Source organism: Aphelocoma coerulescens, chromosome 3, assembly GCF_041296385.1.
Source record: "Aphelocoma coerulescens isolate FSJ_1873_10779 chromosome 3, UR_Acoe_1.0, whole genome shotgun sequence".
Taxonomy (NCBI): domain Eukaryota; kingdom Metazoa; phylum Chordata; class Aves; order Passeriformes; family Corvidae; genus Aphelocoma; species Aphelocoma coerulescens.
In genome coordinates this window covers 60,289,557-60,356,781 of record NC_091016.1, presented here as the reverse complement: position 1 = coordinate 60,356,781, position 67,225 = coordinate 60,289,557, and the positions used below count along the sequence as shown (strand labels likewise).

The 67,225-nt window shown below is 43.0% G+C and overlaps 1 protein-coding gene and 1 long non-coding RNA gene across 4 annotated transcripts; both read right to left on the bottom strand.

The window, feature by feature from the left end:
* Positions 1-30,288: 30,288 nt before the first annotated feature.
* On the bottom strand, positions 30,289-46,872 carry TNFAIP3 (TNF alpha induced protein 3). 3 transcript variants are annotated; one of them, XM_069010487.1, is made up of 9 exons: positions 46,547-46,872; positions 43,079-43,391; positions 38,743-38,933; positions 38,370-38,517; positions 38,006-38,176; positions 37,078-37,258; positions 34,724-35,634; positions 32,642-32,874; positions 30,289-31,984 (listed from the first exon to the last, which is right to left on the bottom strand). In XM_069010487.1, exons 2-9 carry the CDS (start codon positions 43,389-43,391, stop codon positions 31,703-31,705), a joined length of 2,430 nt encoding a protein of 809 aa, XP_068866588.1. In that variant the 5' UTR covers positions 46,547-46,872; the 3' UTR covers positions 30,289-31,702. The 3 variants fall into 3 exon arrangements, with proteins under 3 accessions (XP_068866588.1, XP_068866589.1, XP_068866590.1); XM_069010488.1 differs by lacking the exon at positions 46,547-46,872 and adding an exon at positions 46,174-46,262; XM_069010489.1 differs by lacking the exon at positions 46,547-46,872 and adding an exon at positions 46,143-46,245.
* Positions 46,873-49,854: 2,982 nt separating this feature from the next.
* Positions 49,855-58,208, bottom strand: LOC138107253 (uncharacterized). The gene is made up of 3 exons (XR_011149349.1): positions 57,993-58,208; positions 50,874-50,945; positions 49,855-50,024 (listed from the first exon to the last, which is right to left on the bottom strand). It is a non-coding gene; the product is annotated as an uncharacterized lncRNA (long non-coding RNA).
* Between the last annotated feature and the right edge of the window lie 9,017 nt (positions 58,209-67,225).

Below are 67,225 nucleotides of genomic sequence, written 5' to 3'. Positions count from 1 at the left end.
GCTGTGCATGGGTGTGGGTCTTAATCACAAGGCACAAAGGATTCATATTTATTAATCCTCTTGTACCAGGCAAGCTTATCTTCCTGGTAGAAGAGTTTCAGGATTTTTAAAGGCTCTCCTAAAAATATCTCACAAGAATCTCAAGGATCTTACCATTTTGAAACTGCTCAGGAAGAGGCAGTCTGCTTTGTAGATTGAGTTCAACAGCCAGAATAGTAGCTTCTAAAGTTAACTTTGAGGTATCAATGATCTGCTTTGGGAATTTTGCTCAGTTTTGTTTTGCTGTTTTTTTACATTTTGATTTGCTTGTTCAAACCATGAGAGTAGCTTGAGCCTTTCCAGATCTGTGGCAAGCAGGGAGGACTTTGCCCTTGCAACAGCATTTTGCAAGTAAGAAGTTAGTTATTGTGTAGGAAAAATAATAATTTGTTCCATAAACCTGTAACAACTTTAAAATTAATTGGTGAGTCATCCCATGTGAAACACAAGGATCACAACTTAGTTTTTGATGAGGTGGCTGGTTGATTTTTGAATTTATATTTTTCTCATTTTTTTGACTCGGAAAGCAACCTTAGCTTCTCTATTATTAGTGGCTACATTGACCTGTTTTTATTTCATTTCTGGAGACTTAGTTTTTGTAGTAAGGAGGCTGTAATCCCTGCCAGGGATTATCTGGCAAACTATAAGCATCTGCTCTCAGCTCGTTTCCTCAATGGACAGGGCCAGTTAGACCTTGTGGCTATAAAGGTGTGCTGGTTTTTGGAAAGAAGGGCTGTAACCATTAGTGCAGATGGTCAGATGGTCTTAGAGAGCCTTTTAAGACCCTCAGCGCCAGCATTTAAAAATTTAGTTGGAAATCTGGAAAAATTCCTAGAAGGTTCCAGTAGCCATTCATTACTGAACTGTCTTATATCCCTTTTGGCATTAAACTGAAGCAATGCTGGATCAAGAATTTGAAATAAGCGCACAGCATTTCACATGGATAAGGCTGAAATTCAGTCTAAGACATTTGTATGTCTCTTGTTCATTTATTTTGGAGCTGATCATAATGTATGAGTTGACATAAGAGAAGATTTCTTTGAAAATAAGAGAGAAAGGCAGATTTTTAAACAGATTTGTAAATGTTTCCCATTCTTTTTTAAGACAGTTGGGCTCCCAGTTCCCTTCAGATCCTTTGAGAAACCTGCCTCCTTGCTACAATTTTAGACCATTCCTATATAAAATTTGGGCTATCTGCATTTTAACTGTGTTCTAAGCTCTAAATATTCCATTCACCTGCTCTAACAGAAAGTTTTAACCTTATTCCATGGACATATTCCTGAAAGGGCTTACACTGGGTTTTTTATAAGAAACGTAGAAGACCCAATGGTACGATGAGTTTGAAGTTTAGTAGTAAATTTGGTAAACAGTTCAGATTTCATTGTTCTATAAGATGGAATTAATTCCTTGTATGTAAACAAAATCACTTCTTCCCCCATATAGTAAGGGATGAAGAAAATGTTGTAGTGACAGCATTGGCTTCTCTGCTTTCTGTGGCAGCAGATGATTTTTGTTCTGTGCCCAGGTTGCCGGTCCCATGACCTGAGGGCTTTTTGAACATGAACATGGTGATGAAGAAAGTCGAAATTTCCCAGAGGCCTAAAATCTGCAAACAGAGCTGTTATGAGTAAAATGTCTAAATTTGGTCTCATATTGTCCACACTCAAGCACACAGCAAAACCTCAGTTGATTTGAGCCAGAAGCAGACCACACACAGAGAGCTGTGATATTATCAATCAACTGTTTAGACAGAGAAATGTACAGAAATCCCCATATCCATATATTCTCTGACACATTTTCCAGTGTAGGATTCTGTTCAAAAGTGCTAGACACTCAGATTGAAACCAAGGCTCAATTGTCAATTCTCAGATTGAATCCAAGGCTCAATTGTCAATTCTCAAGTTGTTGACAGTGAATCATTTAACGGACTGACCAAGTCCTGTCATCATGTGCCACTTGGTGGGCATGTGTCCACATTGTTTAAAAGATTCACACATTTGCAACAGGTGAGAGCATTGTTTCCCTCCTTCATGTCACATTAAAATGACACTGTTTGCACATGTAGAGCTATTGGGAGAGCTGTCTGCACTATTTTTTCAGAGGAAGAAACGTGGTTTATGTAGTTCAGTGTCACTGAGGTGAAATAACACAAGTAAAAACCACAGAATCATAGAGTGGGTTTGACATAGATCTGTTGGAGCAGGTCCAGAGGATGGCCATGAAGGTGATCAGAAGGCTGGAGCACCTCTCCTTGGAGGAAAGGCTGAGAGAGCTGGGGTTGCTCATCCTGGAGAAGGCTCCAGGGACACCTCACTGGGGCTTTCCAGCAGTTAAAGGAAGCTTGTAAAAAAGAGGCAGAGCAACTTTTTACATGAGCATGTAGTGCTAGGACAAGGTGTGGGGTGGTTTTAAACACTGCATCTCTCTGCCAGATGGCACTTATGCTCCCTCCTGAGGTGGGGACACTGAGGAAGAATAAAGGTAAATAAAACAGCAAAGAAAGAGATGGAAGGGATGTGCCCTGGTCTCAGAGATTAACATGCCTTGCATGTTTTAGGGAAGACCTAAATTCTGTCTTTTCTCTAAGTGCTGCTTATACATTTAAGAATTGGTACATAGACCTGATTATGTGGATATGTTTGTGTTCATGGACAGGGGTGGCAATAATCCAGTTTCCTGGTTTTCCCTCTTCTCTGCCACATGAGCATCTTCATCATTGTGCCGCAGAATTGTGCTACCTCTGTAGACCACTGGGATGTGAAGTCATGAGACTCATGGTGAGAGAAAGTGCTGTGGCCATGTATTTTGTGGGTGACAGCTGAACCTCTGGCTCCCTGGGCCTTGTGACAACTCTACCTGCTGGAACCTGTCAAAAAACAAGGCACTTATGGTATTTAGAAACTTTCAGAAATAGAGAGCAGCTGAACAGGAGTTTGCTGATCTGAACATGTGTGCTTCATTCTGATAATGCACCATTTATTACCTATGTCTTTTCAATATCTCCGTCTTTCTACCCAATATTGAAGAGAGTGAGGAGAATATTTATGAGTAAACTGCAGGCATAAGCATACTGAAAGGCTGCAAAAGCACAGACATCAGAATAAAATTACTTAACATGTCACACTCCCTGAGTTAGGGATAGTTACCTAAGTGATTCCATTCCAACCAGTGCAAGAACAACATTAATCATGTCTAACTATACAATTTCAGGTTGTATAGACACATTCTGGCTCCTGTCCAGTTACTGAAAATCTTAACCATGTCATAACCCCATTCTGATTATCTGTTGCTTGGGGAATCAGCTTCAGGTCTCCCAGAGGCACAAAAGAAGCATGAGCAAACACTGTCAGGCACTATCTTTATTCTAAAAGCACTTTAAGAACCATGATGGAGATCTCCATCTCTATTTGATACATCCTTTCTCCTGGAGCAGGTGTCTTCTTCAGCTACTGCCTCTGCCCTGGAGCTCTGTGCTAGCCCTCAGGCAAGGCGATGGTACCATTCCTGTCAAGTCCACAACAAAAGCCATTGATTTGGGAAGAAGAGTCACTGCTTTCATGCTTGCAGGAGGGGCAGTGAGCTGTTAGAGACCCATGTTTATGGCTGATTAACAAATTGTGTGGTAAGGCAGCATGGCATTAAGGAGTTAATCATAATGAGGCAGAGATTAATATCTAATTGTAGCAACTCCAGGCAGTTTGCTTCCACTGGCTTAGTGACAGAGTGACTCTGCCAACTGGAGCCATGTGAAGCCTGCTCCACCCAAGCTGGGGTGGTTTCAGACAGAAAGCGCCTGTCAACCTGCCCATCCGACCTTGCTGCATGCACAGAAAGCAGAAACCATGTACAGCTCTCCATCTCCTAAGCTCCTCTGCACTGAGGCAATTACCCATGATTATATGCTTGGTGGAAGCTGATGTCTCCTCAAATTGGTTAGGCATGCTCACAGGTTGAAGAAAAGATGAAGTGGCTCAGTGATTTGAGATTAGTTTCTGCCTCCCTTTGTTGGAGCCATATTTGCAGCACACTACCTCACCCCTGTGCAGGAGGGAGAACAAGATCAAAGGGATTCATACGAAGTTGCAACTCCACACGGAAATACTGTTTCCTCATCTCACTTTTCTGCCAGTCACACTCCACTGCCCTAACTCTGGAATAAGGCCAGATTTGGGAAAGGAACAAGGTGGCCTGGATTTAGCACTGGGGATTAATTTTGTACCACCACATCTCACTGGAAAAGGATCTGCAGAAGTGTGTCCACTGTAGCAGCTCTCTTTCAAAAAGAATCCAGTATCACCAATTTGTACAGGAATTTATTTCTCATCTCTCCACACTGCCCAGGTTATAATAAACGAGCTGATTTTCAGCATACCACAGCAGTGGGAGAAGTGAGAAAGTACCTATATGTTGCATTAGAAGCAACAACAGTGGTTGAACCTGCATGGGAACTCCCAGCACAGCGGATGAAGTAACCCAGACTGGAATTTGACAAAAAACCTGGATTATTTCCTTTGCCTGAAGAAATACATGATGGTGACCCTAAGGTCATTTCACTGCATGAAAAGCCATGATCTTCCTAATATGGTTAAATAAGTCATTCACCAAAATAATTTGAATCCTTTTCCCATGCAAGGCCTTGTCTGCTTTAGGACAGTGTCCTGACAGATTTAATTCTGATGATTATGTTTGTTAGAGAAATAATTACTTCAGGCTCCCAGCTCAGAGTCCTTGACGTTAGTTCTCATACAAAAGTGCAGAGAATATTTATGAGCAAATTGCAGGCATAAATACACTGAAGGGCTGTGAACTTATGCAATACTGTCAAGCCCACAGTGACTCCAAGCCATCACAGTGAGGCACTGAAATGGTGAGCTGCTCTTTGAAGGTGTCATTGACTGCAGCAAGTGTGACTTTCAGCTTTTGTGGAAATAGTTACTGAATTCTGAGTGATACCATGGGGAGATTTTGTCATGCAAAATGCTATGCTTTTTTTTTTTTTTGATGTGAGATCATAGAATGATTTGGGTTGGAAGGGACTTTAAGGATCACCCAGTTCAAATCACCCCACCATGGGCAGGGACACTTTCCAGTAGACCAGACTGCTCAAAGCCCCATCCAACCTGGCCTCGAACTCTTCTAGGGATGGGGCATCCACAGCTTCTCTGGGCAACTTGTGCCAGTGCCTCACCACCCTTAAAGTAAAAAATTTCTTCCTTATATCTAACCTAAACATGCTTTCAGTTTGAAGCCATTCCCCTTTGTCCTGTCACTACATGCCTTTGTAAACAGTCCCTCTCCAGCTCTTTTGTAGGTCCCCTTTAGGTACTGGAAGGATGTTGCAAGGTCTCCCCAGAGCCTTCTCTTTCTTCTCTTGGCTGAACAACCCCAGCTCTCTTACCCTGTCTTCACAGAAGAGAGGCTCCATCCCTCTGATCTTTGTGGCCATTCTCTGAACTCACTCCAACAGGTCCATGGCTTTCTTATGTTGGGGGCCCCAGAGCTGGATGCAGTACTCCAGGTGGGGAGCAGAGTAGAGGGCCAGAATCCTCTCCCTTGCCCTGCTGGCCACGCTGCTTTTGACACAGTCCAGGACATGTTTGGCTTTCTGGGCTGCAAATGCACATTGCCAGGTCATACCTAGCTTTTCATCCACCAACACCCCCAAGTCCTCCTTGGGGCTGCCCTCAATCCATTTTTCACCCAGCCTGTACTTGTGCTTAGGATTGCCCTAATTGAGCCACATGCAGGACCTTGCATTTGGCCTTGCTGAATGTCATGAGGTTTCCATGTCAATCCCGTAAGGTCCCTCTGGAATTACTGTTTCATGCCTGCTTCTTCTTAGGTGACAAAGGCATGGTTCCTTCGGCAAGTGCCACGAGAGTCAGCAAACCTTTACTGCCGGACACAAGAAAGCTGCCATGCAGAAAGGAGGGCTGGGCTGGGAAGGGCCTGTGAGAAAATGCTTCAGTGGCCATGGGGAAGGAGCAGAGGAGGAGAGAAAGACAGAGGAGAGGCAGAGGAGGGGAAAGGAGGGGAGGGGATAAAGGGAGAGGAGAGCACCTGCCTATCTCTGCCAGCATTTTCCAGCAGGCACTCAGCGCTGAGTGAAGCGGCTCCCCGGGCTGCTGCTGCCGGCTCGCCGGGCTTCCTGCGCCTCTTCCCACTGGGCCTGCCCCGCCCGCGCCTCCGCCGCGGCGCCGCTGCCCGCGCCCGCCCCCTGCCGCTGCCCGGCGGCGCAGCAGCCGCGGGGGGACCGGCACGGGCACCGGCAGGGAGGGGCACGGCACGGCAGGGCCGGGCGGGGAGGGGCAGGGCCGGGCCGGGCGGGGAGGGGAGGGGCAGGGCCGGGCGGGGCAAGGCACGGCAGGGCCGGGCGGGGAGGAGGGGCAGGGCTGGGCCGGGCGGGGAGGGGAGGGGCAGGGCCGGGCCGGGCGGGGAGGGACAGGGCCGGGCCGGGCGGGGCAAGGCACGGCAGGGCCGGGCTTCGCCACCTGGGCCAGTGTCAGTCCCAAGGCAAAGGCGGAACAGAGGCTGGCAGATGCCCTTCCGCTTTGGGCAATCGGCTCCTGAAGAACTGGTCCGAGGCTGGGCCTTTCCCACGGCCGTAGGGGGACGGGCAGAGCTTTTCGCTTGCCTGTGTTCAGCGGCACGAGGGGCCGGGCCGGGAGGCTCCCGTGGCTCGGCGGGAGCAGCTCCCACGCCCGCGGGACGGTGCGCGTGGGTGGAGCCGCGCTCCTTCGTGGCATCCACTGGGCTCCCCAGCGGCTGGCGGCAATCCCGGCCTCACCGCCCGCGTCTGCCTAAAAGGAGGGATTAGCAGCAGCCAGGCAACAGCTTGGAAACTGCCTTGTCCGGTTGATTGCCACATACTGCTCATATGAAACCTGGGACAGGCTCCCAGAAGTACCTTGGACTTAAAGCTAGGCCTTCCCCAGATGGGAACAGACACGTGTGTTGGTGACCTCTCTCCAGGATGAGGAAGATGCCATAGTCTGGCTGCATGTGAAAAGCCCACTGCAGCTGAACCTTGTCCTCAGAGGAGCTGTGGTCTGTGACCCCTCTCGATGCTTTGGGGTGTAGCTTTTTCAGGTGCTGAGCGCACACAGAGACCTGTGGGGTCAGCGCCCAGCCAGCCCTAAAATACTCAAAAGCTCAGTGACACTAAATAGCACAAAAATAAAAGAACTTTCAACAGGAAGGCCCTGAACCCTACTCACGGAAATCTTGATGTGAAGATCACGCTGTATGAGTATTATGTTCTTAGTTGGATTGTAGGATGTTCTCAGCTCAGTATGATTTGTAACTGTTTATTCACTGGTTTGTTTTTTCTCGGGCATCCATTGTGCCTAAAGGTTGCATAAGCAGGTTATGCACAACTTTATGACTACATAGTGATAATCTAGTGACTAGAAGATTTGCATAGTGCATAGAAGATTTCTGGGGCTAATTTGCTACTGGACTATATCTTGGCATGCAGACGTGTGTTGTGTCACTGCTAGTCTGGCAGCCCTCAGTGACCAGGGGACATAGCAGCCTCCATCAGACCTTGAAACAGGCTGATTCTTGATCTTGTTGAGCCATTTTGACTCTCTGCTTTATTTCTTAGGGATTTATACTGCTTCACATTGCCACTTGTCACTTGAATCCTCTTGTTAGAAGTTAATCTTGTCTGAACGTCTTTACTCCTGCCTTTGCTTTTACTTCTCTCATGTGGCACAGCTTTAGCTTAGGTATCCCCCACAGTTCCTCATGGTGTCCTCAATAAAGCCACACCAGAGCCATGCAACCTTGCCTTGCAAACCTGGGCCATGGCTGGCAGGCACCCGAATCCCTGGGCTGTGAGGTTATGGGTGGCAGAAACATGCCTGACCTGTGAGTGTGTGAGCTTGAAAGGGGAGCTCAGGAGGACCAGCCCATTGCAGGAATAATATTCACGCTCACTTGCAATGAAAGAAAAGGCTAACAGTGAAACAAATGGCTGATGTGATACAGGAGGTTAAACCAGGGAACTGGAATGCTTCCTCTGACCCTAGATTTCTACATTCTTCTCACAGACCTTATAATCGATATATAAAAATCCATATGCATAAATCCATATGTTCTCCTATGTTAATTACATGTGTGTGAAAGGGCTTGTCTTCATGATGTGTCTATAATCTGCTAAAAAAGGATTTGTCTCATTAGTATGCATTTCATATTAAAATGCTGATTTATTTCTGTAGACAGATTGCCACACAAGGCAAACTGCACTGGCATGAGAATACAAACATAGCTGCTAAAGGTTATTCTGCTTAATTTTATTTTTGATGCATTAAGATGTAGACTGCAGTGCATGTCCCTGGTTAAAGCAAACAGCACTAAGAGATGAGGTGGAGAGTCCTGCCTCCTTTCACGCATTGCTCTGAGGTGCTACAGCTTTGTGGGGCCCCTAAACAGCTCCTCCAGCACATAGGCAGTGGAGCACTGGGGGGGGGGAACGACCTATGGTTGGGCATGTGACCCCAACTGCTTTTCCTTTTGTCTGGCTAAAATACACCCATTCCTCCTGCTGCCATTCTCTGCACGGTGTGTGGGCATGATTTGATTACTGTCAGACATTTCTGCAGTTTCTTCTGCAGCTCCTTTTTATCATTTCATGATTTGACTATTAGCTAAATAGTAAGTGTTCCTGCATGGCCTGTTTAGGATGTGTGAAGCAATTTATATGAAATAAAGCTGTTAAATACTTGTATTCTTTTTTATTTCAGTTTTCATGCATTTCTTTAAGACTCGAGTCAACGTTTCTCTGAACCAAAGCGGAAATGCTAAAGTAGCCTAAGATTTTTTTAGAAAATAAGTAACAAAGTATTTTATTTAGGAAATGAACCTGTTTTTGTAAAAGAAAAGAATCAAAAGTACACCAGGATGCTAAGTGTTTGTGTAAATGGTTTTTATAGATCTATATTCACATAAATACTGAATTAATGCAAGGAGCAATAGAACTCTTGCCATTTCAGTCAGGCATTACCCATTTGGTATTGGTGGGCATTCTGTACCCTGACCTTACCATGGCTTTTTTTTTTTAGAAAGTCTGCCAATAGCCACAATTTGAGATGGCCAAGTGGCCAAGAGGGCCAAGACTTTCAGGGTAACTCTGTGTGAGGTACAAGGAGGAAGGAAATTTTCTGACTTGTGCCCCGTCATTCTCTTGGTCTTCTGTTAGCACTGTTCTCTTTTGAAAACTAAACCAGGAGTAGCCACTAGATGGCTGTATTTAGTAACAAAAGGCCACACATGCCTTCTGCTATAACCCGTATAAAAGATGCAGTATCATTTTTATAAAATCAATTAATCTTTTCATAGCAAAATTAATGTGGACAGGCCAACGAGGCAGGACAAACCACCCTGAAAAGTTTTTCACAAAACTAGCTGGAGCAGGACAGCTTGGACAGCATGGGGCTTGAGCATGGAGGTCCTGAGCTGTCCCCTAGTGCTAGGTCGACCCAGCCTAATTCTAAAGGAGGCCAAGGATGACATTTCCTGCCAGGACTATGGGGAGACACTTTTGAGACTCAGTTTGAGATGCTGCTAGAAATCCCAGATATGGAGCACTGGTCAGTCAGTGGCTGTGCCAGCCATACTTCTGGGTGGCAGAGGCAGGGTAAGGCAAAAGTAGGACATCTCTGCCCCTTCCCACAAAGAAGTCCTTGGATGCCAAAAGAAGGCTGTGGTGGGTTAATCTTGGCTAACAGCCAAATACCCACCTAGCTGCTCACTCCCTCCTCCCTCCCGTCCTTCTCCTGTAGGACATAGGGAGAAAAAAGGGTGGGAAAGATCATGGGCCAGGATAAAGACAGTGACAGTGCTTGCCAATTGCTGTTATGGGCAAAACAGACTACTTAAGGGAAAATCAGTGTAATTAACTGCCAACTAAAATGGTAAAAACAAAAAGAACATTGAAACAACACACTTCCTCTCCCCTTCTCCAGGCTCAATTTAACTCCCTCAATCCAGACTCTTCTACCCACTCCAAATGGTGCCGACTGGCAGGGGTGGATATGATCAGTACAGAGTGGTTTCTCTCTGCTAATCCTTCCTCCTCACACTTCCTCTGTTCCACTGATTTGCCCATGAACTGCAGTAGCTGTCAGGAAAAATCTCCTCTGATGTGGGCTCTCTACAAGTTGCAGTCCTTCGGGAATATTCATGTGCTCTACTGTGCATCCTTCATGGGCTGCTGGCCAGCTGCATGGGCTCCCATATGGAGCACCTCTTCCCCCTTTTTCTGATCCCCATCTTCCCTCTGCTGCTTCTCCCTTATTTTTGCCTCCTCCTCTAGAAATCATGGAAGAGAAATACCTAGTGTGTCTACTTGGTCTTGAACCTTCCGTCAATGATCAGCTGTGAAGGACCTGCCCTTGGGTGCACTCGAAAGGGCTCATGGCATTCCTGCTGCCATGGGAGCAGCCTGGGCACATCTGGACTTTCTTCGGTGTCTCTGAGAGGGCGTGCAGAAATGGTACTCTGCCCTATTTGAAAATGTTGATCCATTCCATAAGGGAAATATAACAGAGTAAGAAACATTGCATATTAAACATTGGCTTGTTTCTATTATGATTTAGAAATCAAATTCTTAGATTAAAAATCCTTAAGAAAGCAAATTAAGAATCACTAAGAGGGACTGAAGGATTTCTTTCACAAAAGATTTTGAAATTTTTGAAACCCTAATATTGAACTTGTCACCAAAGAATTCTAGTTAAGTGATAAAAATTCAGCAGAAGAAATCTACGCCTGCAATTACTCTAGCTCAGATTCACACAGAAATTTCACTTTAACAAAAATCTGTAGTTTCAGTGTTACTTGTTTTTAATGAGAATTTTAAGCAGACCATCTGATTATGTCATGAGTTTCTCATTTCCTGTGAAATAGTATTTTGGCAGAACTGACATGATATTATGAATATTGCTTTGATAGCATTGCTTCTTTTTAATTATGAAGTGTTGCGTCAGGTTTTTTTTCAACCACTTTGGATGTGGTTAACTTTTCTAATGCATTTTCTTCCTGACTACCTGCTTTTTAGAACTGTTATGATACTCAGGCTGATTTCACAAGCAGAATGTGGAAACCTGGCCTCACAGAAAGACAAGAGGAAAATCCGTCACTGACTTCAGTATGGCAAGTTTTTTCCATCTATGATTCCTTGACCTATCTCATTCTTGGTCAGGCAACTAAATTATTTATTTTAAGGTTTGTTTTTTTTTTCCTTGTAAAACACCTGCTTTATTTCTACACAGATTAGAGAAAGAAGAGTAATTTTTTTTAATAGGAAGTCTTTAACAGTTTCTTGTACATTTAAAATGTGAAAACTGTGGATTCATCTTAAGAAAGGAGCCAAAGTTCAAACCAGTTCTGTCTGAGCCAAAGCAATGCCTCATCCCAGTTTCCCAAGCACTATGATGAGTGCCCAGTGATAGGAAATTTGTGCTTCTGTATCTGTGTCTGATAAAATATTTTAAATAGATCCCTATTTCTTGATATAAAACAGTGAAATGTAAGCAGTCAGTACAGCACTGGCCTAATCACTGGGGTTTTCTGTAAGGATACTGTGGCACCACAAACCTTCTCTGCCCAGCAAGGCTGAGTTCCTGGGTGGGAACTCTGATGTGCACTGCCAGGGTTAAGAAGAAACAGTGGTGGAGAATGGCAGGCAGGCCAGGCCAGGCAAAAGCTACCGAAGTAACTGACCCACAGAGAGGGGTTGGTGTATCTTGTCAACCGTGACAATTGTCTTCAAAATCTTGTCACAAATTCCCAGATGAAGACAATAGTGTTTTTTCTACACCCTTTCTCTGCTCCAGCAGTGAGATTGGAATTTACATTACTAGCTACAATATTCAAAATAAAACAACTGAGGTCAGCCGAAAGTGTCAACAATGAGATTTATCTGAGGCTGAAGTAGTTTAATCAAGGTTTTACCTTCACCTTAGTCTTTCGGTAAAAGGAAGGCTCTTTCTCCAGGGTATATCATGTAAACTGGCAACTACAAATTTATTTACAAAACTTAATTAAAATTGTGCAAAACCCTTTCAAACATTTTTAATAATGTCATGCCAATTTAAAGCAGTATAAATTTCAAAGTATGCAAATAAAATGTAACACAAGAGTACTCTAGAGACTTTTCTTATGCTAAGTGGTGATTTATTTATTAACTTTTTGTCCATTTCTGTCAATTGCCAGTAAGTGTCCCAAGTTCTGTCTGTTGTTTCTAATAACAGGAGCAAGACTCATGCAAATTTGGAGAAAACATATAGTTGCAGCCTTCTAAAATGGGGAAATGATGGATTTCTTAACAGACTGTCAAGCTAATCTTGCACCTCTGTTTAGTCAGTCCTTGATGAAACTGCCCATTGTGACGCCAAATAGAAAGTGAGTTGTGATTATGAGCCTCCCTGTAGAGCTTGTCAGATGTGAGCCTGGTTCTGGCCATCTCCTTCTCTTACAGAAGCATTGTCACATCATTCAAGAGATGAGGGTGATGTCTGTTTGCTGCACCAGCACTAGAAGATAAGCTGGGGTGTGCATATATAATATACATTTATATAGAGTATCTCAAACACCTGATCTAGTATATGAAAATGTTATGCAGAGCAGTGTTACTAGGCATGCTATTTAAAAAACACCAACAACTGAAGCATTGACAGGTTAAATGACTTGTATAGGTTATAAAGGAAAATTGTGAGAGAGTTAAGAACGGCCACACATTCTCCCAAACCCACAAAATCATCTTATTCACAGACAGGCCTCTAAAAGGATTCATCTAAATGCTATGTTTGTTGGAAACGGAACTCCAATGCTTATTTCCTCTCTCCATAAAATGAATACTTTCTTCACCTTTTCCTTCTTTCTCTCTATGGCTGAAAGTAATGCATGTTAAATGTGCTGCAGCAGCTGTACCGTGCTTCTTGTGGGTACATACTGCTTGTTCTGCATTCCTCTAGCAGCTGTCATCAATACCCATCAGCAAATGTTTATATGAAGTTATTATTATTTTGTTAAAAATATGACACATAACCTCAAGGGTGAACACTGACAAAAAAGCAAGCTGTCAGATACTGATTCAAAAGGCTCAGGACTGCTCATCTGGAACTAAGGGTGCTATGAGGTCAAGTACTTCCCCTTATTCAACCACACACAATACCCCTGCCTGCTCTGTAATTGTAGTTTTAAACATTTGCTATCTTTGGTATCAGATTGTTCCACCAACAATCAAGGTTTGAAGTGAAGAGGAAGCTTTGTTGGAAAGCCTGTGTTGTTAACCCATGCACTGGCTTACTTCTTGCAACCAGAATTTAAGGATGGCAGTGGAAGACTTCAAGCTGCAAGTAAAACCAGGTCAGTTCTGTATGGTGAAGGTGACACCTTCCTCAGGAAAAGGATGTCAAGTTGTAAAACTGCAGGTAGAGAGGCAGAGTGTAGCTGTGGGGTTTTCTAGGGCCTTCTTTGTGGAAGAACTGAAGTGTGTTGACAAGCAGTGGCTTGCCTGGCTTGTGATGCCTCTTGGGAGGGTAACAGTATTAGTGGCTCTTTGGGTCACTTCCAGTCTCAATACTGAAATTTTGCATGAAATTTAATAAGAGACTCCTCTCTGGTCTTCTCCTTTTGCTGTTTTAATCAATGAATGAGGATGCTTAGGTAAATATGCCTTCCTCTGCTGTGCTGGTAACCCAGGCCTCAGAGTGATGGGTTTGAACCTGAGGACTTCCAAGTGACTCTGCTCACTGGGAAAGCTGTCACTGTCTGTCTGCCTCCTTCAAGTCAACCACAGTGCAGTCCACAAATTAAGTGCTAAGGAAAGTATGGGTTGTTCCCCTGATTCATATAAAGTGCATTGTCACTCTTTTTTTTTTCTTTTAGAAAGAAACATGGGTAAAACTTCTCATGAAGCTCTGAAGACCAAGCTGTAGCCTGCATCGCTGTATCTTGCTCATTGCTGTGGTATGTGAATATTTTATTGAACTCCATAATGCATGATGGCTACTGAAGCCTGTGGTATTTTCCTCTGCTTTCAACAGACACTGGAAAGACATGGAGAGCATTATTGAAGAGGGAGGAAACATTTACAAATAGTAGCAATATTACTTCTCAAGCCAAATAAAAAAAAAAAAAAAGGAAAAAAACATAGTTAAATGTCAGGAAGTGGTTCTTAAGGGAATAGTTCTCCCAAGGTCTTGTGCCATTTTTAGCCTTGACCATGTAAGCAGAGCACAGCAGCTCCCGAAGGACACGTGTGGGCTGCTGGCTCCACGGGGCATGTGCAAGCACGCTGCACAGTCTGAGTGAAGAGGGAGAGAGGGCACCTGCATGCCTCTGGGGAGGGGATGCCTCAGAAAAGGTAGGTATAGAAAACGTCTCTAGAGGATTACAGACGACTAGATTGTTTCTATTGGAAGTCTAGAGAATTACTTCTTCCATTGCCCATTAGGTAGCATTGTCCCCTGCTTTTGTTATGATTAGAAATAAAACCTCATCTGCTGCAGTGCTGGTTGTTCTGGCTAGCAAGGGGCAAGGTGAAGTTGTACACTCACATCACGTTCTCTGAAACACAGACAGTGCAGTGGGACAGTGCGAGCACCAGCCTTGCCTTACCCAGCTGAGATGAAACCCCTTCTGTCTGTCCCATGTGGGACGAGGGAATGGATGCAGCTCATCTGGCCCCAGCCGCTCCTGGGGCCTTCCTAGGCTCTTCCCAGAAGATGAGCATGCCTTTGGCCCTTTCCACTGAAAACAACTGCGGGGGAAAGTGCAAATGGCTCAGCACAAAGCAAAAGATTGGGCGTGCTCCCAAGTGCACGGTGAAAAAAAGATACTCCTGGGTAGGCTGCTAATCACTTGGTGGAAACATTTTCTAATTATGCAACAGGCAGCCTTAAATAACCTCCTAGAACAAAAGCAAACACTTCTTCTCTTTTGATGCCACACCTTCTTAAGGAGGGAGAGCAGCACTGAGACGAAGCAGAGAGAGGCAGCCACTGTGAAGTGCTGAGTGCTTCCCAGGGCGGCTGTGGAGCACGGGGTGGGCCAGCAAGGATTGTATGCTGGAAAGCCGGGTGTTTGGAACAGAGCTGGCTGGTGGCTGGTCACGGAGCAAAGTGCTTGTTTGCAGAGGGGAAGATGAAATGCAGCGAGCAGGCAGGAAGAGGCTGTGGCAAGAAAGGGGGAGGCAAAAAAAAAGGCTAAAAGAGGAACTGGGAAGGAGAATCTGCCCACTAGGAAACTTACTTTAGCTGCCAGTGTGACAACTCTCACTGCACGACAACAGCTGTGCCGACCACTGGCACTGCCCTGATGCCTGGGCTGGCTCAGCGTTCTGAGCACACCCAGCCTCTGCCATTGGAAGCACCAACACGGAGACATGCCAGAGCAGATGAGAGACCATGCACACAGGAAAGCTCTGGAGGTCCACCAGCCCCTGGAAGGCAGTGCAGCAGTGGGAACTGAAGGCATTGTTTAAGGACATCAGATGAGTGTGCAGGATGTGCCGCTGCAGTCAAAGGCCTGCTTCCCGTCTGACATCTTCTGGCCACAGTCATGTTTGAAATGTACGAAAGTCCCTGTGACATTTTGAAAAAATATGACAATATTTTCATGTTGCTTGGAGAGATGTAGCTGGAGATAAGAGTGTGTCTAAAACAGCTCATCATGAACTGAAGTAAAGAATAACTGAGACTTCTGAGTGTTTCCACCTAAGGTACATAGAAGTTTGAAAAGTACCTAGATAAAGTGTCTAAGGAACTAGAACTACTTTCACATGAGAAAGGAAGAGGTTGCATGAACCATTATATACTTCCAACTTAAATTTTCAGTAGAGAGGTTTTAAGGAGGAGAGATACCATCTAAATTTTGCAGAATTTGTTTTTAGAGCATCCACCTGTGGACTTTGGACAAAAAAAAGCAAGGTGACAGAAATCAGAATAAACCACTTAGTCTAGCTGCACAATCTACTGAACCCTGTCTTGTGATGACAAACCACATGAAATCTGTACAGATAAGCCATCACCAGTGGCTAGTTTCCCATGTCTTACTGAGAAGAGGGGGGAAGAATATGCGTAATTAATACCCAGGGGAAAAGTAGGGAACATCTGGTGAAGTAATCCTTCATTACACTCAAGTGGGTATTGATCAAATGAAATAAAATATGCTTTTGTAGCAATATTGCCCTAGAGAGGGTCCAAAGAGAAGCAGCAGGGGAGCTGTGATGTGGCCTGGTGGAACATCATCCCGCCCACTGCTTCATGCCTGGAGGCACAGAGGAGGTAGGACAGGGGGAGATCTGCTGAGATCGGCCCATGCACTGCAGTGCTGACGGGCATGAAGGCAGACTCATAGAGTCTGGGTGAGTATTTAAGGGCAATTTTTTTGATTAAGTTTGTCACATGGTCTTTGATTAAGCTAGAAGTAGGAGGACTAAAGTGAATATTTGAAGGCTGGAAAAAAATCACCTGCAAGAAAAGTTTCTGGGTGTGGTGTGACTTATCTTTTCCTGTTTCTCACTGTTATTCAGTGAGAAGATGGTTTTGTAATTGCAGTTATTATCTTTAGGTGATGAACTTAGTTCTGGTGACAAGATAAATAATGTTGTAAGCAAGACCTCATTTTCCTGTTACTAGTTTCTTTGGTTAAGTAACTTATGCTAGTTATCGAGGAAAGCAAGACCTCATTTTCCTGTTACTAGTTTCTTTGGTTAAGTAACTTATGTTAGTTATGGAGGAAAGCAAGGTACAATGCAAATATACCTTGTCCTCTTATTCAGCATTTCAGTAATATTGTAAGGTAAGTAAGTCCATGTAAGGACTTAAGGTTTTGACATTATGTACAATGATACTGCAAAAAACTTATGCTGTTTTGACAGAGATAACTTTACAATGCTAAGCTACAGTCTTAAAAAAACCCCAAACAACAAAGCAACAAAACTGTCTGCTTTCTCTTTCTTCACCCTGAACAGAATTTTTCAGGAAAAATTACTTCTGCAAAATGTTGCCTCTTAAATTTGTAATTTAAATTTGTAATAATTATAGTTCCCTTGAAATTTCAAAGCCTGGAATTATTTAGGGCACAGATACCCTGGTTCATTCGCTGTGAGCAAGGCTAAGAACAGCTCTGCACATTGGTCTGCTCCAAGTGACTGTTGCAGTGTAAATGTGTCCATCCACACTCATGCCTCCAGATCTCTAGAGAATCTTTCTGAAAAGAGATGAATGGATGAACCAGAATTTAATGGCAAAAAAGGTTGTATCCTTGTGGGTGACTGGGGTGATGTCAGTGGTTAGAAACTCAGATCTAGCTCACGCTTCACTGCACATTTTGGATTGGGGTGAATGGCTGGGTTGGGCAGGAGAAACACCGCTGAGGTGTTCCTTCCTCCCATGCTGGAAACACACTTGTTTGGGGGATTTCTGAGACCTATGCTTTCAAAATTCACAGAAAATATGACAAAACCTGAAAAAAACCCCCAGCAGATTCAGCCAAGACTGTGTTTACAGAAGCAGCAGACAAAGAGATTTCAAGAGGTTTTGCCATATACCCTAAAGACCCTGGGCTGCATTTTGTGTACTATGGAGGTATCTGATGGAGGCAGCGTTGAGCTTGGGGTGAAAATAGGATTCAATGAGCTGACTTTCCTAGTTTTCCATACTGCTCTGAGCCCAAGGGGAGTGCACTGGCTCTTGCACTCAGGGATTACCCAAGATATTGCTGGACAAGGATGGATGCCCTGACCTGCCTGAGTACCCTGCCAGGAAATGCCTCAGCTTATAAACATGGGGACTTCAGGGTAAAGTGTCAGTGCTGGTGTTTGCTGGCATACAAAATGCGTTGAAATGAGGAAAGAAATGGAAATCCTGACAAAGGTGAGATGGCCAGGTGCCAGCTGCACAGAGGTGTGTTGCGCTGTCTCAGCACCACCACACTGCCCAAGCACCTGGACACTGGTGTGAACCCCTGGCTGGTTCACCCAGATTCTGCCCAGCAGTCTGCCCTGAGAGTCAGCAGGTGCTGTTCTTCTTGGTAACTAACTCTTTTTATGCAGGCAGTATGGTAATCTCCTGTGGTCACAAGTGGGAAACCCCCTCTTTGCACACCACCTTGTAAAAGCACCACTCAGACTCTCCCCAGACAGAGCCTTCAAAGGGAAAAATTCCTCTTCAGACCTGTCAGGCATGTATCTGTTGAGGGAAAATGTTCCTGACGTGTCCTCAGTCCTTCAAGCTGCAACCTAAAGTCCTTGGAGCTGAGAATGACAGGGAAATCCAAAAGGATGTTTCTTCTGAGTTAAAGTCTTAACAGACTTCCCTTGGATTATGTCCAAAGCCAGCTCCAACACCAGCCCACCAATGAGGGGGCCAGGGTGTGTTTCTTTCCCAGAGAAAGAAATATCCCCTGTAGAAGAAGGGTTTTTCATTTCTCCTCTGGGGACGGGCTATGCTATGCTCTGTCTAGGTGAGCTGCCAGAGATCTCACCTGCTCTGTGGCAGCACCACGCCTGGGATCCCACCAGGAAGGGCTGCTGATGGAACTCATGACATTTGAACACAGCCCGAATCTGGGCAGAGCTGGCTTGCAAGAGGCTTGGTGGTGGACAAGGGGAACCTAGCAACCTGCCTCAGGGTTCAGCAAGCGTAGACAAGTGTTGGTGTGGTCATGCTGACTTCTAGTCACCATGGAGCACCCCACAGCATAGAAGCTAATGTTAGTTGGTCTACTGTAAATTTGTCATTTTTCATTTATTTTAGTTAGAAAAGTAAAAATACCTCATTTCTTCATGAGCTTTTTTTCCTCCTGCATATAAGCTAATCCAAGAGCTATTTAATTCTCACTTACATGGCACTTTTTCTTCTGATAGCAAATATACTTTAAGTTCTTTTACTTGTGTTCCTATTAGATCTTAGTACAAATATATTAATTACTTTTTCTTTTCTAAATTAGTGCTGTCTTTTTGAAAATTTTCAGTGACCTGGTGGAGGAATCAAACATCACACCATTTTCTCATATTTACTCTGCAGTTTGTTTAGCCCTTGTACAACACAGCAACTGTATAGAATTAAAAATAAAGAGCATCACATTTTCCAGACCGAGGAACCAAAAGGTCCTTCCGTCAGCTGTGCTGGAGCAGCCCATTAGCCAGAGCACAGCAGTGGAGCTGCGTGGATGGTGCAGACATGTAGGAGTAGGGAACTTTTTGCATTGCCACATAATGCCAAAACTTGGCGGTTGAACCCTAACCCAGCACTCTGTGTGTCATCCACTTGTTCTTTTGACATCTGACTTGTTTACAGCATGAGCACGTCTCTCCCACATACAGGGATTGAAACTCCCTGAAGTCTAACTTCAGATGCCAGGAGATAGGGTAGGTTACACCTTTTCCACAGAGGTAGGTAAAAAATTTTACCTAGTATAAAACTTTTTCAAGGGTTTGACTTGGCTTATTTTTCTTGTGGATTAGATAGGTACACTAGGGGCTACTAAAGGTTAATGACACTGGAGAGCCTTTATACTGCAGGACATCTCCCTAAGTCAACTTTTGTATGAAGTCAAAATTTCTTGCAGCTTGGAACTGAAGGTCAATGGACTGAGTAAAATGATTAGACCTTTTCTTAGGAATTCTGCTTTATCAGAACATGAACATTAGTACAAGGATGACTTTAGGAACATTTTGTGTATCTTCCCAAGTCTGAATTGCGCCCACATTGAAGAAAATCTAAAACCAATAAGGGGTTTTTTATAATCCAATTAATCTCAGTCATTATCCTTTGGAGATAATAAAATTCTAATCATAGAGGGAGAAAATAGTCAGCAAACATCTTGGTTCTGTATCTAACATTTACCTTAAATAATAATGTAATGGAAATTATTGTTAATATGTGGTACAAGTAAATAGGATCACTTCTTCTTGAATGCAGCTTACACCCACAAGTCCTACAAGAGTTGCTTAAGAAGAAGGAAAACAGCCACTGTCATTCTATGTTAATTATTAGAAAATAAATCTTCTTTAATAAACCTGATTCAGTGCTTTGCTGATGTCAATTTCTAGCCTGGTTGATGAAAGAAAATACATAGAATTTTGTGAGGTATTTGTTTTGGTATTGTAGAATATTTGGACAGGAAAATCTAGCAACTCTTGCTGGCAAAAAACTCCACGCCCATTAAACTGAGAACTGATGCCCTGGCGTAATTACTAATATGTTGGCAGTAAGAAATCTTTACCACATGACTTCTCTAGTTATTTTCTGCAGAGATCAGTGCCAGATTTGATCTCATTCTACTTTTTTGTCTCTGTGCAGGAAGAAAATACTAAGTCATAACTTAATATTTTTTGTACAAACCAAAGATGCCAAGAAAATGGGAAAACTAAAGATGGAGGAGGAAGAGGAGTCAGACAGCGTAAAATAGATAATTAGCAACTAGTCACACTGAAACAATTGCACTTTAATACAGGAAACTACCAAGTGGGGTATTACATCCTGAGAGCAACAAAGAGAATAGGGGGCACAGTGAGCAAATAGCACAATATGAGCTCACAGTTTTACAGGGGTAAAACTGTTTACAGATGTCTTGGCAAGCTAACAGAAAAGGTTTCTCTTGCCCCTGTATTTCTCATTGCTGAGGTTTTGTTTCTTTCCATGCTTAAAATTTAGTAATTCTAAAACTTTTCATTGGTTCTTCTCAGATCTCACTGAAATCACAATTTTATCTTTATTATGAATATTTTTCCACTACAAAGAGGGTGTTTATCCCTTGATTATGTCAGTAAGTCAATACAGAAATAGATAAAAGCCAGCTAGATGAACTTCTCACTTCACTTCCTTGTTCATGCCACAGTGGTTTATTCTCATCTCCCTTGATAACCTCAGAGTAAACAAGTGGGTCATCTATTTGCCCCAGTTTATAACATTAATCACCGTGCAAGCCTTGGTACACAAATTCCCTCGTACATCTCAGCTGCATTATGATTCAAAGAAGCTAAACACTTATCTGCAACCAGCTGCAACTGGTGAACAGAAAATTGCAACTCAGTACTTTTCCTTGGTGTTTGAAAAAATTTCAGATTTTTCTTTTGTCAGAAAAAAAACCAATAATGCAGCCAGGTAGACCTTTGATGCAATTCCATTGGCTACAAAGGAAACCCTATTTTCTTGAATGCATTATTAATGCCTGTAGAGGATATATTGGTTTTGGCAATTGCCTTGCCATTGACACTTGTTCCAAACAGCCTTGTCCTGATACATCTCTTTTTGGTCTGATTTGCTACACTGAGAACATGTTGGCCCTGAACCTGGAATTTTTTTAAGAATTCAAATACATTTCTAGAACACTGTTAAAATAACCAAGGAAATGGTAAGGAAGCAAAAGTAATGAATGGTAATTCATTAGTATTTAGACGCTGTTCAGTGCAGAGACTTGCATGTGGTTTCACATGCTCCCTTTGGGCAAGTTTAATTTTGATTCCTCTATATCCCATGGAGTACCTGAAAGAAAACACGACAAAGTGACTTCAGAAAAATGGAAATGTCTCCAAAAGTGAGACTTAGTTGATCCCAAAGCTATGGGACTGTTAGTGTGCAGTGAGTACGTTCTCAACGCACATAGAAATAATTATTGTTATTTACATATCAGACCTTTCACCTCAGAATGTCAATGCATGTTGTAATCATCAATTAACTTAATCTCAGAACTACTGAGGAGAGCTAAGTGAGTGCTACATCCCCAATTTTATTCAGAACAAATGTATAAATGGAAGAAGTGAGAGGTTCATTACCCAGAAATGCAAGGCATTTAAATGCCTAGCACCCATTGATTTCAGGAAGCACTCATTGCCATAATTTTTAGTGACTCTGTCGTTTGCCCAGCATCAAACTGATTAGTCAGGAAGCTATGCAGAAACAGGCAGCCTGTGTATTGCCCTGATTTCCTAACTTTCTCCAAGAGGAAACATCTCCTTTGAAATGGGTTGTGAGATTCAGCTCATCAAATGTGTCACCTTTACAGTGTAAACATCTGCATCTGGACTAATCATCTGGACACTCCTTGTAGTCAAGGAAGGCTAAGACAACAGAGATGAATTCCACCCTGTGTGTCTGCACCGCAAAAGCGGAATACCAAAACACAACCTACACCAGCTGTGGTCATCCACTTACCCTTGATATCCAGAGATTCACTGGAAAAAATTACAAAACAAATCCAGGGGATTTCCACACAGTCCTTGATGTTATCTTTAATGTTCTAATTCAGTTTCAGAATAAAGCACTCATTTATACTTTTTCTTGTGTCTACTTGCCTCTGCTTCAACCAACTCAAAACAAAGAGATTTTAAACATTTACTGGCTCCACATGCCTATAAACTTAGCATTTTCTCATTTTATGATATCTCTGATGTCCTGTGATTATTTTCCATTTATTATAAGCTTTTCTGGATTAACTTTATCTGCTGATGATATTTTCATTGTTGCAGTATTAAAATAGAGATTTAGTCAATCTTTTATGCATTAGCAAGTATTTTTCAATAGTTTATGGCTTTTTGACTGGGGAAAAATAAATCACAAACGATGTGATCTAGCTAGACTTTCTCTGGAACTGAAAATATTTAGTTACACCCTGAATTATAACAGAAAAAGCATATTGATAAAAGATTAAGCACAAACACAGCTCTGCCAGCTATAATACAGATGTCATTATTACAGACTGAGGCTTCATTGTCAACAAGAAGAAAAGAGATACAACCTACCCATAACTGCTGTGTTTGATGCTGGACTTTGTCAAAAGCTTAATTTGAAGTTATTTACAAATAGGAAGTGCTGTTAACTCAAAAGAATAAATACTGTGAAATTTGGAAGGTCAGCCCTTTGTAGAGCATGGCTGGGTTTCTGCATTTCTACAGATAAATCCATCTGCAAGACAAAGAAGGCAAGCACAAAGAGGAGCCTTAGGGGCTAGAAATTTTCAGGAAGCTGCATTTGTGACCGTCACCTTCTTCAAAGCCTCGGGAGTAGAAGAAGGTGATGCCCTGGGAGCTGGCTCAACAGTGGGAGCAAACCAAGATGTACCTAGACCACTGGGAAAACAGTGAAGAAGAAGCATCATCGTGCTGTGAAATAAAATTACAAGTACCTTGGGAAGTTGGCTAAAGCTGGAAATGCTGTGTCATCTATTTAGCGCATGCAGATGTGGAAAATACAACGAAGCTCTGCACATTAAAGATCATATAGTTCCTCATCCCAGCTGATGACAGGTTTCTCTTCTGGGAGGGGAGAGGAGCTTGGGTCTGAGGACAGACATGTGGCAGTGAGATAACTCAACATTGTGGATGGAAGTCACCTTACAGTGCACCTTACATGAACAAATCAAATCCTCAGAAAAAATCTTACCACTCTGAGGAGGACTCGGTGTATCACAGAGCTCAGAGTGGAAAGCTGGTGCAGCCCCTGTGCAGAGGAGATGAGCAAAGATAAAGGTCTGATGCAACACCAAACTGTCTGAACTGAAAGTTGGTTAATAAAATCATGAAAGCCCAGTGACAAGAAATTCTTCCTTAATAGGTCCTTTCTGCTGAGTACACAAAAGAAAAAGCGAGACGAAGAAATTCTGGTGATGAATATGTTAAATTTGACATTCATATAGACTTAGGTATGGGCAGTCCTGATGGGGCTGAGCTACATGTTCAGTGTGAGTAATGCATTTTGAACTTTAATGGTGCACATTTCTGTTATGACTCAAATGCACAGGAGTGCCAGCAAGCACTGGAGGCTTTCCTGCCTCCAAGCACCTGACCTGGCACCAGCCTTCAAAGAGAAAACCTCTGCCAGGGGTTATCATTTATTGTTCTATCACAACTGTCCAAAGTTCCCTTTTTTAAAAAAAAGTCTCTGGAAATGATGACTTTTCTTTTAGGCAAATGTAGGCTGGTCTAGACATACACATGATTGTGAAAAAGCCATGCAATATCATCCTTTTCTGTTAGGCTGAATCTTAATAATACATAAATGAAAAATAATATGATTTCTTCCCACCAGTAAAAATGAGCTTTGTTCTCATTGCAGATAATAGGCTACAGGATAAATAAGCTACAATCTATCATGCTGAAATATCAGTTTGACAACTACTGTTGCTGTGCATTAAGGACCACAGCAAAGGCTAAAACACCTAGTTCCCATTAAACTGTAGCAAGCCACCAAAACATGCATCTATTTAAATGGAATGACTTTAACAATGAGGTCTGCTCAGATAGGCATGCCTCTGTGGCATGAGGATACCAACAGCAGAAATTTAAGGTGCATCTTTTCCCTCCAGATGTATAAAAGGAAGTAAGAGACTATTTTTAAAATGTTATCGGACCAAATTCCCATCCTATTTATACTAAATAATGTCTCACTGCTCAGGGACTGTCTGAACATTGGTCAGGGTGAGCAATTTTATTGTGCATCATTTATTTTTCTTAAGTTTTATTCCTCTCTCTCTTTTCTTTTAATTACTACTACTACTATTATTATTGTTGTTATTATTATTATTATTTTGTCGTTGTTGTTAGTAGTAGTAGCAGTAGTATATTTTACTTTGTTTCAGTTATTAAACTGTTCTTATCTCAACCCATGAGTTTTACTCTTTTTTCTGATTCTCCTCCCCATTGTGAAGGTGTAAGTGGGAGTGCATCTTTTCACTCCAGAACATATAAAAGGAAGTAAGGACTATTTTTACATGATAGCCGGCCAAATCCCCAATAGGATATCTGGAGTAAAGTTGCAGGAGAAAATTGAATTATTACGGCTTTACATGAATATAAATGTTACTGGAGTTTGCAGCAAGATGTTTATCCAGTGTCACTGCAGTTTACACTCTTCTGTCACCAGTGTCAGGCAACAGGAAATTAAATGAATCCCACAAAATATAATTTTAGCATGTGGGATTTCTGACCAGACAATCTCATGCTACGCCATACTTCATGCCATGACCAAATTCTGTCCCACAGTGCTCAGCAGCATATCTGACAGAGGTCAGTAGGAAAAGCATTCTTTTCAAAGCACAAAGCACCACACAGGGTCGTGCTCCTCTTAGCAGATCCCCAGCTCACTGGCTTTGCTTTACATTGTAAATGAGAAGGGAATTTTGACTCCTTCTTGTGACATGACACCCAGTAGTGGCTCTTTTAAAAAACAGTACTGGCTGGGAACTGGACTAACTCATGATATGCATTTCTATGAGCTCATGTGAATCCCTTGACACTGAGCCACAAACAGAGAACAAAACCTAAGATCCCCCTTGCCTGGTAATTCACCAGGGGAAATCTCAATTCCTGCCCAACACCCCTTATGTGTACTACAGCTTAACCCAAAAAAAAAAAAAAAAATTGTGGGGAAAAAAAACAGCCAAACCAATAACAAAAAGAATCATTGCTGTCAGAGATCGGGGTGGTGGGAGGGAGGAGAGTTTGTGTTCGTAACATTCACTTTAGCAAGGCTGGAGGAGGGGGCAGTCTGGATAGCATGCCGTAGACTGTCTCTCAATATTAGACAGAGGGAATTTTTTTGAAAATTAAGATTAGTACAAAAAGAAATCATCATAAAATTCCCAAGCAAAATTACCTGCTCCTATTATAGATTTCTCTTTGACGGATGGTACAATTGGGTTTTTTTCTAGTATGATACACGTATATATACACAGAGGCTTTTTTTCAATTGACGTTCATCTTGACAAATGGAGGTGTAATCACATGGGGCTGACCAGGTATTCTACAGCAGCTGTTTGGTGGAAAAGGGCTGCAAGAGCTCTTGGCAAGGGTGCTGGGCTGCCTGGGAGGCAGTGGGTGGACAGCCATGGCTCTGACCAGACATCAGCAGCAGGCAGCTGCTGGAACCTGGGCAGACTCATTGAGCTGGCTTGACCATAGTTTGAGAAGTAGCAACATTTGTGTAGGTGCAGGACTGGGCTGTGAGGCACATATAAGGGTGTCCTCCTGCATTGAGCAATGAGAGCTACCTGAGAGCTAGAGGCAGCCTTCTCCAAAATTACCATGGATGGTCAAGAAAAGGGGAGTTAATGAAATAGCAGCTTAATTAAACCACTTGTCTTTCTTACTGTGCAGTTAGGATAATGCTTCTGAACCAGGCAAGGGTTGATATTATGAGTATTTATCACTGATGTGGGAGAAAGGATCAGCACAGGAATGACTGAACAAGTTTAGTTTAGTCCATTGAATCCGCTCCCATCAGTGACAGGTTTGCTTCTCTGCATGTCAGATGTGGGACCTGACAAACGGAGTGCTCCAATGTACTTTTAACTCCAGATTTTAAGGTGCCTTTGCGGTTCAATGTGATCTGAAATTATAACTGTTCTGTGTTGAGGTTTTCTATTTCAGTGATATTTGTATTACACTATAGTCTCCTATTCAAGTATGCAGGACGAAATCATGCAGCCAGTGCTCCCCTGTGCCTGTCACCTGAACAAATGTGCATGATGAACTCGTGCACAAAATTATGCTCAGAATGATTGTTTTTGAGATTTATACCCAAAACACATATTCAACATCTAAACACTAGTGAAGTCTCCATGAACCTTCTCAAATACTGCCTTCAGCCCCAGAAGTCCTTCATCCCCTCTGTCAGTAAAATCTCCAGTTACTGAGGATATCTGTGGTGAGTCTGTGTCCCAGTTCCCACACTGCAGAGGCCTTACTGCTGCCAGAGTCTCAGCAAGACTCTCAAACAAAGCATCAACCTGGACACATGAACTGCCAGGTCTTGGTTCTACCAGATATCCCTGCTTACTCATTGCCTCCTAAACACAGCTAGAGATGAGCAGGTAAATTCATAATTTTTGTTCAGTAGGTTGACTACCCTCTTGACATAGCTGCTCAGAAGTCCCTGCTGTGCCTGTTCAGAAGAGGAGCTTAGAGTCCAATATCCCAGTCCCAGGTGGGAAAGACACCATAGCATATCCCAAAAGCTTTGGTCTCATGATGGGGGCCTGTTTTTATCCTAATCACTGAACTGCTCTTTCTCCTATGCCTATCACTGTCAGTGTAAAGGCCATAGCTGCCAGATAAGTGTGGTTTATTTGACTTCAGACACCTTTGAGGAATGGGGCGGTATAGATTACGACAGTCTGTAGCAACTGCAGGGACATCAGGATGAAAGACAGCTGGCAAAATGGCTATCACTTGTTATTCAATCAAGCACATAAAAAGTAGACATGAAGCCACTCCTACATTTTACAATCATTCAGTCCAACATTTTTCGTTTCCGTTTATTGCATTCCTACATTGCTCCAGGCCATCAGTGGGTCAGCTGGAATCTGTACACTGAGTTGCATGGCAAGTGATTCACAAAAGGCTCATCAAATCAGACATCTTTACTTCAATAACCATTTTTCAGCTACTGCCTTGGAGAAGGATAGTTCTCCTGTGGGTTTGCCTGCAGTGAAGAAGCAGCACTGCAGTCTGCAGGCTCCCTCTGTCTCCAGGTAACTCTTTTCTTCCACTCCGCTGAGTGAGGGTGAGTACTGTGAGGGGTGGGGATGGGGCTGAGCAAGTGCTGGAGGAAAAGATGGGCAGATGGCTCACAGGCCATCAATGTGCCTTTCCCTTCTGTGTTAATGCAGAAGTAACGTCACAGCCCGCACCTGAGGCTGTAACAGCAGGGACCCTCCGTTGTTGCTTTACCAGCAAACTGCTGACCACACTGAGTCCTGCCTAAGGTTCCCAGGACACGCAATTAGGTCAGTAGCTCAGTGTTACGTGTTTTGATCTAACACAGTACATGCTGTTTTGTGATCCCAAACCTGTTAAGTGGCCTAGTACTTCAGATCATGCCAAAGACTTGCCAAGCAGAGCACTGAAATACCAAAAGATAAACCTATGTACTCCCTACACTGAAAATGTACTAAGTGCTTTCTTCTTCTCTATATCATGTTATCTATGAATTGAGTAGTTATATCCCTGAGAAATCCAGAAACATAGATAATATTCAGATCACCTTATATTCATCTAAAGGTATCCCTTCCCCAAATAAAATGAATGTGTAAGCCTGCACAGCAGTCCCTTCCTGCACTATTTTACAAGGAATTCCAGTACAATACAAGTAGTCATTAAGCCATTTGTTTCATATTGGGATTGTTTAGCCTGGAGAAAAGGAGGTTCAGGAGAGACCTTATCACGCTCTACAAGCACATGAAAGGAGGTTGTATCCAGGTGAGAGTCAGTCTCTTCTCCCAGGTAAAAGTGACAGGACAAGAGGAAATGGCCTCAAATTGCACCAGGCAAGATTTAGATTAGCTAATAGGAAAAATTCCCTCACTGAAATGATTATCAGGCATTGGAACAGGCTGCCCAGGAAAATGTTTGAGTCCGCATCCCTGGAAGTGTTAAAAAAAGGTTTGGATGTGGCATCTGGGGACATGGTTTAGTGGTGAACACGTCAAGTGTTAGGTTAACAGTGGAACTCAGTGATCTTGGAGATTTTTTCCAGTCTTAACAATTGTATGATTCTCTACTAGTTTTGCCTTTCTGCTAAGAAAAAAAACCTCTGGCTATCGAAGATATGTGTCTTAGAAAAGAGCCTTCTTTTCTAAGTGAAGTGGTCACAAAAAGGGACACTCCAAATGAAAGTTCTCTCTTGCAGAACAGGAAGGAAAAAATATACGAACTTGAAGAGTTGTCTGGGCAAAGAGCAGAAAGCATCAAGAGGGTCAAAATCCCCTAAGGACATAAGGGAAATACCAGAGTATTTAAAAAAAAAGAAAGGCCCCACTAGCTTTAATGTTCCCACACAAGCAAATCACAAGAGACAGGCTGGGCACTCATTTACATCGGAGCTTCAGAATGAGACCAGCCTCATGTGACACAAGGGTTATGAGTAATGGGCCCAGAAAACAGCAGAGAAAAATCAGTGGGATGTGGAGCATTTGATATGAAATCCTTCCTCTCTGCAGAAGTTGCAATTAACAGCAAATGGAGTAAATCAGCCTCTTCACACTCAGGGTGTCATGATGGAGGTTCTTTTCAGTGAGCAGGGACTGGTGGCTGCTGAGAGTGGATGCCATGAGCTGCCTCCATCTCCTGCTGCCTGGCTGCAGCCATCCCTCCCTATCTTTCCCTGCTCTTTCACCACGGAGGTGTCTGCCGGGTGCAAAGTTCAATGAATCGCAGGGGCATGTGAGTTGCACGAGTTGTAAAGAAGGGAGAAGGTGGGTACTGGTCAACAGAGTCAGATTTTGTATAAGAGGAATGTGCTGTAGAGATGGGGTTGGTAGGTCCAGCAGGCTCTGCTCTGGGGGGAGTAGGCTGACTTCTAGGTTGTATGCTCTGAAAGGAGGGAAGCTCTGTGAGTGCAAAGGGAGCTGGGCTATGGATTAAAGAGTTAACCAGGACAGACAGCAACTGAGCTGAGAGGTCAGTCTCTTGGGAAAGGGTCCTTGACTGCACAGGGATGTTTGCAGCCTTGATTCATATTTTTCTTTCATGTCATGAGCAACACCTAAAAGCCATGATAGTGTACAGTATGGCAAGTGTTTGTATGTATGCCTGTCTAGGCAGAGGTCTGAAACACCCAAGTGCCAGTACAGGAGTTAACAGCGCAGAAATCCTCTGGCAGTGAGGCTTGGTTAGGCTGAGCTTGGGATAAGAAGAAAACATTGTTTTCATGTAGTTCTTTGAACAGCAGTTGGCAGTTGGCAACTTGCCTCTTCACGAGCTACTGAGCAACTCTGATGCCAAGGCTTCCCTGCTGTCCCTGATCGAGGGAAGGTTGTAGGCCTGGCCTGTGCCTTTGGGGCTGCACACACAGCTGGGTGGAGGTTGGGATCATGTGCTGCCATCACCACCTCCCAGGATAGCACTCAAGCACCACTCACTGGGAATTACTGAAGTAACGGATGGATGAACAAAGAAAGCTAAGTCAAGTCAGTGTAGGTTAGGTTTCGTTGCAGTCTGCTCCTGCACCATGCATACTCTCCCACACTCATTCTTCTGGGGATGAAAATACTCTGCACCCACAGGAGCCAGCTCCTCACACCCAGGTCCTTCAACAGAACCAAGAGCTCTTCCTGAGAGAACACCCACTCACAGCAAGTTATCACCTCTTCCAGGCACTTGGCTACATCATCTGCACCAAGGAGCAATCAGTAACATGCTGAATGGTACTGCTGAACAGGAAGGCTTCCTTCAGGGGGTGTCCCATCCTCAACCGTGCTCTCTTGCGCAGATATAAAAATAACAAATTCGGTCCTTCAATAATTTATTTCTTTATACCACAGAAAGTTTTTCAATTATACATTTAAGTTTGTAACTTTCAACACTAGGGTAAATATATGTTAAAAAAAACCTAGCTGTGCAAATTTCAAATTGCATTGTTTCAAATAATATAAATATTTTAATAAAACATACGTTCACATTAAGGTTCACAAAATATATAAAATTTAACAGAAATAAGTCGTGAGTTATTTAATTTTTTTTCTTTTTATAAACTGTTTTTTTTAGTAACTAGAAAAAGATTCTAAACTTGAGAAGCAAGTTAGAAGAGGTATCCAAAATCATAGCAGCAAAACAGGTGCTAAAATCTTAAAAGGTGTGAAAGAAGAGAGAAGTAGGTACCAGGCACAGTGGTAAAGATGAGGTTCCTAAAGAAAAATTGCAGATTGAGAAGTGGATGCATAAACTCCAGGAGTAAAATCTCAACCCTGAGGAACTCATGTTACTGAGCTCCAAGCTGTTTGCATGATAACAGAATCACATTAAGGATGACAGAGAGCGTGACAGAAATGGGAGGGAGGGTATGAACAGCACATACATACTCCTCTTGACAGTTGCCGTGCAAGAGAGGGAAGAGTCACTCTTGTTTCAGAACTGAACACAAAGGGATTTGGGGTTTTTCTTTGTCTGTTGGAGATAATTCCTTCCACAGAAGTGGGAAATGGCAGGGTGCATTTTTGCCATCATATGTATTTCTTCTGTAACTTCTGTCTTTCCAGCTGTCTTGGGATTTGGGAAAGGTTCTAAATGCTGATTAGGTTAAGCTTGTTAAAGGAGCAGACCAGTGCTGGTCTTGTTTCTGGCTATGGTTTGCTGAGGGCTCTGCAAACACAGACCGCTTGCTGTTATCACCCTAAATGCCTGTGGGAGCTCCCGCCCTGGAGAGCTCTGTAAGAACAGCAAGGACATGGGCAACCCAAACCACGTTTCTCCAGATGTCGGCTGGGAGTTGCATCAGTCTGTCCTGGGTAATCCCATTCAGGAAGGACTTGCCCCTGACTGATGTATGCAGACATAAAAAGGTCCAGCACCTCCAACAGTAGACATGTGTCCTTCCCTGGGAGAGGGGAGGTATTGAGAAAGAGGCAGAATTGGGAAGTTCTTTGGATTCAAATGCTTCATACTTCCTCCTGGGAAGTCCAATAATTATATATGGCATTGTAAGACCTTAGTCATGAATGAGAGCTCTGTGCAGAAGGCAATGTGACCTTCTCAGCAGTCCTTGTATGCAGTGTTTAGAGGAAGTATAAATTTATTCCCATTCTGGGGAATAAACATGATCTGAGCAGACAGCTTATGTTTCCCCCCGCTCTCCCACTCCCAGGACTGTTAAGTGTTTTGGACATAGCACCATTTCAGTGAAGGAAGTAGCTGGCATCGCTTTCTTGTTCCCTACTAGCCATAGATCTGTTTGAACTGGTAGCATTCATTGCAGTAGCCGTTGCACTTGGCATTGCCATAGTGATCACAGGCAGGGGCTCGGCAGCGTTGCTTGGGAGGCTCCTGTGCCGCTGGCTCCCTGGCACTCCCCGACAGTGGGAGCTGACTGAGGCGCCGGCACTCCGGGCACAGGTCATCACTTCTGCAGGCCAGGTTGTTTCTACACGAAGCCACACCACACTGTCTCTTCTGGGTACTCAGTGCTGCTCGCTGCACATCTCTGTGCTGCCCTGTTCTCTTGAAAAATATTAAAACACATTGTCAGTCGCTGTGCTGGAAGCACAAATGGCTTTTCATTCCCTTTTTACTCTGCTCATGATTTGTATAGGTAATCACTTGGGGATTGCTTGCAGGCACTTCTACAAAGTGCAATGCCAAGAGCCAAGTCGAGTTTTACCAAAGAAAACCAGAAATTCTGTCATTTCTTAGGAAAAAATGTTGGGTTTTTTATCTTTGGCAACCCTCAGTTCTAAAAGGACCAAAACAAACCAAATAAAATACCTCCATCTGGAACAAAGACAGTCTGTAATGGACTCAATCAAAAATTCAACTTGAACCCCATGATGCAGTTGCACAGCTCTAAGGGTAAGAATGCAAATCCCTCCCCAATCAACAAAACAACCCAACTGTAGGTCCAATTGCTTCCACTAAAATTGCTGGCAAAATCCCAGCTGAGGTAAAACTGAGCATGGCCACTGACAACCCTAAACTGAGAATGACTTTTTAGGAGCACTGCTCAATTGCAGCAGAAAAAATCATGCTCTATGGTTGTCTTTCCATGATAGCTAGGATGCAGTCATTTGAGGATTTTCTAGTATGCATCCCAAGTTGCTCACACAAGAGAAAAACATGCAGCGCTAAACAAGAGGAAGATTTTGAGAAGTTCACACTTACTTCTGGCTGTCTCACCAGTTGCTGTTCTGTCCTTCTGGCTTCTTGGAATCGCTGGTTCTGGGCTATAATGAAGCAGTTCTGGCAGTACCCCTCGAGCATCGTGCTGCCCAGGGTGCCGCAGTCGCGCCGCTGGCAGGACACAGTGTTACGGAAGCCGGCAGCGGAGCTCCCTGTCTCATCTGCTGCCGAAGACTTCCTCTGAGATCTCCTCTGCTGGCGTAGCAGAACACTGTCTGTAATGCAAAGCATGAACAGGAGGAGTTCGAATGTGCCCAAGAGATCTGATGACCCACAGCAACCATAAAAAGTTCCCCACCTTAAAAATGAAAATAAATTAAAAAGATCAACTAGCCTCAAGCGTGGGTTTTTGACAACCCTGAGACACCCCCCACTTGGTACATCATTCTTCATGTTATGTAAATAAGGGTGCTAATGCAGCCTTGATTTTCATATAAGAAGTTGTTGAAACAGATGATTTGGGAAAAACTTGCCCTAAGTGGGAAACCTAGATCCCACCGAAGTTGAGAAAAATTTCATCTTTGACTTCATTTTGACTGTCATCTGTGACCTACCCATTTCAGCCTCCCCCATTTCAGTCACATCAGATTATTGAAGTGGTACAGAGCTTAATGGGAAAAAGTGAATTATACTTTTTAGTCTCATGAAGCAATCTAATATATTCCACAATCAGAAGGAAAAAAAATTTCATTGTGAGCAATGCTGGAAAATAAGTTCTTGCAAGCTGGCATAGAAGTTCCCTAATCTGAATTCATGTGGAAAGCTCATTGTTGTGAAAGATGTCCCTGCCAATGGCAGAGGGGTTGAATTAGATGATCTTTAAAGGTCCCTTCCAACCCAACCTATTCCATGTTTTTTTACTTGTATCGGCAAACTTACCAGCAATAAAACAGTCTGAAGGGATAAGTAATAATTCTCTCTTACTTATGCCTTTCAGGCTCTATACCTAAGGGCTCTTTACCTGTGAAAGAGGGCAGCAGCATGAAAGATGAAGATTTCACGCTGTGATTTATTCACAGACTATTTCCTTTTTGAAGGTCAGTCTTTAAACACACGTGCATGCACACACACGGTATTACCAAGGAAGATTTCAAGGTAGAGTATAACAATACACGCCTAAATTACTCCAAAATACCAGCTAATTATCCACAGTCAACTGCTACTTGCTCTGCTTATCAAGGCAACTACAGTAGTTACTCCAGAGCATTATACCTGTTACATCTAGAACAGATACGGATCTTCAAATTCTTCAAAGGTTCTTAAATGCCTTGCTAACATAACGGGTTTTCAGTACCTTCCATACATTTACAGCATTTCCTTCACTGACCTCTACAACTTGTCTAGCTGTGAAGAAAATTCATACCAAACCATGACTGCAGTGGATGCTGGGGAGGTATCAAAACCCACCCCCTTTCAAGTTAGTTTTGCTTCCATCAAAGCTGAAAGAAGTTTTACGAGAGATTTCACGGATTTCTCACACTGCTGCCATGTGCTCCTTTATGGTTTTGGCTGGGGTAGAGTTAATTTTCTTCACAGTGGCTGGTATGGGGCTCTGTTTTGGATTTGTGCTGAGCACAGGGTTGATAATATCGAGATGTTTTTGTTATTGCTGAGCAGGGCTTACACAGAGCCAAGGCCTTTTCTGCTTTTCATAGTGCCCTGCTGGCAGGGGTGCATGGGAGGCTGGGAGGAGACACAGCCTGAACACCTGCCTGCCCATGGCAAGCAGTGAATTAATTCTTTGTTTGGCTTTGCTTGCATGTGCAGTTTTTGCTTTTCCTATTAAACTCTCTTTATCTCAACCCATGAATTCTCCAGCTTTAACTCTTCTGATTCTCTACCTGAGCACGCTGGTGGGAGAGTGGGCAAGTGGCTGTGTGGGGTTTGGTTGCTGGCTGTTGTTAAACCATAATAATAGGATAACAAGAGACAGAAAATCACCTTCTCCTCATGCTGTTTTCATCACCCCCTGCCCTTGTATCACCCAGTGCACACAGAATTTCACAGTTCAAGGAGGTTGATCTGCAGCCAAAGTGCGTCAAAGCTCACTCCATCTCCACTTACCATGGTTTTCCCTGTACTCAAAGAAACACAGCGTGCAAAAACCCTCATTTTGTGATGTCCCAAAAAACTTGCAACCAGGTTTCCTACAGAGGTTGCCTCCCCTGTTCTCCTCAGGAGGCAGTGCTGGTGGTGGGGGCTCCTTGCCATGGCTGTTGGGAGCCTGGTAACAGGAGTGCTGGTGGAGGATCTGTGAGATCTGGGATGGGTCTGATGTTGATCTCTGGTGGCAGGTGGGCAGGAAAGCGGGACTGCCATTTGGGGACTGCTCTGTAGACCTTTTGAAGCAAGTGCTGCATATACCATTGAAGGTCCTCTTGGCCTTCTGACAGCACATTTTGCATGTGGCATAGTCTAAGTGTCTTTGGTCATCCAACTTGTTGCAGGGACCAAGCTGTCTGGAGTTGTAGCAGCGTTCGCACAGCCCATTGTGTTGCACATTCAGTGTAAAGGGGCAGTCTGGGGTCCTGCACTTCATGGCTGTGGTTTCACTGTACAGGAAAAGGCTCGGAGCGGTTGGAGGTGCAGAGCGAGGCTCTGTTACAGGCCCTTCAGATGTCCATCCCCCAGGTTCACAAATATCCCCACGGGACAAGCCTGACCCAGGTGCCTTCAGCTTCTCAGGTGCTGCTTTGGAGGTCTGCTTTCTTCCTTTGTTTGCTTGGGACCTCTGCTCAAAGCATTCGTGGCAGTAGGGCTGGGTGTTCACAGACATGTAGAAAGGGCAATTCGGCGTTTCACATTTCATCTGTAAGAGCGAGAGCTGGGAAAGTGACAGTTCCTGTCTATTCCTGGAACACATCTCTCTTCTAGCAGGTTCAGCATTCTCCTGCCACTTCTTGTACTCATGCTGTACCAGCTGAAAGTAATCTTCCACGAGGTTTATTTCTTTGGGTAGGTTGCCTTCATCTAACCTGACAGCCAAAAAAAGGAAGATTGCATCAGTGGTTGAAAAGACCAGATGGTGGGGGTGGAAGCAAATACAAGCAATGTGGGAAGGAAATGTAAATTTAATGCACATCCATATTACTCAGAAAGAAGATCTGGGATGTTACACTGTTGCTGTAAATGGAAATAATTTTAAAAGCAGGTGTTCAGTGATGGAGACTTTCACGTCTGAAATAAATGTCCTGAAACAATGCTAAACAGAAGTATTCTTAAAAGGCTTTGCTAGGTGAGGGTTTTCTGTCTAAGAGCTGTTTGCACAAAGAATATGGGTAATCTCTCAGAAGCAGAAAGTCCCCCAAATGGTGAATTTCTCTGAGGACCAGTGTTCAACTGAGCAGAGGTTAGAGTAGAAGAAGCTTTTCTTCACCAGTCCATACTAAGAACAAGCCCTTCCTACAGTGGGCTCAGCATTCCATGATACAGTTTATCATGAAATCTGCTCCTGATTCTGCCCTGCTGGGTCTGTATCTACCAGCAGAATTCTTCAAACAAACTGGGGGGTTTCAGTGTGGTATGTGCAATGCTACCATCCATCTCACACCATCCTTACTCTGCCTCCAGCTGCAGGGAAAAGATGAGGAGCTAACATTTCTGGTAATACTCCGGAACACATCTAGGCAGTGGGAGTAGGGAAGCTCAAGTGCTACCTTTTATGTGTGCATGTATACTTTTGGTAGAAGGACTTCAATTTTCAAGGCCCTTAAACCAGAACCAGTCAACAGCCTAAAGATTCCTTCCCGTGTGGTAGTGGACGCAAAGACTGAGGATACAGGGAGTTACTTCCCTCCCTCAGTTGTGAGGGGACTGGTTGGACATCGCTGCCAATGTCCATTAAATAAGAGACGCTGATGTGTCTTGCCAGCTGCTCCCTGTGTGTTACTGATGCTCAACCATCAGGGGGATGAGCTGCGACACCGGTTCCTTCACTGGCCACAGCTTCCTACCTACTGCCACACAGAACAGCCTAGGGTGTTGAGGCATCTGTGCTAAGACCATACTGCCAAGTACTTTCCCCAAGGCAGCCAAAACTACACCAACTGCCCATTATGCAATGTGCCCTTACACAAAGCACAAGAGCTTGGGCTAACTAGTTCCTGCATTTAACTACTTTTCAGCCACCCTCCTGTGTAATCCAAAAGTCAGTGAAACTGATCAAATGGATTTTTTCTTCTAAAATGCTAGTTTCAGTTTGCTAAGTCTGACCACATTTTTGCCTTTAAATTTGAGACGGGCCCCAGCTCATACTACTTCAAAACATATCAATGGTAATGCCAATGTTTCATATTTCAGGTAGTAAACACATGGGCCACCTGGGAAGGAAGGAAAGACCAAAAAGAACACACTGGGCTGCCCAGCTTGTCCCACTTTGGTAAAAAATATAACTTTGAGGAAACAGGAATGACACTCACTTTGCAGCATTAATTAGATGAGTTGTACCATGATCCCAGCCTTGCACTGGAATTTCTATCACTATCAAGTAGTCTTTTAGCAGCTGCTCTTTCTCCCTCTCTTCTGCATCTGTCAGAAAGTGCACATTCAAATCCTCAAATCTGCCTTGTTCACTGGTGACCAGAGGGACAGCCCGGATTTCTGTGGAGAAACAAGATGGATTAACACATACACATGCACACATATATATATACACACACATAACCAACCAGTCAGGAACAACCATAAAATGCAACACATGGAGATATCACCACTAAATTTTTGGGAGAGAGGAGAACAGCTGGGCAGAGCAATCAGTTTCTATATGGTACCATGGGGGAGGTCGCAGACACACCTACATCACAGTTAGCTCCATCCCACAGTAGTTTTAATGTCCCCATAGCAAATATCTCCTCCATGTGAGCAGCACTGTAGATCTTTGTTTGTTATGCCTTTCTGTGGGATGATGCTGTAACCTGAAACTAGAGAACTGCTGTCCACTCAGAAGTGATGCATTAAAAATGGTAAAGCATATATTTTGTTACTCCTGCCAGGCAGTGGTACCTGCTGTGAGACTGCATCCTTCAAAGCTTCTTCTCTTACGATGTGGTCTGGAAAGAAGGCCAGAACACAATAAAGCAGAGGCTACCCTTTGACTAATTCCAGCCTGCAAGCAGGTGAGTTGCACTCTACTTTCCATCAATATCTTGAAGGTAACATTTAGTTTCTGTTCAGATCCACAGACCAATCTGTTTCTGCTCACATTTTAAGAATGTATTTCAAATTAATCTTTTACATTTATTTAACTTTATAAATGGAAATCTAAACCAGATTGTATTTTAAATGCTTTATCAGCACAATGGTTTTGAAGAAGGAACATAAATACCAAACAAGGTACTTGAAAAATACCTGGCCCGCTGTCCTTTAGAGTCACCAGTGGTGTAAAATGCATGTTGTCATAGCCAAGCACAATTGGGTATCTGTAGCATTCTTCAGCTGGCCACAGGAGAGGCAAGTAAACACCACCAACATTCAAAGGAGCAAAACTGGAACCTGACTCTAAGCTTCTAACCACTTTATCTGCATAAAAAAGAAAAAGAAAACACAAATAAGTATGTGCTACAGGCAAGAGAAAACATATGCTGGGGGTTTTAGAATAATTGCTGAAAACACTGTGTTCTGAAATGCATCTACCTCAAAACAACAGCTGTTGACTAAGATTACTAACACAGCACAAGAGTAATGCAGTGGGATGACCGGCCAGGCAACTCACCTGCAAGGACAATGACTGGCCTTCTGAGGATGTTAGCAAGGATGAAGATGTGGATTTCTTCCAGTGCATTATAAGGAAGCCTGTTTCGAGCCCCAGATATTTCTGGGGAGGTCATTTCAATGAGGTATTCCCACTCCTCCTCCCAGTTCTGAGGAAAGAAACAGTTGTCACCAATGGTTCAAAGACATGGAGGTCAGGAACCAGCTGCAGTACAGCAGTGCTCAAATAACCACATTTTCCCATTTCCTCCAAAGGAAGACTATTTCTGCTCTCCATTAATGATGGAATTCGTGAAGCCCAAAAGCAAACAGAATCAGCAAGGCAACGCTGGTGAGCACTCAGAAAACAGCACCATTCCCTCAGGCCGCCTTACCCGGGTGTCATAATGGAGTCCCGTTTCCACAAACTCCTGGGATTTAACAGCCTCCCGCTGCCAGCGGAGCTTGAAGTTCTGTGTGTCAATCTCCCTGAGAGCACTAAACAATGTTTTTCTTAAGACAAGGTCGATATCTTCAATGCCCCACATGTACTGCGATGCTGCATGCATAAGGCAATTTCCATCACCTGCAACAAAAGAAAGAGTGCATTATTTTCAAACGGCTACTTAAATAAAACACCACAAACCTGTGGGACATAGAATTACACTGCACGTATGCATATTCCCTGTGCACTTCTCTCTAAGCCTCAGAGAGAAGGGTTGTAAAGAAGGAGACCAGAGTTATGGTCTCTGTTCAGAGACAGAAAGAAAAAACTCCCCTCCCTACTGGTTTTGTCTCTGTACCAGTCCAAGTTAAGCTGTCATTCAGCAATGCCCCTTACCTGTCTTACTTAACTTTGACTGGTATCACACACTAAATTTTGGGGTCAACTACAAACGTCAAACACAGCTGAAATAGCTTCTTAAACACAACAAAGTCATAAAATTACAAAGAAGATGTAAATCTCCCTCGTTGGTGTTTATACAAATATACACCAAATGGCATGGGGTTGAAATAATGAAAGCCACTAAGAAAATATTACAGTAACACCAAGCCTCACATCCCCTGATGAGCACTGCTTGGCACTTGGCTGTTCTTGATGGAGGAATTGTAATAAAAAAGGAGACAGAAAGGGAGTGGCAGGTGATTTATGTAAAGCAATCATAGGAACACCTCTGGCCTTCCTCTCAGAAATGATAGTGTGTTGGGTGTTTATGTGTATTACTTAGAGGGCTGTTTTTTAGAATCCAAAATTAGAACTAAGTAAATGAAAGACAGTGATTCCATTTTCATTTACGCAATCTCCTTGCATTGAAAAATTCCTCTTTCCATGTAGGAAGGATTGTGATATTCTTCAGTTTCAGAGAAACTGAGACTCAGAGGAGGTAACTAACTTAATTAAAAGGTTTGACAAAAAATATGTCTATATCTGGGTTTCGAATTCTATCTCTAGCTATCTTCTTCAAAAGGGGATGTCTCCCCTGAAAGGGAGACATAAAGAATCATTATTGTCATATCCTCAGATGCAAAACTAGGTCTGATGTTTACTACAGTGGTAAATAGATTCACCCAATGCTAAGAAACCACAGCAATTTTCTTGGAATAGAAGACATCAACCCTGGTAAAGCTACTAGATTTTTTCTCATGTGAAAAAAAACCCAAACAAACCCACCCGAAGAACTCCCACAAAAGAATTAAACCCAGTTTGCCACACACATTATGAGTTCAATTACACCATTGTGTACACTTTTGCTACTTATTCGGTGAAATTGCAGAGAAAAGCCTACAAAAGACCCCAGTTCCTGAGTAAGATATACTTTGAAATCTACTCAATGTTTCATAAATTGTTATGGGATTGGTGGATATCAGGTTCCTGCAACTGCCTTCTGGTTTCTGAGTGCTGTCTTGCAAAGCTTACTTCAATTCTGCAGACTGCTTACTTGAGCTCAAATATCAGGGAGCAACAAAGATGACAGAAAAACTGACTGGGTTTCCTTCTGACCAAGAAAGATGACATATTAATCCCATTAAAATTTTCCCTTTGCAAAATCTAGAGCAAAGATAAGATTAAATTTTTTCTCTCTCTGAGAGCTCACTTTCGGTTCTTTATTGAGAAGCACTGCCCAAAATTCCTTACACAGCACTTGGAATTCCCCCACACCGTTTGACTAGCAATTGAGCAACAGTTGTACTTTTTGTTCTGCGGGGTGCAACGTAGCCTCCCTCGGACTTTCCCAGGGGGTGTGGCTGGGCGAGCTGGAATGACTGCCAATTCATTATACAAGTGAAATCTCTACAGCCAATAGATGCTGGAATTTTTAAATTTAAAAAAGGGAAAAAAAACCCAAACAGTTTCGATTTTTGTACCTCCTACCGCTTTCCTTCTATCCTCCATTCTCAGATTTCTGCAAAGAAATATGTGGTGATTCAAAACAGCTTTTTTAATTAAGAAAACCCCACCACTCCACAGATTCACAAACATATTAGGTAAAATATACATCAAAAGATCCTGTAGGAGATACTTACTCTGTTTTCAACAACTACAACCTTGATCAGAAAAACCCCAGAATTTTCTGAAGAAAGCCCACTGCTGACTGAAAGAATTAACATATTCCTCCCACATCTATAGGTTAAGCAGCTAAATGCTTAGAGAAATATTTTTCAAGCCACATGGGAGAAAAAAAAAAGTTACTTTCTGGAATAATACAGGGCTTCTCCAGGCTTCTGCACTTCTTTCAGAGATCCTCTCCTACTGTCCAACCTACCTTCCTTCTCCTGCAAAGGTCCTTCAATGCAACTACTTTGCATAACCCACAGGTTTCCAAAGGCACTCCTACTCATGCACTTAATGACCCCAAAGCACTGAACTGAAGCCAAGTTCTTCGTCTGCACAGTGTACGGGGAGACCACAAACCGAGTCCTTGCTTTGCTTTCCCTCAATCTGCCCTAATGTTTCAGCATCTCGTATACTGGTGCGCCTGCTCACAGGCGGGATCCAAGTCCATGCTACTCCCACGTGTAACACTCGCCGATGGTCATGAGACAAAGAAAGAGGTCTGTGTTACTGAATGTAATGTGGTCACCACAAGGGTCTGTCCAGGCAGCCTTAATCCCTGCAGGATTTGTATTGACAAGAGAGGGGGGATTCTAAAACTGTTACTCTTTGCCCCAGGCAAGAACTGTGCATATTGTCCATTTTTCTAGAAAATCTGTAGAGTGAAGTTTTTAAGATGCAACACTTGGAGTGATGTTACCTTCCCAGCATCTGCAAAGCGCTGCCTGCTCTAGCTGCAACTCCAGTCCTTCCAAAGCTCAAGATTCCGCAACGTCTGTGCACACCCCAACTGTAGTCATGAGAATTTTACACCAATGCAGAGGCAGCCCAAAAAGCCCACCAAAAGGTCAATGCCTCTACAACAGTTACAGACGCACATCGGGATCAGGCTTTAGGTTGGGCAGTGACATCTACCTATTTTTAAGGCTTTTGTATAACACAGCTGTTTACAATCAGACTAAGAAATATGGCAGAACTTGGAAAGGGAACAATGTGGACTAGGAAGATAAGTATAGAAGCAGATATGAAAAGAAGCAACCATAGAACATAACATGGACTTCAACAAGGATGCAGGTCCACCACACCCAGTGTTTCTGTAACTGCTGTGATCTGCTCCTTGAGCAAAGAATATGTATTTTCCATCTTCTTGAAGTCCTCACTGTCCCAGTCTATTCTTCCTGGTTAGGGACAACCTGTGCTGTAAGGAATCCTGAGTCCAAGTTTGCAGCTGCGTGACTGTAAGTCATAGCCATTACCGAATCTTTCCTCCACTGAATGTGAAATGCCCGATGACTCTTACAGTCATGTGCCAAGGTTTCCTGCTCAGGACTGTGGACAAATGTAACCCGTTCAGGAAATCTTGGTGCTACTTCTGTGCCTTTTCCTTTGTAGCACTTGATGCAATACACACACAAAGTAACCCAAAAGCCAAGTCCTGAAACCAGCACTGACTGTTGAAAGAAAAGGGCACTGCAAACTTTGTGTTGCACAAAGATGGGTGTCAGTCACACCCATGGGGGTTACTGTTGGGCCCTGAGAGAAGGCAAGAGCTGGCAAACCCCAGCAGGTAGCTGAGGATGAGGGAGCAACCCCAGTGTGGGGTGCTAACCCCAGGGACAGCAGCATCAGGTTCCCAGAGGCTCCATGTTCTGAGTGCTATTGCCATCATTGTTCTTGAAGTTGGATCAGCAAGCAAACCCTGCCTGCCAGCAGGGCTTACTGGAAGGATATTAGCTTCTGCTAAATATACATGGGAATGCATCCCTGTCACTCAAAGCATCTGAAGGCTCCTCTTGCCTGGCATTAAAGGATGTCTGGTGCTTCCGACGAGGCTGCCGACATGTAGCAGTCAGATTCGTGGGAAGGCGGTGGGTTCCAAATCAAGTTTCCCTGCCTTTTTCTTGACTCTGAAGTGCCACAGCTTACCAACATTATGAAAATACCTGTGAAATTTCTACAGCATTCACATACTGTGGTATGGGCAGGGGTCTGCTACAGCCTCAGGGCAGTACCTCATGTGGAAAGAATTTTAATTTACAAAACTAAGATTAAAAGGCAGCACATTTTTAAAGCCATGTGCTTCTGTTTCAGTAATGTGAACTCAGATGCTATTTATAAAGATGCTACATTCGTAGAACCCATTTTACTGCAAGTGCAAAGACCTGCTCATAACTTACCATTAGTCTTCAAAGGAACAAGTCTCCGAACTTCCCTGCACCAGTTGAGCTTCCTCTGGCGCTCCAGTGAAGTCTGGGTAGCCTGGTCAGTCAGGGACTTCTGAAGCGTTTCCCGAAACTGTGGACAAAACTGGCACATTCTGAACATTTCTATGGTATATCTGTGCATAGTCCTGAAGTGATGAATTATTCCACCGGGAGGTTTGACTAGATCCTCAGGTGTCCTCTCTCTGATCTTCATAGCCTTCAGCATATTGCTCTGATACAAAGCTTGAGGAAGGATGTGCTGGCCAGCCATGTTTCTAGAAGACATCTGAAATGAAAAAGGATCCTTTTATTGCCATGTTAGTGACCCTCTACCACAGTGCTATCACTTCTGCAGAGATTGAGAAGACACTTTCAGGGGCGGGATTCTGGATGCAGTTTTGCCTAAAACAAGCACAGAGTGGATGCAGTCCAACTGAGCCTTTCATAAATAATGTTTGTTTAAAGCTCATATTCACTAACTTTTCTGCATTACTCAGATATAGGCAGTGATCATCTTATCCCACTCATTTGCTGATATAATTTACTGAAATAATAAAGAGGATTTATTCATAAGTAAGGAAACTGCATCATCATTCAAAAAAAAAAACATTTAAATCAAAATAAAGATAAGAGAAGGCAAGATCAAGGGAAGGGAAAATTATCCTGGAAACGTAACTAATTGATAATTGCACAGCATAATCCCATATGCACTTGCTGAGTTTCAGCACATTTCAAGCTCTTGCTTTGATAACATGCCAAAAGAAAGCAGATAATGACCATTCAGATTTCCACAGTCCAGACATTCTGAGAAGTGATGGTCAGTAGAGTACAGAAAGAGCCCAAAGAATTGCAAGCTGTGCTAGTATCAGTCCCATACTTACAGTGGCCAGATATGGTAGATGAGGAATTTGTCACTTAAGGACGGACTTAGGCTACTTTTCTTGAGGCTCCTTGTATTTTGTGAGTGGTAGAGCTACAGCACAGAGGTGCTTGTGCCATGTGTGGGGGTGCAGACTGCAGTGCCACTATTACTCAGTGGTAAGTCAACAGAGCTGAAAAAGCATTTCCACTTGGCTCAAAACCCCCAATATCTTTCCACAGTAGGACATGTAATGTTTACTGCCCTGCATCCCTTTCTTCAGTAACTATGGCCTCATGGGGTGCAGCAGGAACATAAAAAGAAACCCATAACCTCAAACCCTCTACACTCTACGAAATACTTATTCAGAGCAGGCTAACTTTGTGGCTAGTTAGAGCCAACGTAGGCACAACATCCCTCAGAACTCCCGTGCGCTACAGTACAAACAACAACCTGTTTTTACGTGGAGAGGCTCTCCATGCTGTCCACAAACATTCTTGCTTTGTTTAAAAACAAAGCAAAGTTTGTATCAAGACAAATAAAAGTATGCATGCCTAACATGTTTAGAGTATAGTTAGTCACATTAGGAGAACTCACCATTGTGATTATGCGTCTAGGGACAAGTATCAAGCCACACATGTATATCAATCTATGGACATCAAGTACAGGGAAACAAGAAGCAACCAAAAATTGTTTATGCAACTATTAGAAAGTTTTCTCATGGAGATAGGAGTCAGGAGGCACAGGGGGAGGAAGAAGAACTCCAGTCAGAGTGACTGGGAAGGCATTCCCAGGTCTATGGAGGCAGAAAACCCCTCTTGCACAGAAGGGCTTCAGCACCTCCTTCCCCACAGGGAAACAGCTCCTTACTCCTCTTTACCCAGACACTTCCATTGGCAACATCCACCTCCAAATGCCCAGCCAAAGCTTTGGAAAAGACCCTCTCAGGGTGAAAGGGGACCTCAAACTCCAGGTGCCAAGAGCTGACCTCCATAACCTCTCTGAGAACCATCTGATGGAGACACACAGTGGAGATCCTGAAAAGCCCTGAACAGAGGCAGATGAAACAGGTGATGCTACAAAGTTCTACTTTAGGGCAATGTCATTCACACACCCTACAGCACAGAGCTGTGACATCTTGCACATACGGAAAAGCTTTCCTTTAGGTAATAGAGATGGCATATTCTTATCATTCCCCCACCAGCATACAGCCTTAAAATGAAAATAACACATTTTCTCATCCACTCTCCTTGCGAATATAGTTTTAACACATGCTACTTATGTAATCCTGTATTTAAATGTATGAATGATTCTCAAAAGGAAATATAAACAACCCCTTACTAATGTGTATAATAACCACAGCTCTACTTTGCTCTGAGATGACCAAAATACTGAATTCCTTACTTATGTTAGTAGAAACATTGAGTCAATGGGATTTTTTACACAAATAAAGACTAATCACATGACTAAGCACTACCGGCACGGACCCTTGAAATGGTTATTTCCAGCTTTAAGTAACAAAAAGTACTGAGTTTACAGAAGCACTCACTGAAACAACATCATTCGATACTATGTTCTATAGACATTTTTCCCCCTCCACACGTGGAAATTACTGCCTATGCTATTTACAGTCATAAGTGTCAATCAAGGCAAAAGCCAAGCAACCCTTATTTTCGAAATCAATGGGATGAAACAAACAGAACTCACTAGCCATCTAAGTTGGAGATTTAAAACTAGAAAACCGACCTACAGTTATATTATTTTACAGTCTACTGTGCTTTGTTGTGTGCTATGCTACTTTAACGTTCTGACAAGTAATGACTAGGAATTCCCAGAAAGGAACAGCTGTAAACAATAATTAGAGACAGCATCCTTTCCAAACGTGTAATACTGAGGATGCTGGGCTCGGGAAAGCTGAATAATGTTCTGAGATCTGCCAATGGTTTCATAAAGTTATTTTAATGTTCCGTCCTCTATTTGAGAAAACGGCAATTAATAAACTTCTCCATAAAGTGCTAAAACTTCTAAAATAAACATGCTTAATGCCTTTTGAGCCCCCATAGATTTTTTTCTGCCTGGGTCTTTGCTCGGTACAACCCAAAACATAGTATTACTCTTCACCAAATCAGAAGATGAGGACCGAGGGTCTTTTAAATCCCACAGGACTGGTTTACCCACAGTAAGCGTTCCGCGTTCTTCGTTCCCTGACCTACTGTTCTGCTGGAGGCTGGGTATGCAAGGTGAAAAGGACACAATAGGGCACGCCAGCTTCCCAGGAGAAGGACGCGAAGCCCCAGGGCGGACTTCCCCGCGACCGCCGGCGCTCGCAGCAAGCCCGGCCGCACCGCACCGCACCGCGCCCGCTCTGCCTCTGCGTCGCGGCGCCCGTGGAGCCCCGGGGGCCGGGCCGGGCCGGCGGCAGCGGGCACAGCGTCACCGCCCGGCCGGCGGCGGCCAGCGCCAGCCGGAGCCGGCACACGGGGCACGGCCGAGCCCCGCCGCCAGACCCGCCTGGGCCCCCGAGGCGCCCTCCTGCAAACGCGCCCGGGGCTCCGCCGTGCCCTGCCCAGAGCGGCGCTCACCTCTCCGCGGCGGGCTCCTCCTCCGGCCGATCCTGCCGTGACTCCTGCTCAGCGGCGAGGCTGGGGCGATGGGACGCAGCCGCGCTCGGGATCCATCAACCCCCACCGTGCCGGGGCTCCTTCCTTCCCTTCTCTCCCCGCCGGAGCTGCTGCTGCTGCCGCTGCCGCTGCCGCTGCGGAATGAAGGGCTGAGCCCAGCCTCTTGTTTTTTTTTCCCCTTTCTGTTTAAGCGCCCGGGTGAAAAAAAAAAAAAAAAAAGAGAGCGAGAGACTGAAAACACAACACAAAAAACCCCAGCGGGGATTTCCACCGGCAGAGCGCAGGGACTTTCCGGCCTGTGACAACCGCCGCGGCCCTGCCGCCGCCAGGGGGCGCCGCCGCCGGGCAGCCCCGCGGCCTCCCCGCCCGCCGTGACTCACCCACGGGAATTTCGGGAGCCGGGATGGCGCTTCTTCCTTCCTTATTCCTTTCCCCTCGGGCAGGAGGTTGCCCATCCCGTCTCGCAGGCTTCGCTCCGCTCACGGGCCGGCCCCGTGCCGAGCGGCTGGGTCGGGAACAGCTGTGTGTCCCTGCGCAGAGCGGCGCCCCGGCCGTGCCCCGCACCCCCTGAACGCCCGCAGTGAGAGGCGGCTGCCCCGGGAGCCCTTCCCGTGTCCTCAGTCACACGGGCACGCGTGGCAAGCGCCTGCCCTGGCACACAGGTCTCGGGCTGCAGGTGCCCGGGTGTAGATGCCCACACCCCTGCCCCAGCAACCCAGCAGGACAGGAAGGGAGCCCGTCCTATGGAAAGTATTGCTCTTTCCGACGGTTTTCAGACCCAAGCAAGTATTTATTTTTTTCGTTTAGCTTGTACGTGCTCCACAGTTTTGGCTCTGTATTTTAAGTAACCACAAGTGACTTCATTTCTTTAATTAGAGGTTAGGCCGATATATAATCCCATAATCCCATATGCTGGCATTTTTGGCAGGAGATGTCCATGTGCTTTATTCCAGCCCTGCTCGAGGTAAGATTGTTGTAGTTAAGGGGCAGAACCGTGGGCTAAAGCTATCAAATCAGGGAGATCTTAGTGTCTGCATATGTTTGTAAATTCTTGACTGCAGCTAGCAGTTTGTAGGAATCATTAAATTTAATTATTGTAAACAATAATTCATACCTTTAAACAATGTCCTAATATCTGTGCAGTGAAAAAACTCACTGAATAAAACCCCAACATGTAAGGACTGTTAACATGATTTATGGATGGGATTTATGCTGGAAAAGGGGCGCTTTTTACTCAACAGCCTTGCAATCTGAAGGCACCCAGAAATGAAAAGCAGTGCAACAAAGTTTCTTGCAGTATTAAAAGACTTCATCGTCCCAGATGATGAGGTCCTCCTGCCTGTTCCTGAGTATCCACCCCTCCCACGGGCAGGATGAGAAGCCGGGGTTGCTGCACACGTCGAAATCAGGTCTTAAATATTGACTCCTTCAGAGAACAGGTGGATTTTGGAAGAGTTCAGCCTTGAACTCCTTCACCTCACCTCCAGCAGCAGCAGCTGGCTCAGATCATGCACTTGTGTCACACAACAGGGTTATGTGGCAACATGATCTTTCCCAGGGTTTACAGGCCTGTGCTGGCTCTGCACAGCACGCCATCCTTCTCCTCTGCCTTTGTTCAAAAAGAAGTCAGGGATATGGCTGGAAAAATAATGATCCCTTCCAATTTTTCTTTTCCTCCTCTCCTTGGAGAGTTTTCTTTTAAAGATTTTTGTGAGTGTGTTGTTTTTCTTTCTCCCCCCCCCCGCCTCTCTGATGCCTTGGAAAGTATAGTTGGGTAGGAGGGCTCTGCATTTAATGATTGATAGCCTGAGGGGTGTCTAAGATCCAGGGGACTGGATGTCTGAGGGAACTGGGCCTGAGTGATTCCTTGCATAACTAGGGCAGCATCTGTGCTGTGATTTACACAGTGTATGTTTCGGGCAGCATCTTGCAGTTCCCTTCTCCTGGACATTTTCCCCTGTTCGCTCATGGGGACTGAGGTAGCAGATTACTGACGTGATCTGGTTAGAGGAAAAAAACCCTTGAAAATATATTTGTTTTTATCCAAAACATTTCTCTCATGTGATATGAAGCCCAGCATCTCACAGAGTTTTACAGAGAATATTTGAAGGGATGGAGGGTTTCACTGTGGAGTAGGAATGATGAGCTAAGGTAGGAAGTAGGGAAAAAAGAGCTGACTTGTACCCTGCTTTGCTTATGAAACGGCAGCAAGTAGATTAACAAGTGGTCCTAGCCATGATGGAGATGCTAAGACCCACGAAAACCTGAAAAGGCAACAGCTTTTTTTTTTGTTTTCTAAATGGTAAGCATGTCTGAATATTAATAATTACTGTTTACACCTTGATAAACTGAAAGTTGATTGCACATTGCTACAGCTGATGTTTATCAAACAGGTCTGAGCAGGATGGCAGGAATTCATTTGATCTGAGTTTGCACAGCACAAAATGAAGTTCTGTCTTGTCAACCATAACTCCTAAGTAATATGGGAATGCATTAAAAACATCAGGAACATCAGTAATTATAGAATGCATGAATATCCAGTCCTCTTTTCTGAATGATTCCTGGTTTTTTTTGTAGTTATACCCTATAGTTTATCTCATAATTTATGGTATAATGCTTATATTTCATAAAATATAAACATATATACATAAGCATAAAGTCAAGGAAAATTTGCTTCTTTGAAGTGTGTAAGAATGCACACATACACATAACTATATACATGCACACACGTATTTTTAGGTATATATGCATGCCTATATCTCTTGAGGGAAGGGGGAAGTTCTTGGCATTAAGGGCAGAATAAGAAATACTTTAAATTTCAGCTACCTACATTCTGGTTAAGTATAAGGATGAAACAGTCCACCCCTATAAAAGGTAATGTTTACATAACCTTGGAGAAAGTTGTCTAGGGGAACTGCAGAATATCCATTTTTTTGGTGAAAATTTAAGTAATCAGTTTTGTGCACATCAATCAATAACAATTCTTTATTGTACTTGGGAAAAAGAAGAAATCACTCAAGGCCCCATTCAGCTCTGTATCTCTAAATTATTTTAATTACTTTGCTTCTTTTTAGAGTTTGGGAAGGAGTAGCTCATGCTCACTAAATTAAACCAAGACCTCAGAGTGTTCAGAACACCATTGCCAAATGTTTCAGAGGTTGCACCAGGAAAGACTCATTGTTAAGACAGTACTCATATACTATTCAATGCTAGGATGATGACTATAATAATATGAACAGATAGTAACCTTCAGACTTTTAATAGTTCAATCATTTGCTGGGTCTTTTAATATCAGATAATTCTGTAAGAGGTGTGATTCATCTAGAAGGGAGGAAAAGGATCATAAAAGGGAAATCCCTTTTAATGCAACAGCAGTGCTTGAGGTCATGCTTGAGTTCAGCATTTCTGTCTTCCAGGAGCTCTTCCGTTGCTTCTTTTCCTGGTGGAGAAGTGATAAGAGCTTGTCAGTGCAAAGGAAAAAGAGGGGGAAAAATCCCCTAAACATCTATCAGACAGAAAGATGGTGCTTATTACTGAATCATGTAATGATGGTAAAAAAAACCAACAAAAACCCCAAATCATGTCTGCCTGTTAGATAGCAAGAGCTGAACTGGTTTTGTGATTTTTTTTCCCATTATACTCATCTGAATACAGTAAAAGAAACTACAGATTCCCAAGAAGACTTCTACCAGGGTATTCTGGGAAATGACTGTACTGGAAGTAGGGATTCCTATTTATGCTCCTGGGCCAAGGCTTCCTCTGCTTGCTGCCTTTTTTTTTTTTTTTTTCTTTAATGTGTGTGTGTGTGTGTGCTCATTTTCTTGTTCTTTTTAATGTCTGTGGTAGAAGTGTCAGAAGTAAAGGCTGGAACTGCAGTGGGTTCAAAGAGGCTGAAAGTTCAAACCTTGCCTTAGCCCCTTTTGTTAAGCGGAAGGGTAAGGGTGGTATTCTCCCACTAAGGCTGGTGAAACAGTGTGAAAAATGACCTATGGAGGCAAACACTGGACATTTTTAAGAACAGGTTTTATTAGCTATAAGGGAATTAAGTATGGCATTAACCACACAAAAGATTGGCCTTAACTGTACTGACCTCCTGGTCTAGAGGTAAGTTTCAGCACTGTTTTCTGTGAAATGTGTGAAAAAGTCTAAGTGGCGACAATAAAATCTTTGTAACTTGATTTTTATTCCTCTGATATCTGTAGATACTGCAGCAAGCCTCAGGGCCCCTAAGCACACGTAGCTATGTATAGCTACATTTGAGATGGCAGCACAGCCCAGCATGACTTACCCTCTTCAGTGCACAGTACAGAGAATTCCAACCAGGCCCCAGCAAGAAGGAAGAGGAAGACCAACATTATTTCTGCGTAGGAGAGCAAAGTGATTTCAGTGGATTATGATGCAGGCTGAAGGCTAGACTTGGAGCTAAGCTGAGGCAAATAAGAACAGCAGTAGTAAGCCAAATCAAAGCCCATTGACCTAACTGCCCTGTTTCTCACAGAGTTTGAGAAGGTGTCCAGGAAAGAGCATAGAAATCAGCTGGAGTGTTCCCAATACTTTTCCATCCTGCACTTTGTCACAGTTTCTCGTGGGATTTGGGGCTGTGGCTTACATTCTGGTACCTCAGTTTCTCAGTTGTATGGCAAGATTGTGAATATTTCTTTCCTCACACTTTTCTGTAATCATGCTTGTTTAACTTTGACTTCAGACTCTTTAGAATAGAATCTTTTCTTGTGTTGTGTTTGCTGTACTTTAGCACCTAGACACATGGTTATTTACCATTCAATGTGGTCCCTGCTTTCAGGGAGTTACCATCCATGTGTAGCAGATTTCACTTTACTGTGAACTACTACTGTCGGAATGGTCTTTGATTTAGGTGATGGGTTGTAAGCATAAAGCACTGCATAGGTAACACTGCACAGGGATGGATTCTGCACAGGCCTGGTCTTTGCTTTGCAAAACTGCCTTAATGTACAGAGCAGTGGCTGGGTTTAGGTAGTGCAAGCCCAATCACTGTAACTTTTAACTTGATCTTTAGGCTGGCATAACTGCTGTGCTGCCAACATGTCCAGCACACACCACAGCAGAGGACTCTAAAGCAGAGTCTGGTTTTGGAGCTGTTTGCTTCAAGCAACAGTTCAGCATCCGTGAGTCAGCAACTGGTTAACAAATAAATAGCTAAAGAAAATGCCTCATCTGAAATCAAGCAGGGACTACTCTTGTTTTACTTTCTATATTCCTATCTGATGAGATGATCAGCTATTCTAACTTTAGGTATGAAGTAAGCATTTAGCACAAAGCTGTATCCTCTGTGAGAGGATGGGAAGCATCAAGGAATGCAGCTAGTGAACACTTGCTCACCTAATTAAAGCTCTTTCTGCTCTCTCCTCTGTTCCTCCAACAATTTTAACATGTAATGCAGCCAGTAAAACTTTCTTAGGTAGAACAACCTGCTGTTCAGCAGACTTGCCAGTCTTCCAGGTCATTAGCATTCTGTATTCCTTTCCCAGTGAATTCTAGTTTCACTGGAAGTTCTTACTTTCTCCCAAAATATAAGCAGTTTGTATAATCTGAATGGAAAAAAATTAACTGCAAACTGTTCTCATTTCTTTCATATATGTCCAATAATGTATTTTGTTACCTATGTTTCCATTTATTGAGACAGCCTTACACTCTTTAAAATCAGTAAACCGATTTTGAAATGTGTTTAATTTCCGTGCACTTGGTGCATACGTGAATGAGTGACTATATCATTCCTTGCCAAAATGGGAGAACTGCTGATACTGTTTTCTCTCCAGATGGAAATAGTTCCTCTCAGCAGCTCTTAGCAATGGAATTAGGTGGGGAGTGCTAAGTGAATAAAAAGTGACCATGTGAAGGTAATCTTTAGTCATGAATCATAGAGCATGAAGCTTGTCAGTCTTTTCCCTCTGTAATTTTTGTAATTTCCCCCAAATCATCTAAATGTGGAGAAATAGCCAAGAAGTATCAGTTTCTACAGTACTTGGTGAATGCTTCTGGCCAGCTTTTTATGTTTGCAATTGTCTAGTCTGACAGACAATAACACGGTCTGTTGAGCTTCTTGGGGTGTTTCTGTGTCAGCCCTGTAACTGCTTCCACATGGTCAACATCTTTTTCAGGAACAGACTGTTTTGATTTTGTTAAAGGGAACAGAATTGTATGAGGGGTCTGGTACCCACAGTGTTTACTCTAAATCCTGTTTTAGAGTGACTAATTTAGGTGTGAGAATTAATCTCAGTTGGCACACCCTCAACCAAATTGTTCAGCTGGGGTTTTACCTCAAAAGCACTAAGCATTCAATAGGTTTCAGTATCTCCTATGTTAAGAGGTTAACTACACTGCGGGTCTGTTTAAGGCTCACAGCGTTTTCAGTGACAATGAGGAAGTGAATTCATTCCTGGACTTTCAAAAGCAGAGGAAAGGCATTTCTTTTGCGTAGAGCAAATTATGTGCATGGGGAATAACATGAGAGGCTTTATGAGTGGCCAGAAATTCAAGTTAGCTTTCCAAATGTAGAGAAAATCTATTTGCCCTGTATCAGCAGTGCCAGAATTTCCCCAAGAAAAATACCTCCAAAGAAGGATATTTATTTATGCCTGGGGATTTACCAGCATATGCTGAACTAAATAACAGAGTCCATAGATTTTTTCCTAAAAGCTAACAGTCATCTCCCATCAGGGAAATGGTGAGTTTGCTTTGTAAACATGGGTTTAGTCAATGTCCACGAGGTGAGTATGCATCATGTGTTTTAGCTCAAAAAAGTAAATTTTTTTCTTCTGATTTCAGAGTGAAGGGACTCCCCATTTTTGCAATGACAGCACTTGTCAGTAAGACTAACATAATCATTGATTCTTAACTTCACAGGGAGGATTTTTTAAGATTTCTGCTATATACATGGGGGGAGTGTGTTTTCATGTCATATACTCCCAGTTTTGTAATTTTTGATGCTGCAGAAGCAAAAATTGCAGCTGCTTGCTACAAATTCCAATTTACTCATTCAGGTGGAGAGAAGTAAAAGTAGTCCCAGACAGATTCGGGAATCATACAGGAAAAGGTAGTGTATAATGTCTAGGAGATGCTATAGAAATACATGCATCTCTGGTGTATGTGGAGCACCCCAAGTAGTTGTTTCCATCCATATGGTTCTAGAGCATTAAAACTAAGAACTGTCTGATCTGGATCACCTGGACCATGTAAATGCATCTCTCTGAGTTGACCATCTTCATAATGGAGCGGGACTCTCTTTTGATGGTGCCGTGATGGAGTCCAGACTGAACAGGACAGGCAACTTCTGAGAGGCCATAGGTTTAAGTGTTTTTGGTATGTTCCTGTAATAGTTCATTGTCCAAAAGCATTTCTCATGCTTTCTAATTGAACTGATGAATTTGCCTTACTCTTAAGAGAAGGCATTTCTTTATTTGGTAGACCAGTTTTACAGAAATTTGCTTTTTTTATTGCCAAAGTCCTAGTCAGCTCCTCACCATTGTCATCAAAATAATTTACCTTTCAAGTCCTCTCCATGCAGAAGAATAAATGTTGAAAAGAAAAAAAAAACAGATGCTTTTGCATGATATCTAAAAATAGAGTGAAGGAAATACACCACTGTGGACAAGATAAAGACTGAAATTTTATTGCTAAAAATTTAAGTGCAATATGTACTGCTTTATCCTAGCTGAGCCATGCCCAGCTTGTGGAGCAGGAGTCAAACAGTTTAAGAAGTCTGGCACACATCTCGTCCTGATCTCCTCGGCCTGCTCTTTCTGCTGTTTTACCATTTTTTCCCTTTTATAGTTATGCACTTTGCCCAAACTAGTTCATTTTAAAAACAGATGAAACGGAAACACTAACCTTATGGCTAATTCTCAAATAACTTGTCATGAAATTTCATGAGAACATGTGGCAGAAAAACAAGGAGCCCATAGTCAGTAACTATTCCATAGCATTTGTTACCACAGTGAAGGCCTGCTCCGGCCTGAGGTGTTTCAGTGAGGTCAGTTACATCTGCCTCCATAGGTTTTCACTGTAATTTCAGCAGATCTATGGCATCCTGTCATTTCCTGGACTAAATAAAGTAATTTAGGTATACATTGAGGACCAGCTACGATATTCCTGTGCTTCTATGACTGTTCACTCTTCTGGCTGCAGGTATATTACATTGGCTGTGGAAGCAGGTATCTATATGATCTGTGTTCTCTTTCTATGGTACATTGAATCCCTAGAGGTCCAGGGAGGAAGTAATCTCTGCACACTCTGCCTTTTTGATAGATTCTTGTGGAGATTGCAGAAGGCAGGTCTGTTCTGCCCCCCTTGGCTGGTTGGCATGTGTACTATAACTGGGCATTAATGAAAATAGGGTTATCTCCAACCTCATGTTCTGTAGAGAAATTAGTTCCTTTACTGATAGGGCAGATGGCACCATGGTGGGAGTAGTTTACAAAAGGCCAAAGGAGAGCTTTGCTGTTACTTCAAAGTGGGAGTCTTCAAACTCTGGAGAAACATCCTGGTACCAGAGCCATCTTGGGCAGAGAGGGTGACTCCTTCCAAGGAAGTCCTGCACAAAGATTCTGATGAAGCTCTGAAGTAGTTCATCCACTTCCACTGAACTGTGCATAAAACCACCACAATGCTGTTGTGGTGCATAGATAATTTAACATCTGAATTGCTTATCAAAGGTAAATCCCCTAGCTGAACATTCACCACTGCATGAGCATTTTTGCACATTAGAGGCACCTACGCATGCTTACCCACTTCTTGCCTTATTTCAATACTCAGTGTATCTGCTTGATGTTAAGCCAGCACTGTTATCAGTAAGAGAAAGTTGATAGGTTTCTCAATAATGAAATTGGAGCATGTGTTTTCATCTTATGTATTAATTATAACCACAATCAGGCAAAAACAGTTTACTGAAGTGTTCAGCATTGCTGGTGTTAAAACCCAGTTTCCTGGTTTTTTCCATGCTTATCAGCTCCCTTTTTTTTTAAATTAAAGTGTCTGTGGTTGTTTTCCACAGTGAATTTGGTGACAGGTGGGAAAGAGGGAAAGCCTGGCTTAAAATAGGTAATTCTTTTCTAGGGACAAGGCTAAAGAAAAAAAATACATAATTTTGTTTTTTTAAAAAATGCCACTAACTTTTTATTTAAATTGATCTGATGACCCAGTCTTAGGAGCAGAAACCTGATTTCTTGCAATAAAAAGACTCGTTCATCAGGGGATGTGCCATTTGCTACTCAAAGAAGTGTCAGCCCAAACCTACTGCTATTTGCACTTGTGGATAGAGACTTTTTGCCTGACATTCAAGAAATATGCTCTGGTTGACCTGCAACTGCTAAGAGTCAGATCAAATACTTGTACCTGTCTTCAGGGTGAAGACAAGCAGAAGTACCAATTCCCCCTGTTGCCCAGTGGCTCAAGGAGGTCTCGTACAGAATGTTGTTCCTGCTTCTGCTATGGAAAGCAAGGTGGAGACAGGGGCAAACCTGCCTTTTACCCTTCTTGGTGATGTAAGGAAACCTGCAAGCTATGCTGGAGCACAGAGTATGCAGAAAAGAGTCTTTCAGTCCCTCTTGTTCAAAGTGTGGCACTTAAATAATTTTTTATCTTTTGGGTAGGAGGGAAAGCACCGAGGAATTAGGTTTCATCATAGACTAACGATGAGAAATCTTACTGAGGCTATTCCAATTAAGAGTTAAACATTTCTGAATAGGGTAGGCAAGACTCAACCTGCAAGGCTGGGAGCACCATACCCTGGACTGTACCATCTGGTGCTATTAGATGTAGAAAAAGAGCCTGTGTCTTCTCACATCCCAAAATATTAACCAATGGCTTAGTTAAAAGGTAGGAGGCTATAGCACTGTCTCCTGTTATTTACTTTGTGCCTTTTTTTTTTTTTTTAATATTTCAAATGCTGCAAGTGGAAATAAAAAGTTTTCTAATGAGTAAAAGTGCAGGTGATTATACTTTTTCAGGTTAATAAAAGGAACAGAAAAATCTGCATTTTCTCACAGATCAAACTACTTCTTTTACTGATTTTTTTGCTCTTACACTAAACCAAACCAACTTCATCCAGAGATGGAGTAAATTGCCATCCTGTAACTGTGTGCTCCCCACAGTGTGATGGAGTATGTTCCATCCCCTTACAGATACAGTATTGCCCACAGGGTGCAACTGTGCAGGGTGATCCAGAGAAGGTTTGCTGCAGCCCAGACCTGTAGGGCAAGGCTGGACATCCTACAATTCCAGCTCCCCACCAGTCCAAATCCAAGTGGGAAGCAATAATTATATAATGACTTAGTAAATGAAAAAATGGAGCTTGTCCTTATCTCATAACTTTAGTGCCCTTTGTCTTGCTGGCAAGCATTGTAGAAGAGGGAAATGGGAAGAGCCTGGTGTTACTTGAGTAGCAGTTAAGACTTGGTGATGATTACTGGCAACTAAAGTTGGAGAACAATCAGCTTCAAAGCTGGGGAGACTGTGGATGCAGAGCAGATTCTGTGGGAGATGAGAAACTGGGAGCTGAGAAGCTGCATAAGGGAAGCAATTCACTTCATTCATTCATCAACACTACTAGAGTAGAAACAAACTGGGATTGGGAAGATAAGTGATGGAGAAAACATCAGCTCCTCCTAGGAGCTAAAATACGGGGTGAGAAAAGGAAATGATTGGAGAAGAAAAAATCAAGTAAAGGAAGAACCAAGTGGGATGGGGATAGGAGGAGCCTAGGGGAAAGACTATCAACAAAATGTGATATGAATTTTGAAATGATGAAGACTTAGTCAAAAGGACTAGAAGAAGACTGGAACTTGGTAAAGGAAGGAAACAAGAGCTTGGTGGCAAAGCTTGAGGAATGGAGACAGAGAGCTGAAGACAACAAAATTAGAGGGATAGGAAGAAGCAAGTGCAACCTGAACAAGGAGGAGTGAGGAATAAAAAGGGGAACATGTGAGGCAGTGGGGAAAGATATTGTGTGCCCCACTGTGCAGTCTGTGCTTGAGCATGGTTTGGTGTTCCAACTCACTGAGTTTTGCCATTTCTACACCAGGGATAGAATGTGCCCAGTACCTTTGTCCCACACTTCCTATTGCTCTCCCTGAGACTAAAGAACACTAAAGTCACTAAGTGTGATACAGAAGAATGCCTGTTTCCTTCACGTAATACATTTGTCCTGGGGGAATCAGTGATATAAGGCAGAGAGAAAAGGGCATGCCCCATATGTCCAGGACCTCCACCTTGCTTGCTGTCTTGTTCTGAAGCTGCAGGCTGAAGACAGATTGCACCGAGAGCAAGCACAGCATGTGGTGAAGGCAGTCACATGCTGCCCTGGGAAACTGTGCTTATCCTCCTCTTTGCCACAAAATTTCTGTGTGGTGCTGGGCAAATTTTTGAAACCTACCTTGTCAGAGGTGATGACTGACTGGGTGCTCCTTGTATTACGCATGTGTGGGTGGAGATTTCGTGTCTGACGTGAAGGAGTGCTGAGTTCTCACAGCAGAAGCTGAGGTAGCGCATTCTGGGTTTTGGAGACAGAAAGTAGAGTATTAAATAAATTGAGAAATCAAGTCCTAGGGAGTACAAAAAAGTAATGGAAACTTTTGACCTTAATCACTTGGTGCTTCAGTTCCCTATGTGTAAAATGTGGATTGTACCACCCCCTCATGCTGCAGGGCTTACTAACAAAGATTAGCTCACATTAAAAGATACTCAGATGCTTTAGTGATGAGGTAAGAGCAAGAGTCCCTGAGTAATTTTATTTTTAGAGCCGTGTTTGAGGAGTAGGTAAAGTGGGAGGCTACGCACTGAGCAAAGAGCAGGACACGAAAGCCCAAAGAGCTGCTCACCAAATAACTAGCTTTGCAGCCTGCATGCAAAGAGATGGCTGTGGGACGGGAAAAGTCAGTGAGATTACATTTCCTAATGTAACTTAAATATTACAATTTCCTACCCTGAGGGTTTGGTTTGTAAATGCCCAATAAACATTTTTGTGTGCAGTATGAACATGAGTTGGCAAGGTGTTCGGTGAGGTAGACTTTTCTCTCTGCCTATAATGGTGTGATGAGTGAGGCTTTCCTCGTCATAGAGTAGTACACTGTGTTGCTGAATAATTTTGATACTAATTCGATGATCTTAATTAATATGTTGGCATTCATAGCAGTGGGTTCTTAGAAAAGCAAGCATCATGACCATTTTACAAATCTGTTCTATCAATATTTGAAATGTGCATTGGAGAGTTGGAAACAAACCCTGGATCCCTGGATCTTGCTCTTTTCCCTAAAGATGAAGCCAGGCATGCATTTCTGTTCCAGTCAGATTGGGTTAGAAACACTGCATAATTAAACAGGTCTGCAGCTTACCTTGGAGTCCGGTGGTTATCTCACCATTTAGCGTAACTAGGGTCAGGTCTGGGATAAATAATTCTTTAGGAACACTGAGCATGGTAGAGGAAAAATCCTGGTCTGATATTGAAGGAAATCTAAATGCATCTTGATTTTCAAAAAGATGGATGGATCTGATTCGATGGAATCAAAAGAGCTTTTGGTATCAACAGCTGAAATCCGGGGACATGGATGAGGAGTCTGGCTTTGGAACTAAAGGCAGTTTCCTAGAACTGACATTTACCTGTACGTTAAGGAGGAAAGGGGTACTCCTTTTAATTGCACTGCGAGTGTGTGGAATCCCCTCTGATAACTGATAATGAAACTGTCACTGATAGTTTTAAAGTCACACATTTGGTGGTTTGTTTTTTAAAAATTTCTGTGAGTCACAGGAATCCGTGAGGCCAGTTGGGAGCAGGGGGAGAAAAAAGAAACCCTCTACAATGTAGGTCACTAATTCTCAAAAAGTCAGTGGAGAAAAAATAAAAGCCCCAAATCAAGTATGAGTCCTTACACTAGTCACTATTTTGGCTACAGAAACATTTAATTTCTGAGTGAAAAAGAACCCACACCTTTGTTTTCATCACCATAATTTATTCCAAATGTCATTACAGTCTGTATATTCAGAGAAATGAGTCTTACACCACGTAAAACATTTATTAACATTTAGTAACATCTTAAAGCTAAATATACACTGTTCTCTTGGTGTTTGTCTTCACTAAGACTTCTCTTAGTCTCAGACTTTTCTCCTTTACATACTCTGCACTCATAGCAGGAGCAATATCTTTTCTCCCCCCTTTTTAAAACTTTTTGTAATGTTTAACAATATGGCTTAAAACTAAGGCCACAGCTTTCTTTAAGTTCACTGTGGAAGTAATGAATAAAAGGTAAATGAAGGGATTGTGCTTGTCTTCTGCTGCAGCTGTACCTACAGCTGAAATTGTGAGCCTGACATCAACTACTGGAAAATGTTTAATATTAGTTATTCTGTGAGCAGAAAATGCTATAGGCCTTGACCTGTCATTTTTCTTCACTACAATCTCCTTCTCTCCAGTCTCATGTATATCCTTTAGACAACTGATTCTCTGCTGCATTTGCTGTTTTGGCATATTAGGATTTGCTCACAACAAGCACTGTCAGTAAGGATTGGTACCTGTGGCATGGAGGAAGCAATGAGTATGAGGAGATCCTGAGAGGTATCTTGGGATCTGGAAGAGAACACAGAAACAGTAACATAGTTCAAGGAGGTATTTAGTTCTAAGATTCATCTCAAGCCATTAAGGACCCTATTAATTAGGTTTTATTGCAGATATGCTGTTAGGGAGCTTCTATCTTATCTGGTTAAACTTCTGGAAGATTATCTTTCTGGCATACCTTCTCCAGCAACAACTTTTTTTTTTTTTTTTTTAGAAGGATTCAGCAGCAGGACAGCTGATTTTAATTGTAGATTGTGCTGTTTCTAACCCAGTCCATTTGAACATCTGGTTTATTTTCTGGAAGAACATATCTATTTGTTATTCTGGTCTTCTGCATGCAAACACATGAACTTAAGCCCTAAACTCTAATTTTTAAAGAACAGTGAAAAAGCTTAGGAGGCAGGTCAGTGTAGGTGGAGTTCATATCTTATCTGAACAGCTGATAGAGCTGGAAAAAACAGAGGAAATATTGAATGAACAAGCCCTTCCTTCACTTTTAAATAGAAGATTCACTTTTCAAAAATAATGAGGTGTATTTGCAAGTTGGAGAAAACATCTTCCACTGAGAAATTTAAAAGACACAAAACTTAGAGCTGAAAGAAGATCAGCTTGGCTTTTGATAGGCATCTCCTAAAGGAGACAGGGCAAGGTGGTAATGGTAGAAAAAGTCAAACAAACCCTGGTGGCCAGAGGTCAAAGCTACACAAATTCAAATGAGAAGATAACTGCTCATAGCTAAATTGCAGCTAATCATTATTGGGGCAAATACAAGATGAAGCCAAGATCTCTTGAGTGTCAGGTCAAAACAGGACAGCTCTCTGGATGAAAAGCATCAGCCAGACACCACTGAATGCAGCTAACTATTCAGTACAAGGGTGACTAGGAGACTTGTAACACAGGGACTGGTGAATGACTGGATTGTGTTTACACAGATGTGAAGGTGTTCTATGCTTCTATGCTGCAGTAAAAGACAAAAGTTATGCTGAAAGAAGTTAGGTCTTTCTTAATAAACTATGTCTGAAGCCAGACTTGTATGATTCCAGTAAAAAGTGCACCCCTAATTTACAAAGTTACGTGCCAAAAAAACTGGGGTTACCTGAGAAGTGACTTTTTTTGCATCTTTTTGTTTTTTGTTTTTTTTTCCTTAATTTGGACACTGACTCTAGCAAGCGAGAGGGCTGTTGAAATGTGGATATTTCAAACACATCCTGAAATTGGATTAGCCCAGGTGAAATAGACCTGTGTGTGTAGACACTGAATGGGAAGTCTCTTTACCAACATCCTCTTAAACAAATGTAGAGTGAAACATCATCCTGTGAACCCACTCAAAAAAAGAGGAGATATAGCTTTTCCCTGTAGGGACTGTATCCACAGAGCACTTATGGGTCATAAAGGTGCGCTCACTTTCATGAAAACGAAAAATGGCCAAATCGGGTAATAAACATCCTTGTACAGTTATGTTTTAATTGAATGAGGCATCCACAAAAATAGCAATCGCCTCCTTTGGAAGGTATATAGAAAAGTCCTTTTTAATATAAGGTAACTAGTAATTATTTTTTATTGCCACTCAGATCTTCAATATTATTGTTTACTTTGGGGTGTCTTATTTTCTATGTACTTTACACCCAAAAGAAACTCAAGAAAGAACACTCATGCAGCATTGTAGAAGAATCTGCTTGGTTTAAGTACCACTCTAAAAGACACCAGCAAACAAAGGCGAGTTGATCAGTCACTTTTGAATGGTTTGCCCCACAAGGGAGTGGACTTCTGTGTGCACATTGGCCTGCATTACTCCTGGGTTGCTGAAACACCAATCTCTGTGGTTTTCAAACACAAGTGTTTAATACTGCTGCAAGCCTTTAGCATTTCCCTGTCGAGCCAGTCATGACAGAGGGTAGTTTTATCTTGTGAGGGTTAACTCTGGCCAGTAGTGTGGCAAGGCTGCCATGGCTGGAGGGAGAAGATGCATGATCCTCCTGCTACTATTTTATCAGTGGGATAAGAGAGTCTGCTGCTGTTATATGCTGCTGTTACATGCTTGAAAAATGGCACAGTAAATCAGGTCAGTGATGTTGCATCATGATAATACATGTTAGGTTGCAAAGTTGTTTTCGTCGTGGCTTTAAGCAACAGTGCTTTTCTCCTAGTAGGTGCATGTTTAGACAATTAAAAGAGTTAAGTGCAACATGTAGATCTAGAAAAGAAGGTCAAACCACTTTTATACTTTCCTATTGTCTCCCTTTTTTTCCACAGCATTTGTGATTTTCTCGTCAAATAACAGTCCTGCTGCTGCAGACTTTCAATCTCTCATAACCTCACAGATTCTCTTCATACCTGTCAGTGGCCACAACAGACCAACTGTTGCTTAGAGACAGCTGTTGACATCCAACCCATTTTATGTGCCTTAGTTACATGATCAGTGTCACCCCAAAAGGGACTTATCTGGTTCATTTGCTGGCGTAGTTGCTTCAAGAGAGGGCAGATTGAAGTCACTAGTATGTTGTGTTTCTGTCTTCTGCTATCTGTTCAGTGGAAAGGCCCATCCTTGCTTCTCTGGTCTGGAGTAAAACTGTGTGCTAAAGATATGTGCATGTGGGAAGGAAGAACCTCTGTGGAAATGAAAAACTACTATATTCTTAGAAATGGATGGCCTCTGCAAGTGGTGAGTGGAACGGTCAATCATCTCAGCCCACTTTGTGTACCAGATGTGGGAGGATGTTCCCACACTAGTGCATTTATATAGGTATAGGCTATATTAATATTGTTTGACTGCTTTCTTCTAAGCAATATCTTCTTTTCTTTTTCTCTCTCTCTCTTTTTTTTTTTTTTTTCCGAAGGGGAATGCCAGACTTGACTAACAAAAACAAGAGCAGACTAAATGTTTCCTTAACAGGAAGCCATGAGCTCTCCACTTAGCAAGTGGGGAGGAAAAGCCTTTAAAAATGTTCAAACTTTCTTATGCAAATTTCAGTTACACACAGGTTTTGGGAGAACTTATTCGAGTGTGAATTTAACAGTCTCAGTGATTATAAATGCACATTACACAAAACTGTGTGCAGCACAGCAGAGAAATCTAAAAGTGAGGGTGCTTTCAGGTCTCCCAGGGTGTTGTTCCACTGTTTCCAAACAATCTAGTTTTGGCTGCAGTTAATATATTTTCTAAGAAAAGCATTAAAAGAGCTTTAAACCAAAGCAATTTAAAGGCAAAGCAATGTGGTCCCTCTAGAGGAACATGACAATTTCTCAAGTTAAGGCATTTATTATGGTTGTAGTCAGAGCTTTTGAGTGACTGAAACACCTGCACATACAATTGACATTATTAGAAAATATCCCAGAGCCCTGTCAGAGATCAAGGATGCTTTCTAGCTGCTCTTCTCACATACATCAAGGAGATAATTTTTATCTCCAGACTGTTCTGCCTTAGACTTGGGATCTGTATGCATACCTTCTTTGTGGCCTCAATGATGCTAATCACATGACACAAAGATAAGCAAATGAGCAGTGACTGAAGCCTTGTTCAGTGGCAAGATACCATCAGAGAGTAAAGCAGAAAGAGTGGTAAGTGAGAGATAGGCTGTTGTTAACAGGTTGTCTTCTCTCACCAGTCCTCATGGTAAAAAGGAGCCTTATGGATGTGAAGGAGTTCTGCTGAACTAAAGAGCCACTGTAGGTGCCATAATGGCCTTCCTAGAAAAACAGTGTTGGTTCCAAGATCTCTTCCTTGGACCTCTGTCTGTTTCTTGCAGACAGCCACAGAAAATCTTCGTGTAGCTTTCCACTGAATTTCACTCTGCAGAGGGCAAGGGCCTTGGTGTGTGTTAGATGTTGCCTTATAACTACACTGTCTGACACACACATCCCAGAGCTGAAGATCATTGTGTTCCTGGCCCAATGGCTGTCAGAGAGACCAGCCTGTGGCTCTGCTTTTATCTAGGCCAGCATCTGATGGTCCTAACAGAAGGGATAGCACAGCTGAGTATCAGGACAGCAGAGGCATGTCTCCTCCCTTCACCTCCACCCTGCTACTGCCAGGAAAGCAGGCAGTAGCTTGTACAACCAGAGGATGCCTTTTATATTTGAGTGAGTTACCTGTGACTGAGGTATCTGCCTGCTCAAAGCAGGCACAAAGCCTGAGGAGAGTGTTGTTTCATGAGCTAATGCTTCAGGGCAAGAAGTGCAGTCTGTCATTTTTGTTCTGGGACCAGTTTCCTCAGGTCAACCCCTTCACCGACCAAAGGCACAGTGTTTAATCATGGTGACATGGCCATACATCTTCATGAGGACTGTCTGCCTACTCACCAGCTCTTGGTGTGCAAGACCTGGGCTGTATTCTTGCTTCTGCTATGGTATCGCTCTGACTCTGTTTCCTCATCCACCAAATGTGAATAAGGATGCTACTCTCCTTTGTGAGGTCTATTGTGGTGTGGATGAAAGCAGTGCACCAGGGAGAAAATGGTGAGAGGGCAGAACTCAGTGCTGGCCTGCTGCAGCTTAGGGTGTGCTGCTATGCTGTGGGTACAGATAATCCTTGTCAGGTAAGGAGAGAGGTGGACTCTTTGCTCACTTTGCTCGTCTTCTAGAGGAAGCAACCACTTTTATCCATGTGGCTGACATCTGAGAGAAATTACCATTCTCTAGGGAACTGAAAGTTCTTTTTGGTACATTGGAGAATTTTATTCCCCAACAGAGAAGCACAGCACTTTTTACCTAGAAATAACCCTGGCCAAATCAACTGTCTTGCTGTCCACAGCCTTAGGTTATCACACAGCCACACATGCCACACACCAGTAGATAAAGTGCTTTGGGCCCTGCTGCAGAGTGGGAGATGGTTAAGGAAATTCCTGGGTGCTACAGATGGAAGGAATTACTCAGGAGGCAGCAGGTTTTTTTTTTTCTGATTCAATGCTGATCCTTCACATCTGCCTGTTTTTTAGACAAACTGTGTTGTGCAGTTATGTCTTTCTCATGGTGTTTAAAACTGACATTGTGACACTTTTTAGCATCAGCAGATGCTACAGTGCTTTTTGCAGTATCAGCTTGAGATGAGTTTTTTATGGGTCATGACAGACAAGGTAGTTTGGGCATTCAGAGGTGATCTGGCCTGGGAAGCCACATTCCTGCCATGGTAATGCCATAAAAATTTTTAAGGACTTCCTGCAGAAACGAACACAAATGAGGTTAATATCTCTTTTGAAAGCCTTCGAAGAACTTTGGATTGGGTCCTATGCCCCCTCCTGTCCTATAGACTTATCTTGTACTTCACTTTTACTAACCAGATGGTTAAGCAAAGAGCTGGATCTTGAATAAATCAGAACAGCTCCACTGAAGTCAACAACACAGCTATGTTATTTTAGCACCAGGGTGTGGTACAAACCTCAAATTAAAAATTAATTTATTATCTGCCTGGATATAAATTCTTGGTGCAGGTCCTTATTTTCCCATACTGTCCCATCCTGCTAAAAATGCCAGAAGACTTGATTTGTCTTGTTTCAGCATGGATGTGTCTGCAGTTTTTGCTGCTGTGGGTCATAATCAACAGCCATTGCCTGCACAGCAATTCCCTTATAAATTTTCTCTTTCAAGGGTGGTCACCTTACTTTCTCCTTACCCAGCAAAATTCTGTCCTCAAGTATCAATTTCAAACATGTGCATCTATCATAAGTCCACTTGTATATTGATTCATTACTGTGCCTCTGCTGAATTTGGCAAGAATTTTGTGTTAGTCAAACTCTTGTAATTGCGTAATAGCAGAAAAAATACAAAAGAATACCACTTGCATCATTTATACTGCACATTTACCAATATTCCTTGCTGCATATATTTCTTGTGTACCAAGTATGTGGCAATTTCACACGAACTGACTGCCACTTCACTGAAAGTGACTTTTAACTATATGAACCAAGGAAAACCACTATTATTTTTCATTTCCCAACAACAACCAATTTAGCTCAAAATTGATATTTTGTAATAGCTGAAATGAAGATATTTTCTACCAGACTCTCCTGATGACTTTTTACCATAAGATGGGCAACAGTGGACAGATGGAAGCAGATCATTTCCACTAAGAAAGGTCATCAGCCCTATTGCAAAAGTGGCCAGTTCCAGCTGGACACATAATGACTAAATTTTAATGAAAGTTTTTTCAAGTCTGTCGGTTTGCTCATTTTTACTCTACACTGACTTTCTACATTTTCAACTGTTTTGACAAAAAGCTCCAGAATTTCTGAAGTGCAGCTGTTTTTCTGCTCAGCTCTGCTTCTAATAGTTGCCTAAAAACATTTTACTTTTAAGGGCATGTAGTCCTGCAGATAGAAATGTCAGCTCTAAAGAAGAAAGCATTTTTTCTCTTTTTTTGTTAACCCATTTTTGACCTGGCAAACATAGGTGTGATTTAGGTGATCGGCAGCTACAGTGGAGGGTTTGTTGAGCTTGCTGTAGCTGAGGCCAGAGGCTGATCTCATGAACAGTTTTTACAGGCATGTGACTCTACTGACATCCTTTGACTTCCTGTTCAGTGAGGCTGTGCTTGACATCCTTGGATTTAGGAGCAATGTGAATTTTCTTAGACTGCACCCTCCAGCCCTTGTTTTGTTTCATCAGCCCTTCCCTGCCTGTGAATAATGGTCATGATCACATCATGCAATGGCCGAAGGGAGGGAAGGTTCCCTCTGCTGCAGCCCTTTCGGTGGCAGCAGTGTGGGTGAGGTAGGTGTCCGTGGGAACGAGGAGGAGTGGGTTTCAGGCAGTTTCTGGTAGCATGTAAGACATGCAGTGCGTGGTGATTCACCCCTTCAACACCATCAAACCTTCAGATTATGAGTGGGTTGAATCCTGTAAGGTCATAGGCACATTATAAAAATAAACACAGACCTCTGAGGTAGATATGTTACTGGTGAGGGGGCAGTAGTGTGGATAAATCAGATCATTCCTCTTTCTTATAAACACTGACAGCAAAATCCACTGTTCCTACTGCCAGGCTCTAAGGCTTTGCCTCCTCTTTTCATTGCTGGCGTGGGTGCTGTAGTGCATGTCTGACACCAAGGAGAGGTCCTGCCCGT

Excerpts from the sequence above, each read along its gene's own strand:
- TNFAIP3 (XM_069010487.1), bottom strand. The coding sequence starts at position 43,391 with ATGTCTTCTAGAAACATGGCTGGCCAGCACATCCTTCCTCAAGCTTTG. Across the intron at positions 35,635-37,077 it reads CATCTAATTAATGCTGCAAA|GTTAGATGAAGGCAACCTAC; the intron begins GTGAGTGTCATT and ends TTTGGCTGTCAG. Across the intron at positions 32,875-34,723 it reads TGAGTACAGGGAAAACCATG|ACAGTGTTCTGCTACGCCAG; the intron begins GTAAGTGGAGAT and ends TTTGCATTACAG.